Source organism: Palaemon carinicauda, unplaced genomic scaffold (assembly GCF_036898095.1).
Source record: "Palaemon carinicauda isolate YSFRI2023 unplaced genomic scaffold, ASM3689809v2 scaffold386, whole genome shotgun sequence".
Lineage (NCBI taxonomy): Eukaryota > Metazoa > Arthropoda > Malacostraca > Decapoda > Palaemonidae > Palaemon > Palaemon carinicauda.
The window spans coordinates 93,785-158,013 of NW_027171530.1; the positions used below are offsets into that span (position 1 = coordinate 93,785).

The 64,229-nt window shown below is 42.5% G+C and overlaps 1 long non-coding RNA gene across 1 annotated transcript; it reads right to left on the reverse strand.

Annotated features, from left to right (window-relative positions):
* Positions 1-7,340: 7,340 nt before the first annotated feature.
* LOC137636774 (uncharacterized) lies at positions 7,341-60,520 on the reverse strand. Its single transcript, XR_011043214.1, has 5 exons — positions 60,434-60,520; positions 56,353-56,505; positions 55,699-55,961; positions 29,206-29,343; positions 7,341-7,630 (listed from the first exon to the last, which is right to left on the reverse strand). It is a non-coding gene; the product is annotated as an uncharacterized lncRNA (long non-coding RNA).
* Positions 60,521-64,229: the final 3,709 nt, after the last annotated feature.

Genomic DNA, 64,229 nt, shown 5'->3' on the forward strand with positions numbered 1-64,229 from the left:
TACGCCTCAGACTGCCAGGTAGTAAGATATGGACTCCTGCGCTTTGCATGGGAGAAGTCGCTCCTAGATCTTAATAAGTCAAGGTGGGAAATAAAGAGTACAGTATAGAAGAAATCGACGGCAGTTATTGGCTACAGGAGAGAGATGTTCGGATGACTTGGAGAACACCGAGGTTGATACTGACGAGCAATTGGACGATAATGATCTGGAACAGATCTTACTGGAGCAGAGTTTGATAAGGAGCTGCAGTCCACAACAGAAAGAAAAGAGTAAACCCGAGCTGAGAAGCGAGGATGCCTGTGAGCCGCTTGTCGTTAAAGAAGCCTATTTGGAGGACGATGTTCTTAAGACATCCGAGCCTGAAATCCAAAATAGACGTTCAACGCGCTTCAAGAGTAAACCTAAACGTTATGGCATAGATGATTGTTGATAGTACATGTATATTAACCCTTTTACCCCCGGGCTCTTTGGAAATTTCCAACCCTTAACCCCCAGGGGGTTATTTTTTTCCCAGCACATTTTACAGTATATTTTTTTTAAATTGCTCTAACAACATTAATTTTTGTCATAGAGAGGTCAGGTTGGTGTCATTCTCTTGGAAAATGCCTGAATTTTTTCAAAAAATTACCAAAAATCTGAAAAAAAAATTCTTATAGCATTTTTTTGCAAGGACGTACCGGTAAAGGGGTGGGTTTTGTGAAACGTACCAGTACGTCCTTTGGGGGTAAAAGGGTTAAAGTTTATTTGTATATTAATGACTGTTTTCAGCATTGGTATTTATATATAGTTATTTTATTGATTATTAAACTAATTTACTGTACATGCAAACTGCTTTTGGAAGAAGGGGAGATGTAACGAGTTGTTGATCGTTAAACAGTTTAGTATCCTTTACTACCTAACTATTTTTACATGTAAATAGCTGTTATGATAATTATCTTACATAAAGTTAAACCTTACTATTAAACCTAAGGGCAGTATTCCTTTGGAGTTGGTAGCATTAGCTTACGTTCATGGCTCTACTGTATATTTGACTTATACTAATAAAGTCTTGGATTATGAAGAAGGTTCAATCTCCACAGTCGGGTATAAGAGGGAGCTCCCCCGGCACTTCTGTCAGAAGCAGAAGGAGGTCCCGAAACCATTCTGCATGGAGCCACATCGGCGCTATTAATGTCATAGATAGGTTACTTGAAAATCTCAACCTGTTGAGGTTTCTCCTAAATATGAAGCGTAGGGGAACGCATAATCATCTAGGTGATCCCACAGATGTTGAAAGGCATCTTGAAAGACCGCCTGCGGATCCGGTACTGGAGAGCAGTAAACCGGGTGATTCCGGTTCAAGGACGCTGCTAACAGGTCTATTGTCAGCAAACCCCACAAAGTCAAAACTTTTCTCACTATCCGATGGAAGCTACAATCTGAGCCTGTCTGCTCATTTTGTCTGCCACGACGTTAAACTTGGCTGACAGGGATATCGAGCTGTCTTCTATTCATCGCAATATTTCTAAAGTCTGGCAAAGTTAACATGAAATAGAACTTCCTTGTTTGTCCAGATATGCCATTATGGCAGTGTTGTCACTCATCAACACTACCGAGTGGCTTGAAATTTTGAAGAACAAGGATGGTTGTCCTCAAGTCCATGAGGTTTATGTGGGCTAAATCGACTATAGTTAAGAGACTACATGGTGCAACAGGTGGAAGTCCCCCTCTCTTGATGATCCCAAGAGGAGCATCAATTCGGGCGGAAGAGGAAGAAGATCTACATCACTGAAAAGCTTCGTGTCTGAGACCCACCAACTCGATTCTTCCTTTTGCTCTGGGATCCCTGTTTTGAAACCATAAGGTCTTCAGTTGCCACTGAAGTGACCACATATAAAGACAACTGTCGCGGACCAAGTGTTCTAACAAAGCCAGTGTTCCAGCCGCTGTTGCCACAGGTGAGTTTATGGTGAAGGACAAGCCAGAAACTTGCGTGCCCCTTCCTTGAGTCTTTCCCAACATTCTGAGCAATGGGGGCATGTAGGAGTGTCCTCCTAGGACATCAATGTGCCTGGGCAAATGTGAAAACTGCACCTGAAAAGACAAACTGGAAAGATTTTAACGTTTAGCTAAAGTCAGTTTACGTGGAAGAAGGAATCTATCTTCGACCACGGCTGGGATCAAAGTAAGAAATGTATGAATGAGCAAGGAGACGGTGCTTCTCCCCGCTACCATTGGTTAACAAACGGGCGGTCGCTTACCCCTTGTTAAGAGTTTTTATAGCTGTATGTCAGCTAGTTTTGTAGGAACAAATCACCTGCAAATATTCGCTCAGGAATGTCAAATATCAAAACAAAATACTTGTAAAGACATCAAATAATTGGCCTAACGATGCATTACAAAATCTTTAAATTCAAGATAAAAAACTTATCCCATAAGCAATGACACCCTTAAGGGGTCTCCCTTTGAAACAATAAAATACCAGACTTATGTCAAAAGAACTTTTACAAAGTTATTTAAATATTAAGAAGTTCTCTTTAACAATAATTACATCATATTCAGTATGAAATTATACAACCTTTTCAACCTACACAAAATATATACTAAATAAACTAAATTGTAATATACTGCAGGAGTGGCCGAGGTCATAAATTTATCAAAATGTCTGATAATCATCTCTACATTAAATCAAAATCTACAATTTTGAATTAAAGTGCATGTGAACATTAATAATAAACCTTCAATTCGATAAATTGATTGAACCTGTTCTTATCATAGGCACATACAAAGGAACATTATATAATCAATCATAAAACCAAGATCAAAGTAACTCTCTTAAATGGAAAATTCTGTTATGTTTCATGAACACAAACTTTATCAAACATGTGATGGAAATTGTTCCATCTCAAATAATAAAGGCCTATGCTTCAACATTTTGCATTTTGAATAAAGGCCATTTCACACTATAGAAAAACAGAGAACTCTGAGCAAGAGGCAACATGTGACATTCAATTAAGATTACTGTACATTTTTTTAAAACAAACCTGATTCTTTTTATATTTCTAATAGGCTTAATGACCCCTATACTTCTTTGCACTACTCTGAGTCTCATTCTTTCTCAGGGTTCTCTTGCTTGAGAGTACATTTGGGCACACTATTCTATCTTATTTCTCTTCCTCTTGTTTTGTTAAAGCTTTTATAGTTATATAGGAAATATTTATAATAATGTTGTTACAGTTCTTAAAATATTTAATTTTTCCTTGTTTTCTTTCCTCACTGGGCTATTTTCCCCGTTGGAGCCCCTGGGCTTATAGCATACTGCTTTTTCAACTAGGGTAATAGTTTAGCAAGTAATAATAATAATAATAATCCGAGGGAAATGAAAGAGGAACTTCCATATCGTACGGCAGGATTTAAACCGACATGTGGAACTGGCTCGTAAGAAACAATTTTGCCTGGCTCATCCAAAAGAGGAACCACTTCTAAGATGGTTTAGATCTTTCGTCGTCTTGGATCACCGATTAGGTTAGTCCATAAATAAACGACATATGGATGGGCTTAACCCATGAGGTCAAGCTATAGATTAGACCTCGACATGACAGAAAGAAGCCCTAAATATCATGTTGTTTACATTTGTTGACCCGTTAACCTTCCCACTATTGTAGGACCAATCAAAAGTTATCATAATACATTGCATAAGTATCATACAGCCAAGACAGTATGTGATGAGTGGCCACCGACATCTCCCTATATCTCTTTGACATTCAACAATAAACACGCTTGAAGCCAAAACACAAATCAAATCTTCTAAAAAGGTGAAAAGAGCGCCCGCAAAAATCAACCGCACTGTAGCCACCAGCTGCGTAAAAAGGAATAGCGAGGCGGGATCGTATAGGGGCACCTGAAGGTGATAGGATGTGTAACGGCTCCTTACTTATCCTACCCCTTAGACTGTACTTCGGCAAGAAAGGTACTGTACCGGAAAAGTTTACAGTACTCTGAATGTAAGGAATTGTGTGGCATTGGCAATTTGTGAGGTCAGATTAAAAACCAGAGAAAAAAAACATTGTATCATCAATGTAATAAAAAAAAACTCTGGAAAACTGTACTCACAAATTTCCAATGCCACACAATTCCTTAAATGAATCCCAAGTTTTATGGGCTGCCAGCCAAAGAGCCCACACACGGTGGGACAAACCTAACCGAAAACATCCCAAGTTATTACTAAGTGCTTGATTGGTGAGATTTGTTGAAAAGGCTCTTGATTTTAATAATAAACTTGGGTTTGTATGTTACACTGACTCAACTATAACTGACATCAGTAGTTGATCAAAGAGTCCGGCTGACCTAATAGCTAGAGGATTACTAGCGGAAAAAAAAAAACTTGTTGGAAATAACTTTTGATTTGGTGGTACTAGTAATCTGTCGGATCCCACAACTCTTCAATGAATCCCCTTTGAAGATAATCTATCCTCTGGGTATAAAATACCTTAATAAAAGGATAAACATTTCAAGCATGAGATCCCTCTATGATGCAATTTTTAAAAGTTTAGTAAGTCCCCTTCAAAACTTCTAAAGATGAGGCTACTTTCCAATGGAAAATATCTTATTCGACAAGGAAGCACTCGGTTTAAAGATATGCAAATTCTATTACTCTATTAAATGTGTATATAAATATTTCATAAGTCCGACTGAAATAAAAATCTACTTCACAAACATGTTTGTTGTTCATCAAAGTACTTCAGATATGGGAAATATATATTGAGCTTAAAAATCTAATAATGAAGGTCTTCTTAGATTCTATGCCTTCCTACGATCATACAGATAAAGAAACTACAGTAGTACCTCGGTTTACGAGTAATTCAGTATACTGTAAAAGCAAATCGGTATACAAGCACAAAGATTTAGATTAGTTTAAGAGCATTGTATTGGTCTACAAGGCAAAGATTTCACTTAATGTTCACCTTTATAATGTTAGGGGTTATAATTTGTTTATTCAATTTCATGGCAAACCTATAAAAATGAGTTAATGTGTAGTTATGAAATACACTGAGAGAATTTCCTTTATTTCTTATGGAAAAAATGTTTTAAAAAATGATTATTTTATATTACGAGCTTGCTCTTGGACGAAAAATGAAACTCGTACACCGAGGTACTACTGTAATCTGTAATAAAGAATCCTCTCCTTTCTGCTTAGGGAAACAAGTACGAATGTGTTCTAATTCCAGGAATACGTACAAACTTAGGGGATCCCTGATATTGTCATACTTAGATTCTCCATTCACAAGACACTGTCAGAAAATCATCTGACAGCGTTCAAACCTCTCTTCCTATGAACTAATCATGAAAGACCTTCAAAGAAATCTTGAATACAAGCCACTTCTAACTTCTTGGCGAGCCGTAAGAGTTTCTCCTATTGAAGTTCCTCAACTTGGGTTGCTGTGGCCTGATTGGTAACGTCTCTGCCTGGTGTTTGCCAGTCAGGGGTTCGAGTCCCACTCAGACTCGTTAGTGCCATTAGTGTCTGCAACCTTACCACCATTGTGAGCTAAGGTTGGGGGTATTTGGGGGAGCCTATAGGTCTATCTGCTGAGTCATCAGCAGCCACTGCCAGGCCCTCCCTGGTCCTAGCTTGGGGGGAGAGGAGGCTTGGGCGCTGATCATACAATATATGGTCAGTCTCTAGGGCACTGTCCTGATTGCTAGGGCAATGTCACTGTCCCTTGCCTCTGCCGTTCATGAGCGACCTTTAAACCCTTAAACTGAGGGAACTCTTTGGAGGAATGTGACAAGGTTTCTATTTGTAGTAACCTGATATCTATTTCCTATGAACACGACTATTTGATGACTTTTGTCGCTGGAAATCATAGGCATGGGTTTCAGGTTAACCCTTTTACCCCCAGGCTCTTTGGAAATTTCCAACCCTTAACCCCCAAGGGGTTATTTTTTCCCCAGCACATTTTGCAGTATATTTTTTTTAAATTGCTCTAACAGGCTTAATTTTTGTCACAGAGAGGTCAGGTTGGTCTCATTCTCTTGGAAAATGCCTGAATTTTTTCAAAAAATTACCAAAAATATGAAAAAAAAAAATTTTATAGCATTTTTTTGCAAGGACGTACCGGTACGTCCATGGGGGTAAAGGGATGAGTTTTGTGAAACGTACCAGTACGTCCTTTGGGGGTAAAAGGGTTAAGCCTACCCTAGGTCAAAATCTAACATAATTCAACCTAAAAACAGTCTTTTAGAACCAATTAAGTTTGCAAGTGACCTTCCGTACTGGCAATCTATGAGGCCAGATATGAACGCATATCGCTCGTTTGCGACAACAACGTCATAACTCACAAAAATTTATTTCTGAGTTTTCCATATAGACATATTCATCTTCAAATGCTGATTTTTTTTGGCAAAAGTTTCATAATTGTAGCTAAAAAATTGATCGCTTGAGGCGCTAAATTTCCTAACGACATACAATAATATGATAGTTGTTTTAATTGATTAAAATGGCTCTCCTGAAAAATAGCTATTTTTGAGTTATGACGACGTTGTCGCAAACGAGCGATATACTGTACACCTTACAGGTGACATTATCCTCTTGCAAAAACCTTCACTAAAATAGGTGAACATAGACAAATATGGAAAACATAAGAGAAAATTAATAAATTAATATTGCCAATAACTGTGATTCACTGGACATGTCTATAGAGTAAGTTTAGCGACCTTTTCAATTGAGCGAGGTGTTACCAGTTCTGCAGTATATGTACAATATCAAACCCTATTATAATCATTAACAGGCAGAATACATTTAAAAGTCTCTTAGCAAGCTGAGAGAAACGTGATCTATTTATACAAGATGAAAATATTTATAAAAAAGTCATTTATCAGAGCTAAACAGGCTAAAAAACATTATCTATTTTCTACAAAATTAGTTACCGGTAAGTGGAACCCAAAAATCACTTTACAAAAATCGTTTCCGATAAAATGGATTCCTTTTAAGACAGTTAATTCCAAAAACCAAAACAGGAATATTTTTAAATAGAAAATTTCATAAATCCTGAAATGTATTCTGCCTATTAACAATGTTATGGAAATACCTACTAAGCCCTAAAAATCACATAAAATTCGAATACGCCTGAGGAACAGAGTGCCAGGATGTCTACTTAATATGGAATGCATGAAATCACAGATATTCTATGGAAAGTCTTCCTTCTAAAAATAATGACTTCCCCAATCCTTGTATTTTATGATGCTTAAATGTTAACTGTTACATATTACAATATAAAGTTTTTTTTTCATGTTTAAAATGTTCCATAGAGAGCTCAGACTATAAGCACTGAAGGCTTTTATACATTTTTTGGGGAACGGTCAAGTTTGACTTTACCTTTCTGCTGAAAAATGTGATCCCAACCAGCAAGACTTTAATAATATAGTAATAATGTTTTGTTAAAACCTACAATTATTGGCATCCAAGTCTCAATTCATTAAGAAAATAACTGCGCTCATATATATAATTCTATTACAAATTATATTTAAGTTTTTAGTGACTGTAGGAGCGTAGGACTTCAAAGTAACGGCGAAATAGGAGACACTTCTCGACGAGATTCCTGCCCTTTTTGGAGACTTGAATTTGGTGGTTGTGTTATACTAGTCAAATCTGCAAAAGAAAATTACGATTTTAGAATTTTTTTCATTAACCGTTTGAAAGTAATCAAAATAATCTAATCATTCCATTAATTCCTATACTAAACTTGAATAGGTTACAGTATGAAGACTATTGAGGTCAAACATATCACACTATCATAGCTCGTCATTTCAAAACACCGTAATAAAAACTGTGCATTAATAAATTTCTCAATAATTTGAAAAACAGAATTAACCCTTTTACCCCCGGGCTATTTGGAAATTTCCAACCCTTAACCCCCAAGGGGTTATTTTTATCCCATCACATTTTGCAGTATACTTTTTTTAAATTGCTCTAACAGGCTTAATTTTTGTCATAGAGAGGTCAGGTTGGTCTCATTCTCTTGGAAAATGCCTGAATTTTCTCAAAAAATTATCAAAAATATGAATAAAAAAATTTTTTATAGCATTTATTTGCAAGGACGTACCGGTACGCCCATGGGGGTAAAGGGATGGCTTTTGTGAAACGTACCAGTACGTCCTTTGGGGGTAAAAGGGTTAATAAATCTGACAAAGTAAACAGTGACATGTAATCTGCTTAACTGTTACTGTTCATTTGCTTTTTATACAACTACAACAACAACAACAACAACAACAAATGCAGCAATTTCTAGTCCACTGCAGGACATAGGCTTCAGTCATGTCAATTCATGTCTGGGATTTGGCCAGTTTTTCATCACCATGTTGGCCACTGTGGATTGGTGATGGTGGGAGATTTGCATCTGATTGCTCACAGCAAACCAATCTACCATGGGCAGCTTTGACTAGTTGACTAGTACAGCTTTGCACATCATGGTGATATGCAAATCCTTTCACAACATTAAGGTATCCCCACTCAGAAAGAGCTTTTTATACAGTCATGGGCTAAAAAAATTCTTTTCATAATCTCATTATTCTTTCACCACAAACCAATTTCTTTACATTGGACTGAATTGGAGAAGCAGCAATACCCACACACTAGAACTGCACCAAAGTTCAGTTTTCTAATATCTGAGTATGTACAGTATTTTGTTTCTTGAGCACCGCTGGTGTGAAACTGGACCTTCTCCATCATTAGAAATGAAACAGCTAATGACATTAACCAACTATATTACAGTAGATATGGAAATCTAATATCATTATTATTATTATTATTATTATTATTATTATTATTATTAATAATAGCTAAGATACAACCCTTGATGGAAAAGCAGGATGTTGTAACCCCAGGGAATCCAAGAGGGAAAAATAGCCCAGTGAGGAAAAGGATATAAGAACATAAACTATATGAAAAGCAATGATTAAAGAATGCAAAATATCTTAAGATCAGTAGCAATAAAATAAATGTCACATGAAGAGAGACTCATGTCAGCCTTTTCAAGACAAAAACATTCGCTACAAGTTTGGCCTTCTGAAGTTTCACGGATTCAACTGCCTGATTACGAAGGTCATTCCACAATCTGGTCACAGCTGGAATAAAACTTCCATAAACATGTGTAGTAGTGATCGTTCAATTGGAGTGGCAAAAGTGACGGACAGCCCAGAGCACCGCCAGCAATTTGCGGTCAAAGGTAGAGTAGCCAGATTACCCCTTGGACGGTTTTCTACTGAAGAAGGCCAATGGGCATGGCGAGCCACTGACCACCTGCTCAAGGACTGCCCTACTAGCGACATCGCTGGCATCGGTGGAGAGAAGGAGAGGTGCAAGTGGCATGGGAAAAGTGAGAGCAGCAGCAGTTAATAGGACATTCTTTGCGTTGCAGAAGGCTGCTTCTTGAAGACGACCCCACTTTCAGGTCTTTTGGCTTGCTCTTTAGGAGGCATAGAGGGGAGCAAGAGTGGCGGCGATGGCTGGCAGGAAACTGTGATAATAGTCGATGATGTCCAAGAATTCTTGCAGTACTTTGACAGTTGAGGACATAGGGGAGTTCTAAATGACTGCTACCTTCTCAGGGAGGGGTGGACTCCTTCAGGAGAGATGCAGTGCCCTAAGAACGATACTTTTTTGGCGCCAAAGGTACACTTGTCGTACCGAACTACATGACTGTTTTGTTGTAGGCAGTCGAACATGATAAGTAGATTGTGGAGGATTAATTTTTATTTTAATATCACAAATTTTTAAGTAATTTTTATTTTTCCTAACATACAGTACTTACCTAGAACTACTTAATTAGGAGTTACTGGTTACTCTTTCCCAACCAACCAGAATTTTGTGTAGTTTACCCTATTCCCGTTTTCTATGGGGGTAACCTCAGGCGGAGTGATACGTGCAATGAGGCGACCCGGGGTCGGAGAGCGTGCTAGCTCAGGTCGTGCTCCTCAGTAAGTTTCGTCGGAAAGGTTCTCCTCAGCCCTGCAGGGCCCTCGGGTAAGAATGGGTGGGCCATAACCCGAAAGTAGTTCTAGGTAAGTATGTTAGGAAAAATACAAATTACTTAGAAATTTGTGATTTGTTCCAACACAGAGTACTTACCTAGAACTACTTTCTTAGGAGACTTAAACTTTAGGAGGTGGGAGTGTCCTGCAGAGACTAGGGACCGAAGGATGGAAGCACGAGGGGAAAAGGAACCTAGATAGGGGACTAGGTTCCGACGACCACTACTAGAAAACTGTATGAAAATAGGGGAAACTACCCAAAAAACTATCTTAGTGTCTAAGTGGCTTACCTCTGTACAGACACTTCCGAGACGTTTTCCTTGCTGAAGACGTATATCCTGGCCGCTAGGGCCTTTTGAGTCACTTCCACGCAGGGGATTAAGGGCCAGGGGAAGGATGATAAGGGGAAAGGTAAGGGATGAACATGTGTCTCTTGGCTTACCGCCCCTGGTTTCCCCGGGGCCATGACCTTAAATCTTTTGAAGGGCCGAAATGACCGGGCCAAGGGCGAACCCGTCCAAAGATTTCCTAGAACAGTCCTTCAGGTAGTACTCCGTGAACGTGTACTGTCTGGACCAGGTACCAACTTTCAGGATTTGGCCCACGGCCATGTTCTTTTCAAACGCTAGGGAGGTGCTAAGACCCCTAATATCATGAGGCCTTGGTTTGCCTGAGAGAGGGGTTCCTGAGGCATCGTAAGCCCTCTTGATCACTTGGCGTAGCCAGGAGATTGAATTCTTGGAGACTGGTTTCTTCACACGTCCGGTCGAAACGAATAAACTCTTGATCTCAGGTCGGAACTTGGATGTCCTTTCCAGGTATTTCCTTACTGCTCTGACCGGGCATAAGAGCAAGTCTTTAGGGTTGTCTGACCGAGGGATCGCTGGCACCGAAAAGCCCTCGAACCGAGGATCCCAACAAGTCGGGTTCTGTGTTTTGGACACAAAGCTAGGGACGAACTTAAACGAAGCCTCACGCCACCCCTTTGAGTGTGAGACTTCGTACGATTGTCCGTGTAACTCACTGACTCTCTTTGCCGAAGCCAGGGCCAAGAGGAAGACTGTTTTGAGGGTGAGTTCCTTATCCAGGATGTCCTTGAGGGGCTCGAAGGGCTGTCTTGACAGGGCTTTGAGTACTCTAGCTGGGTCCCACTGCGGTACCCTCACCTCTTTTGGGGGACATGACTGCTCAAAACTCCTGATGAGCATCGAGATGTGTCGGGAGGGTCCCAAATCAATGCCCTTTAGGAGGAAGACCTGACCTAATGCTGCACGTACTCCTTTTATGGCTGGAATGGAAGAGCCCACATCGTCTCTGAGGTACACCAGGAAGTCCGCTATGTCATGAATTGAAGCCCCCGAGGGTTTGATATCCCGGGAAGTGCACCATTTTGAGAAGACTGCCCATTTTGCCTGGTAGACTGCGATTGAGGAACGCCTTAAGTAACCTGACATCCTCGCCGCGGTCCTCGATGAGTATCCATCCTTCTTCAGGAGCCGCTCGATAACCTCCACGCGTGAAGGCGGAGGAACCGAGGGTTTTCGTGAAACCTTTGAAAGTGGGGCTGACGGAGGAGGTCTGGCCTGTCTGGAAGCGGCCAAGGAGGAAGAAGGGCCAATTCTTTTAGGTCTGCGAACCACTCCCTCTCTGGCCACCAAGGCGCAACCAAAGACATTTGGAGGTTGGCTGTTGCTCTCACTCTGTTGAGGACTTGCCTCATCATCATGAAGGGAGGGAAGGCGTACACATCGAGGCCGTCCCAAGGGTGTTGGAAGACGTCCTCGAACGCTGCTGACGGATCTGGGACTGGAGAACAGAACACGGGGAGCTGGGCGTTCAGACGTATGGCGAAAAGGTCCACTACCGGAGAGCCCCACTTCAGTATGACTGCCCGAGCAACTCCCGGGTGTAGAGTCCACTCTGACCCTATCACCTGACCTACTCTGCTGAAGCCGTCTGCCAGGACATTCTTCTTTCCTGGGATGAACCTTGCTGTGATTTCGATCCCTTCTTTTGCAGCCCATTCTAGCAGTTCTGTCGATAACGCGCATAACTCCTTCGACTTTAGACCCCCTTGCTTCTTTACGTAGGCTACTACTGTGGCGTTGTCGCACATTAACACCACGGAGTTCCCCGGAGGAGGTGAACGAATTCCTGACTCGCCCTCAGTACGGCCATCATCTCTAGAATGTTTGTGTGTCTCGTTGCTTCCTCGCGCGACCATTTTCCTTTTGTCGACTTGTCGAGTAGGTGAGCCCCCCAACCTTCCTTCGATGCGTCCGTGAACAATAGCACCTCCGGAGGGTCGGGTGCGAAGGGCATCCCCTTCTCGGTGTTCGTTCTGTCGTGCCACCACTGTAGGGCCACCTTCGCTTCTGGGGAGACCGGAACCACCTTGTGGGGATTTCTTCCTTGGGTCCAGTGTTCCTTCAGGTTCCATTGCACTGCCCGGAGTTTGAGTCTCTCCACTAACTTCTCTAACGACACTAGGTGGCCTAGCAACTTCTGCCAATCCTTGGCCCTCCTGGGTTGGTCCGTCAGGAAGGGTTGCAGAACTCGCTCCAGTTTTTCCAACCTCTCCAATGAGGGGAAGGCTCTCACTAAGCGGGTGTCCAGGACCATCCCCAAGTAGGTCATCCTGGTGGTGGGACTCAACTGGGACTTTTCTAAGTTGACCGTGATACCCAATTCCTTGCAGAGACGGAGCAACTTTGCGCCTTGCTCCCTCAGTTCTTCCCTTGAGGCTGAAAGAAGCAACCAATTGTCCAGGTATCGGAGCAGACGGATGCCCTGCTCGTGTGCCCATACGGAGACCGTCGTGAAAACTCTGGTAAACACTTGAGGGGCTGTCGACAGTCCGAAGCAAAGGGTCTTGAATTGCAGGACTCGGGTATCCCACTTTATCCTGAGGAACTTCCTGCTGGAGGGGTGAACGGGGATTTGGAAGTAAGTGTCCTTGAGATCCAGGGATATCATGAAGTCTCCTTCTCTCAAGGCGGCCAACACTGTCCTCGCAGTGTCCATCTTGAAGTCGGTTTTTGCCACAAACTTGTTGAGGGCCGACAGGTCTATTACTGGCCTCCACACCCCTGTCGCCTTCTCCACCAGGAAGAGCCTGCTGTAGAACCCCGGGCCGGGATCTTCGACTGGTTCCAACGCTCCCTTGGAGATCATGGACGACACCTGTTCTTGCAACGCCGCCCGTTTCAAGGGGTCCTTGGGTATCAACCACTCGGCCTGTAGGGCCGGAATGAGAGGGGGAGGTTCTGCTAGGAAGGGCAGTCTGTAACCTTCCCTCAGGACTGTCACTGTCCAGGGATCAGCATCGTAATCCCGCCATGCTTGCCAAGAGTGTTTGAGGCATCCCCATACTTGAGGCTCCTGTAGGAGTAGGGGGCCTCGCCTCCTATCTCCTTCTGGAGGAGCAACCGGACCGACCTCTCCTTGAGTTGCCGAAGGACGGTCTAAAGTTTGACTGAGGGGCCGTGTTACCCGTACGGGGGGGCTGTGTTGCTTGAAGCCAAGGGTTCGAAGAAGCCTCTCTTCTAGGTTGGGCAGGGAATGCACGGGATGAGTGAGGGACGTCCACAGAGGGTCTCCTGTGTGGTGGGCGTCTCATGGGGGGAGGTCTATGCTCTCCCACGTCCTTCATTTTCCTCACCCTCTCCATCGTCTCTTCCACTAGCTTGAGGGGGAAGATTGACTCATCCCACACCGAGGTATTCCTCAACTTTCTCGCTTCCCGGTCGGGGAGTTTCCTCACTAACTTGCTCAGGACTGTATCCCTCTTCCTCAGGACCCAATTGGTGGCCTGGGAGAGAAATTGATAATATAAAAACTTTAGGGCTTTGCCCCCTGAGCTAATCAGCTCTTTCAATAAGGACTGGTTCTCTGGGAGGGAGAGATCATGTGACGACTGAAAGCCTACCAAAGTGCAGGCCCACCAGTCTAACCAGGAGGACACGTAAACTAAGTCTTGAGCCATGTCCTCCATCATGGAAGTGTCCGTAGGGGAAAAGCACACCGGGGCCGTGGACGCTCTGTCTTCAGCGGCACCCTGGTTCAACGTGGTAATGGCTGACACCACTGCGCGGGGCCCTCCACGACAACCTTCTGGCACGTAGAACCTCTTCTGCGTCCTTAGCCCCGGGAGCAGCTTCAAGGAACTTTGGCTCCTAGGGGCGTCTGCCAGGCCGGCCAAGAATTTGTCTATGTGCTCCATACCAAGCTTGACGTCAGGAACTAAGGGTAGAGCTAAGGAGGGGTTCTGTTGTACTGGATTCTCCACAAGCCTACTGAGTCCGGAGAGACAGGTCTGTTCCGCCGCGGGCTTGGGCTCATCTAGCCGATGGTGCCGTCTTATGAGAGCCAACACTTTCCAATAGGAGGAGATGTCATCCGATGAGCACTCTCCTCCTTCTACCAGGGCCTCCGTCACCAGTCCCTCCGCACGAGTATCTTCGGTGACGGTGGGGGGGGTAACGTTGGACGGGCCTGCCCGTGGCACGGGCGGACCCGCAGAGGCGAAGGTATCCGTCATGGGATTACCTTGCCCTGCGGGGTTTCTCGTGTCCGTGGGATTATCCCGGGCCGCCGGGCGCCCTTTGTGGAGCGCATCCTTCCACCGCAGGGTTGATGTAGTGGAGGCCTTTGTGGACTTAGGCGCGTCAATGGGGGCTTGGATAGACCTCCCCTGACGGGACTCTGGTCCATAGGAGGAGAAGGAGGGGCGAGACGGTGGAGATGAGGCTCTAGGGAGCCAACCGGAAGCGGCCGCGGCTGTGGTAACCTTAAACAGCTCGCTCCGGGGCACCGTGATGTTCACCCAATCCTTCGATCTACTCCTTTTAGCCTTCTTCTTGGAGGGTCTGGACTCTTTCTTGTTTTGTCTGGAATGGGAGCGGGACTTCTTCTTTTTCCGGGATCTCTCCCGCTTCCTCTTTGTGGACTTGGTTCCGTCCTCCGATGACGATGAATCCGAGGACGAGGATGACGAGGAGGAGGAGAGGGAATCCGCCGAATTGCCTGAGACATCCAACTCAGCAGGGGGAACTCCATGTCGAATCTCTGGTGTCGCGGGCTGAAGAAAGACGGGCGGGAGCGTTGACGAGGGCGCCGGGGGAGACCGAGGCACCTTCTTACGGGCAAACCAATGATCAAACTCCTCCTCTAGTCTGAAGGGTGACCTGAATGGCGTCCTAGGGGGATCCCAAACGGCGGGGTCCGAATTAGACGAACTTTCTTTCTCGGCATCTCCCCCGGCGGCCGAAGCACCTGAAACACATACCCATGACGCTGGGGAAGAGGTAGCACCCGACTTCCCCCACATAGGGTCTTCAGTAGAGACGGGCCCTGCGGGCACCAGGACCTCGTCTCCCACACACACTCCCGCACCTCCCTCAGGCCCCTCACATGCCTGTATCACACCAGAATCTTCCCCCACAGACAATTCAGACTCCTGGGGAAGAGCAATGGGCCGCTTCCCCGCAACGGACTTACCTCGTCCCCTACTCTGGGTAGGGGAAGATGGAAGGGAGCCTCGTTCCGACGAGGCATCTGGAGACACCAAAGAAGAAGACAGTTTGGCTTTCTTGGGCGACTTCTTAGCCACCGCCTTCTACTTCGTGCCATAAAGGACCCACTGGACCTCGCTCCAGGACTCGCACTCCGAGCACGTGGTGGTTGGGGAGCACACCTTGCCCCTATATGACGAACACAGCGAGTGGGGGTCAACCTCGGGCTTGGAGAGGAAAGCCCCACAAGACTTACCGGCCACAGGCCCAGGGCAACGGCGGGGATGCTCCATAATGAAACACTAACACACCAAGAGACACAGGGACACAGAGGAAAGGATAAGGACACGTGGGAACCGCGTGGTAGACACAAAGGGTCGCACTGGGTAAGAGAGAGCGCGGCGAAATGGTAATCACGCCACGACCAGAAACTTACTGAGAAGCACGACCTGAGCTAGCACGCTCTCCGACCCCGGGTCGCCTCAGGGCGCGTATCACTCCGCCTGAGGTTACCCCCATAGAAAACGGGAATAGGGTAAACTACACAAAATTCTGGTCGGTTGGGAAAGAGTTACCAGAGACTCCTAAGAAAGTAGATCTAGGTAAGTACTCTGTGTTGGAACAATTATTTTTTTTGTTTGCCAAATCGAGAGAGAGAGAGAGAGAGAGAGAGAGAGAGAGAGAGAGAGAGAGTGTTTATTTGCTTTAGTTTTGTCAAATCGTGAGAGAGAGAGAGAGAGAGAGAGAGAGAGAGAGAGAGAGAGAGAGAGAGAGAGAGAGAGAGAGAGAGAGAGAGAGAGAGTTTATTTGTTTTAGTTTTGTCAAATAGAGAGAGAGTGTGTTTATTTGTTTTAGTTTTGCAAAAAGAGAGAGAGAGAATTTCATTTGCTTTAGTTTTGCTAAATCACGCGAGAGAGAGAGAGAGAGAGAGAGAGAGAGAGAGAGAGAGAGAGAGAGAGTATGTATGTGTGTGCGTATGTTTGTGTGTCCGTGGTGCGCGCCGCCGAACAAGTGGTAATTAGCGGAATGATTGTTTGTAGTGGGAAAGACTGTCGGTATAATTGAGGTTGTTTGTTTACATTTTTAGCTAGGTTAGGGTGGTAATGAATGTCTTGGGCGAAAGCATTTTCTATATGACTGTAGCAGGAGTCAGTAGTTTGTTTTGTTCTTTGACAGCTGGCTGTGAAGTGATTTTTTCTTTATATTGATATAAGTACTGTTTTTATTTATTTTTGTTAGGCGCGATCATGAAAGATAGAAAGTTTATTATTTATCTTTGATTATAGAGCAATAGTTTAGTTAGTTAGGAGTTTTCATAAGCGTTTTTTCTTTTTTATTGCAGGCCGTAATTCCTCCTTTAGATTCCTTTAGACTCCTTGGAGTTTTAGTTTGGCCTGGAAGGTGGTGTTTGCCAGCCGTGTGTATTTTTATATGAATCTCTTGATGATAAGGACCCGGACCGGACAATGAATGTAGGAATAGACTGCTGAATACAGAATTTTTTGAACGTTGATGACCCGGCTATAAAATACGGATTTTTCTCATGACAATTTGATGATGACGACCACCGCATAAGATTGCACGGTCGAATTGGCCGTACGATATTGTTGGCCAGTGACAGCAGGCTACAACTTGCAAGGACTGTTGCGTGTGAACCAAGAGGTTCTCTTGGTCTGGTATTACTTTTTTTTGTGTTACAGAATATGATTGGTGTTTCAAAGTAATTTATTTAGTCTTAAGTGTGCTTTTGGTACTGTGCGTGGACTGACGGTCTTGGGTATATTTATAGGATATTGTTTTTTTTCCGATTGTTGGCGAGTTCTCGGTACCCTCACGCACCGATATATACAGCAAATTTTGTGTGCCATTTTTGTCTATTGAATTTATGATAAATTGTGATTGTTCCTGGTTTATGGCATATGGTGGATGGTTTAGTAATAAGTGATTTGTTTTAGTGTTAAGTCAGTTTAATGATTTGTGTTCTGTTTTTGGTTGCGTTTAATATAGTTTTAAGGTTATGTTTTGTTTGTTTTTCCCTTCGTGCAATAGTCCAGTTTGAAGTAAAGTAAGGGGAAAGTTTGTGTTGTGGGATATTTTGGATGTAAGAGTGATCAAAGGTGTGGGGGTTTGTTTTTGTTTACATCCCGCCACATAAATTTGGCGCCCGAACAGGGACTGTCGAAGGTGGGATTGAAACTGGACTGTTGAACAAGGGTATTAAAATAGGTTTAGGAATTAGATTTAAGATATTAATGGTATTGAAATAGAGGAAATGGAGGAACAGTTATATATTTTAAAGGAGGAATTGCGGTTGTCTAATGAGCGAGAGGAGAGGTTGTTAATGGAGAATGCGAGGTTAAGTTGTGAGAATGAGGAGATGCAAAGGAAACTTAGGGAACTTCAGGGAACTGTAGAGAGAGTGGAAGAGGGTGTTGAGATGAGGATGTGAGAAAATGAGAAACGAATAGAAGCTATGATAGGGCAAGTAATGGGGATGATGAAAACTGTCATGGGTGAAGGTGCAGTCGGAGGAGTAGCTTCGGCTTCGGGTGATGGGTTGATGGTGGAAGAGGATAGGGTAAGTGATAATGGGGAAGGTAGTGATAGTCATATTGAAAGAAAAGGGACTAGACATGGTAAGATTGGAACGAAGGGTGATGGGAAGACTGAGAAGAAAGGTAAAGATAATGTGAAGAAAGAAAAGAAGAAAGGTCAGGGTGTGAGTGAGGATGATCATGAATGGGTGAAGGTGGTAAATAAGAAAAAGGGTAAGAAGGGAATAGTTAAAGATAGGACTTTGAGTGTAGAATTAGATTCATTGTATTCAAATGAGGAAGAAGGCAACAAAAAGGGAGTAGGCAGTGAAGATAGTAGTGAGAATGAAGTAGAGGAAGTTTGTAAGACAGTGTTTATGAGAGAGGTACCTAGGTGTGGAAGTTTTAATGAATATAGCAGTAGGGATGTATATGACTTCTTTAGGGAATATGAAAGGTTTGGTCAGGCTAAGTATGGGGATAGTAAGAGAGTTTGGGCTAAGGAGCTAGGAGAATTTTTGTCAGGATATTTGTTGACGATGTATGGGGTGATAATGAGTGTAGGAGAGGTTGAGTATGAAAGTGTAAAGAAGAGAATAATTGAATAGGTAAAACGTATGAAGGGTACTGATAGGTATAAGCGAAAAAATTATTTTGATGAAGCACGAATGAAGGTGGGTGAAACAATCTCGATGTATGTATGTCAGTTAGAAACATTAGCTAGAAATAAGTATGGGGACGAAGGAATAAATGAAAATAAGGAATTAATGAAGAAGTTTTTGGGTACAGTACCAGAGAGTGTGTGTGAGTTTATTAATTTGAAACGGAAGTAGAAAATGAAGTGGACTAGAGAGAGATTGACTTGGGATGATATTTTAGAGATAGTTGAGGATTACGAGTTGGATAGGTGTATGAAAGAAAGTAAATATGTGAGTGTAAGAACTGAAATGGAGGACAGTGTACCAGAATTTGGTAGTTTTAGAGATGCTGTTATGAGAGGGCCAATGAGGGTAGCTGATAGTGTAGTAGATAGAAGTGTTAGGGTGAGTAATGTAGGAATACCCATGCCGAGAAATGAAGGGTTTAGATAGGGAAATCAAGTCTGGAGAGATAGAAGTGCTAGTACGCAGCAAGTTAGGTTAGGTAGTGGTATCCGTGAAGAGAGGTGTTATAGGTGTGGGAAGGTAGGACATAAAAAGAACGAGTGTAGATGGGCATTAGGAGCATGTTTCGGGTGTGGAGACACAGGGCATCGTATTAGCGACTGTAAGAAAGAGAAAGTGGTTAAGTGTTATCGGTGTGGTATGACTGGGCACATAGCGAGTGGATGCCGTAGTAATCGTATGAATGTGATTTGTGGTAAGGATGGTCATTATGCTAGAATGTGCAAGGAGCCGTGGGGTAAGTGTACTGAATGTGGTGCAGATGGGCATGTAGCTAGGGTTTGTAGGAAGAATTGATTGAATTGAATATAGGATTTAGGCATTAAGCCAAGCACTGGGGCATCAAAGGCCATTCAGCGCTATATAACGAAAATCATTCAATCATATCTGTACACTCACACCATTTAGTATCATTTTAACCTTTAATACAAATCGTAACACTTTCATACAATAAAATCTAGATGTGAAATAAATAGGGATTAAAAGGGTAAAATAAATAAATAAATTAATAAAATCAATTATAGCTCGTAATATAACCCAATACTTTGTATAAATTTTCTCAAGTTCAGGGTATTACAGTTTTCCCCCAGTATATCTCTTAAAAGTTTGTCCTGGAATAAATGTGTCCTCCTCTGAAGATTAAAAACAGGACAATCGACTAAAATATGTTTAACATACATTGTCACTTGACAGGTACTACAAAGAGGGGCCTGTCTCCCTTCCCCACTCTTCATTAAATAATTGTGCGTTGCATGTGTATGGCCAATACGCAGCCTAGTTAAAATAATGGTATCCCTTCTACTTGTAGAATTACAAGATGACCATTTATCCACCAATGGGTGGATTTGTTTCAATTTTGTATTGGTGATCAGTTCAGACCATCGAACTTGCCACTTATTTTTACAGTAAAGATGAATCTCACTTTTAAGATCTTTGTAAGGAATACTCAAGGGGGATGGATTACTTAGCCCTGAAGCTTCCTTTGCTGCCTTATCTACTTGTTCATTTCCATCCACCTCAACATGGGCAGGGACCCAACAGAAGTGAACACTGATACTCTTACTAGACTGCAGAAGTACTAACCAGTCCTGCACCTCTTGTACTAGATGATGGCCTGGCATAATTTGTTTTAATGATAGTAAAACACTATTGGAATCCGTAAAAATTGTATAAAAACTATTTTGGTTGCCATTTTTAAAAATATGTTGGACTGCGAGAATTATTGCGTACAGCTCAGCAGTAAAAATTGAACAAGAGGATGGGAGCTTCCTTCTAATAACAATATCCCCCACCACAGCTGCACTTCCAACTCCTGCAGCCAATTTGGAGCCATCTGTAAAAACATGTTTCCCATGATGTTGAGCAGCATGATTTAAAAACTCACTTTTCATTACCCTACTCGGTAAGGTATTTTTCCCTCCTGCCGTAAAACATACTTTAACAGGTGGATTACACCAAGGAGGAGACTTGGGATATCCTACCTCTGCTATCTGTGCTGTTAACAAGCCTACTTCTCTAGCATCATTTTTCAGCTGTACTTCCAAAGGCTTAGGCACTCTAGATCTGTTAGGAGCCCGATCTAAAGGCACCCTAACATACTTACAGTTAGGATTGTTTCTCACAGCAAGGGACCTAGCTAAAAACCTCAAACTCAACTCCTCTCTGCGAATGGAAAGGGGAGGTATGCCAGAATCAACATAGAGACTGTCAATGGGAGATGTTCTGTAAGCACCTGTGCAGATGCGAAGCCCAGCATTGTGAACAATATCAAGTTTTCCCAGTAAAGTCTTTGTAGCTGACCCATATATTTGGCATGCATAGTCTAACCTGCTCAGACACAAAGATGTATAAATTCTAAGCAAAGTTGTTCTATCAGCACCCCAATCAAAATGCGATACCACTTTCAGAATGTTCAGTGACTTCTTAACCCTGATAGATAGGTCATTTATATGGGGACCAAATGTCATTTTCTTGTCGAAAATAACTCCAAGAAACTTGACATTATCCTCATATGGCAAAATGCAATCATTTAAGAAAAGGGTGGGGATCTCTTCCCTTTTACGAGTACGAGTAAAGCGAATGGCTTTGGTCTTCTGAGGAGAAAACATGAATCCACGAGAATTTGCCCATGCGGAAGCAGCATTTATTGCAATTTGAAGATTTTGGCATGCTTGTAGTGCAGATGATCCACTACAATAAATTGCAAAGTCATCGACAAATAGTGATCCTTGTATGCCAGGAGGTATGTGACTCATGAGACTATTAATAGCAACAGCAAACAAGGTCACACTCAATACGCAGCCTTGGGGGACACCTTCTTCTTGCATGTAGGATGAAGATAGTTCTGACCCTACTCTCACTTTAATTGAGCGGTTTGATAAAAATTCTTCAATAAAAGAGAACATATGTCCTCCTATACCCCACGAGGCCAATAGCTTTAAAATACCACCCCTCCAGGTGGTGTCATATGCCTTTTCGAGGTCAAAAAAGACACCCACCACCTGGATTTGGTTAGAAAAGGCATTTGAAATTTCCCTTGATAACATCAGCAAAGGGTCTAGAGTACTTCGGTTCTTCCTAAAACCAAACTGTCTGTTAGATAAAAGATTTTTTGATTCTAGATACCACACAAGTCTGTTGTTGATCATTCTCTCAAATAGTTTGCATATGCAACTGGTCAAGGATATGGGCCTATAACTAGATGGCAGTTCTGGGTCTTTACCAGACTTGTGGCCTGGAATTACAATTGAAGTATGCCAGGAATCAGGAGATGTATGGGAAGCCCATAGACCATTAAAGGTTTCTAATAAAAATTCCTTGGTATCCACTGGAAGATGTGATATCATTTCATACCGGATGCCATCCTCACCTGGGGCAGTTAAAGAAGAGCTAGAGATAGCATTTTGCATCTCCTCCATACTAAAAGGCAGGTTAAAAGCTTCAGTATTTGAAGAAGCAGGAGGAACAACAAATGTTGATGCTCTAATTTGTTGAAATGCTGGGGAATAGTTGTCAGCACTTGATACATGGGCAAAGTGCTTAGCAAGAACCTCTGCTACATCTTTGGGGTCAGATATATATCTATTATTTTCCCTTAATATTGGTAGAGGCTTAGGGACGAATTTACCTTGAAGTTTTCTAATCTTGTCCCATATTTCCTTTGAAGGAGTTTTGGTATTAATATTCGATATATATTTCTTCCAAGATGCTCTCTTTGCTTTTTTAAAAATTCTTTTTTGTTTGGCACAGGCTCTGAGATATGCTATTTTATCTGCTAAATAGTTTGTTCTCAAGTATCTTCTGAAGCAAGTTCGGGTCACTTTTCTTGCGTTGGCACATTCTTTACTCCACCAAGGAACTACAGAGCAATGAGGTAAACCGCATGTTTTAGGTATAAACTTGCTCGCATTATCATCAATAATATTTTCAAGATGTTGATAGGCATGCACTGGAGATATAAATTCATCATACTCTTTATCGGTGTGTGAACAGTTTTCATAAGCTGCCCAGTCTGCCTCATCTACAGTGATACCTCGGTACTCGACCATAATCCGTTCGAGATCCGTGTTCGACCTCCGATTTGTTCGAGTACCGAATTTTTTTTCCCCATAAGAAATAATGGTATATATTCTATTCCGTTCCCAAGCACTCGAACAGGCCCAAAATATTAATAAAACGTGTACCTAAACAACAATAATTATCTAAATGTGTATGAAATTGGTCAGAAAATCCTATAAAACAATTTTAAACCATTTACTGTACTAAAATAAAACAATTTTAAACCATTTTCTGTACTGTAGTGAACATACCTTTGAGCAGCGGTTCGATGGCATACAGGGATGGATGTGGAGAGGATGGAAGGGGGAGGTTACTGCTTGGAAGGAGAGTCCCCTTCCATGATGTGGCGGGGTAGTTCTCCTTCAGGAGTTGTTTCTCTCTCCAATGAAAGGGTGGGCAGATCTATTTCAGGGGTTTCTTCTCTTCTTTGGAGGAGAAACAGGCTTTGATGTAGCAGCTTTCTTTTCTTTTGTGAAAAACTGGTCTATTGTTAATTGTTTCTTCCTCCTCTGCAGTATTCTTCGAAAATGATACATGACACTATCATTAAACATATGCACTGCCCGGTTTGCTACTGCAATTTCTGGGTGGTATTTTTCAGCAAAAGCCTGCACATCTGCCCACTTGGAACAAATTTCATTGATGAGAGAACTTGGAACATCCTCCCTTACCTCATCCTCTTCTGAAGATTCCTGCTCCACAATCAGATCCTGCTGCTGTTGTTGTTGCAGGTGCAACAATTCCTCCACAGTCAACTCGGTAGAATGGCTTTCTACAAGCTCATCAATATCATCCTTGTCGACCTCAAGCCCCAAACTCCTGCCCATGACAACAATTTCCTCAACGACATCAGTGTCATCAGAAATTACAGGGGTAGCAGTGCTTGGACCCGCCTCTGGTTGGAAACCTTCAAACTCCCTCTCTGTGACACATGATGGCCACAGCTTACGCCAGGCAGAGTTCAATGTCCTATAGGTCACACCTCGCCAAGCTTGGTCAATCATGTTAACAGAGTTGAGGATGCTGAAGTGTTCCTTCCAGAATTCCTTTAGGGTCAACTTCGTGTCACTGGTCACTTCAAAACACTTTCTGAAAAGGGCCTTGGTATAGAGTTTTTTGAAGTTTGAAATGACCTGTTGGTCCATGGGCTGGAGTATGGGAGTAGTATTGGGGGGCAAGAATTTGATTTTGATAAAGCTGTATTCTTCTTTCAAGTCATCCTCGAGACCTGGAGGATGTGCAGGAGCATTGTCCATAACCAGAAGACATTTCATTGGCAAGCTCTTTTCAATGAGGTAAGCCTTAACCTGGGGGGCAAACACTTCGTTTATCCACTCAGTAAAGAATTGTCTTGTGACCCAAGATTTAGTGTTCGAGCGCCACATAACTGGTAGTGCACTTTTACAAATATTATTTCGTTTGAACACCCGGGGGTTGTCCGAGTGGTACACTAACAAGGGTTTGATCTTGCAATCGCCACTTGCATTTGCACACAGCAACAATGTTAGCCTATCTTTCATTGGCTTGTGACCTGGCATCTTCGTCTCGTCCTTGGTAATGTACGTATTGGCTGGCATTTTCTTCCAAAATAACCCAGTCTCATCACAATTAAAGACTTGTTGTGCGATCAAATTTTGTTCATTTATGTACCGATCGAATTCCCCCACGTATTTATCGGCTGCAATTTGATCCGAACTAGCTGCCTCCCCATGCCTAGTAACACGATGAATACCTGTTCTATTACGAAACTTTTCAAACCAACCCCTGCTCGCTTTAAATGTAAATGAATCACTTTCACTGGTACTCGGACTTTTCTTCACTAATTCTTCATAGATATGCAACGCTTTTTCACAAATGAACGCTTCACTAACACTTTCCCCGGCCAACTGTTTTTCTTTAATAAATATTAAAAGCAACTTTTCCATCTCCTCAATCACTTGTGGCCTTTGCTTAGTTACCGCCGTAACTCCCGTTGCAACATTCGCCTTCTTAATCATTTCTTTATGCTTTAAAAACGTAGAAATGGTCGACTTCGCCATTCCGTATTCTACCGCTAAATCGGACACTCGTACACCATTCTCATATTTCGCTATAATTTCCTTCTTCAACTCGATCGTTGTTCGCACTGTTTTCCTCTTCTCCTTCCCCTTAACACTCATTACTTTCTTGGGACTCATTATGAAAGCTAAAAAAGCAATTAAAAGCACTGAAAATCACTAAATCACAACGAATGCTGATCGCGCGTTGTCTGAGTGACGCTCTCGAGAGAACTGATGCTTCCCGAACAAGCGAGAGTGGCCGAGATGGCGCGATCATCACAAAGCCCATGCGGTCGTCACGTGTTCGGCTGGTCGAGTACCGAATTTTTGGTCGAGCACCGCAGCAAAAATTTCTCGAAAATTTTGGTCGAACTCCGAATTGTTCGAGTATAGAGTCGTTCGACTACCGAGGTATCACTGTATCTTCCATTTTGGTGGACACTGAGAAGGAAGATTATGGACATAATTTAACATTATTGGCCAATGGTCACTGCCATGTAGGTGTTCATTTACTGACCAAAGGTAGTCCAATCGAATGGATGAGGAACAGATTGACAAATCAATGGGTGATGTAGAGTTGTGGAATACATCATACCTAGTTGGAAAACCATCATTCATTAGTATTACATCATTGTTGTCGATTAATTCTTCAACAAGATTACCCCATCTATCGCACACATTTCCACCCCATAAAGTATGCTTTGCATTAAAATCACCCATTAAAATAAAAGGGGCAGGAAGCTGATTGATCAGGTCTTGGAGGTCAGAAAGTCTAAGCCTTCTTGGATTACCAGCATGATCTAAGAGGAAAAGTTCTAAGGATGGTTCAATATATAGCGAGCATAAAGTAATTTTTTTTCTGATATGAGTTCTAACTGCACATGCCTGTAGTGGTGTATTGAGTGGGATTGTCTCAAATTTTACAGATTTGTGAATAATAAAACCTGTACCACCTTGAGCTCTTGCAGCTTGCAAAGGAGGGGATCTACAAAAATGATAATTGAGTCCAGGATTAAATGGTTTGTCACTGATCTTGGTTTCCTGTAGGCAAATTACCTTCGTGTCTGAGTCCCTGGTTAAAGTTTTTATTTGCTCAATGCTAGTACTTAGACCTCTGCAATTCCACTGGATGATAGACATTATCTTTTGTTATTATTTTTCTTTGTCTCATTTGTCTTTTGGGACTTTTCAGATGAAGCCATGTAAGGCCTGGAGATGGAAGGCTTTACTAGGCCACCACTCTTCTTTTCTTTCTTTCTAGGATCTTTATAAGAGTCAACCTTAGGATCATGAGCAGTAGGGCACTTACCTGACTTAGATGAAGGTGAGGATGATGGGGACCTTTTCCTCTTTGGAAGATCTTGTTTTCCAATCTCCATCAAATCAGGTAGAGATTCTGCCTGAGACAATTCATTTAAGGTGGTGGAAGCCACATTGGCTTCCTTGGAGGATTGTGCTAGAACTTCAACAGTTCGAGCACTTAACCCAGAAGGCTGGGCTACTACCTCTAGGGGAGATGCTCCTATTGGTGACAATACTTTTGGTGTGTTGGAAACCATATTGACCTCTTTGGAGGTTTGTGCTCTGGCTTTTATAGGCTGAGCACTTGACCCAGATGGCTGGGCTACTACCACTAAGGGAGATGCACCTGACGGGCCAGGTGCTACTACTGGTCCCCCTGTGGTAGTAAGGGGTAGTGGATTATAATCTTTTGTTGGCATCTTAACCGCGCGAGCAAAATTAAGTTGCTGATTGAGTAAATGCTTTGCATAACCTACACTTATATGTTCAGCATTTGCTTTCAAGATTGCAGCTTCTTTCTTGTATTCTCTACATCTTTTATCATTTGATTTATGATGATCTTTACAGTTTGCACAGGTTGTATCTTTGTTGCATTGGCCATGTTCTAACAAAAAACAGTTAATACAGATCTTCGTATTATTGCAGTACCGGGAAGGGTGACCGTACTTGAAACAATTAAAGCATTGTAAAGGCCTAGGTTTATATTCTCGAACACGTACTCTTTCATTCTCAATAATTATATGATCTGGTATAACAGGGGTTTCAAATGTTAAAACTACCATGCTTGTTTGAGGGATCTTACTTACTTTCCAAACATTAGCAGGACACATGTCCAGAATTTCTGGTTCTGAAAATTCATATAGATCTTTATCAAAAACTACTCCTTTACCATAGCTGAAGCTCATATGTGGTTTAATATCTTTAATAGGATCAATTTCTGCAATCTTCTTGCCACAAAGCATGTGAGCTTGAGTATCTGATTTTGCATTAATCAAAACAGATTGCTTACCGTATCTACTAATATCCTTACTTTTAATTAAACCAACTTTTTTTTTGTATAAATTTACTAATCTTATAATAGTTATAATTATCTATCTTCCCAGATGCAATTATCCATGTTGGGGGCTTGGGGGTTCTTACTTCTGGAAGTCTATGCTCTATTTCTTTTTCCATCCATTCTTCTGGTTTATATACCTCTAGGTGTCTTGGTGCTTTATCACATAGAGCCCCAGAAATCAAACAATTGTCAATTTTTATGCTCTCTAAATTCTTATTTGCTTCTAAAGCAATCTCAAAACTTGAAAATGATACCCAAGCTTCCCAAAAGCCTTTACTACCATTAAGCTCCATTAAAATTTCTTTGATTGCCCCAAATCTACAGAAGGCTTCATAAATTATGTCATAGCTACAACCAATTGGTATGTTTTTTAAGTGGAGAATTTTCAGATTTTTTGTTGGATCTGGTAATGAGCCAGAACCAGAGAGTAAAGTATTACTGTTATTACAAGAATCATTTTCCACCAGTGCCGATAAATTGTCTTTAACTACACTGGTCAGAGAAGTATTGTTGGAGTCCTTTTTATTGCCGAGGTTGTCAACAGAGCTTTCCCTATTTAAACAAGCAGAAGTCGTCAACGGTGTCTGGGGTTCGCCATTTGATCCAGGGGTACGGGGAATATTAAGTTTACTCATTAATTATTTTTTTAGGGGGAGGGAAGGGGTCATAATAACAATGAAAAAAAAACAATGGAAAAAAATAAAGTTTAAGGGAGAGAAAAAATTAAGACTGTCTGAAATTCCAAAGAAGACACCGTTAGCCTTTCCTGGAATTAATTTCTCCACCAATGACACCTGTGAAAGCTGCTTACCAAATGTCCACTCCCTACCCTACCACAAAGGGATGGTACCACTATGATTAGAGTGGCTCAAGTGTATGCCAAACCCGCTTGATGGGACTGAGAGCAATTCAAGAATACAATCATCCCCACTCTAATCATAGTGGCAGGCAAACCGGACAGAATGCCGAGAGTCCTATCTCTATGAAATCGCCAACCCCTGGAATCCGAAGGCCAAATTTCCTACGAGATAGTTCCGCGTGCCAGTATGGGAATACTGACACTCCTAGGTGTCCAAACATTTTCAGGCAGTTGGCAAGACCACCACAGCTCCCACAATTGATTTTGAAATAAAAACCGATCATGGATACAATGTCTCCTCTAAAAAACCTGGACAGTGAAATGGGTAAGAGAGTTTTGACAGCAAGGTTGGAGACAGCTGATAATTATGAAGGAGGAATAAGCAATAAGAGGTAATAGAAAAAGAATGAGAGAAATTTAGAGTCAAACTGAGGAAAAGAAATTCCCCAGTTCGAGAGCCCTCTTGCCCGTCACAAGCCTTCAGCACGAGAATGATATGCCGTGCTGAAGCCCAATGACTTCATCAAGGCATTCTCTCGTTAAGAGGGCGTTGACGATAGACAGAGGATCGGAAGAAGAGGCCTTGGGATTTTCTCTCTTCAAAGAAGCCTTTGAAGGAGAAATATCCCTTTTGGACTTCTTCCAGCGCTGGGCAAACCTCTCCCACTGGGAGGTAGACCACTCCCTACACTCACCGCATACATTACCCCTATCACACCGTTGGCCCCTACAATGAGGACACAAGGTGTGAGGATCTGTGTCGACCGCCGACATAAAAGTCCCACAAGGGCGGTCAGGTAAACCAGGATACGTACGCATTATTAATAGAGGCCAACTTCACACACACTGTAGAAAAAGAGAAAGCAAAAACAGATTAATGGCAGTCAAGTGAGGGTGAGAGCAGACACGTCTGTTCATCACCCGAGCCAAAAGCAAAGTGAAGTATTCACAGGTGTGTGCGAGGGGGGGGTGTTAGCAAGCTACCCCTCCCTACCCCCGCAAACTAGCGTTGGGTAAGTAAACCCTCGTTAAAATTCTAATGGTTCGTCATTTCAGCTACGCCGAAGTAATAACCCATATTAAATAGCGTGGTTTGTATTTCAGTTACGGAACAAAGATTTTTCCCTTAAATTTCTAGAAAATCCCCAGGTCATTTCCATTTTACCTACCAGCCATCAAACATCAAACTAAGGACAGCGTCTTTCTCTGGTGACGAGGGGACCAAGATGAAGCCCAAGGCTCCGATTGGACTGGAAATAGCTGGACACACATCTGGGGTGCCGTGAGATGCCCATCTTCCACAAGATCTGCAAAAAGAAGAAATAAACAGTACAGAAGGTCCTTAACCTTACAAATTTAATAGGTTACATAATGCTGTTTGTGAGTGAAATGTTAAATTTTGACCTAGGGTAAGCCTAACCTGAAACCCAAGACTATGATTTTCTGATAGAAAGGTCAACAAATAGTCAGGTTTCATATGAAATAGTTATCAGGTTACTAAAAATTTTGTTTCATTACAGTATTTCTTAATCTTACCATTATTATTATTACTATAATTATTATTTTTACTTGCTAAGCTACAATCCTAGTTGGAAAAGCAGAATGCTACAAGCCCAGGGGCTCCAACAGGTAAAAAAGCCCCGTGAAGAAAGGAAACAAGGAATAATAAAGGGATTTTGACGTAGGAAAAATCTATTTCTGGGCGAGGGACCTGTGCCGCCCAGTGAATAAGCTCCATTTAAGCACTTATTCTTAGGTAATTTACTGCTAAATATACCAGAGAAAAAATGTAAAGGAGTGCTAGGTTAACTAGCTCGCTCACCTATTGGTGTCGGTATAAAATTGGGCGTATATTCCAGAGGTCCCGCACTATTTAGATTAATCCACGACAGAGAACCCCAATAGAGGAGAGCCGTTCAACCTCACTCGGTACTACTACAATGCATCCGCTCAGAACCCAACTCCTTAGCACCCAAAGTTTGGGGACTCCAAGGGAGAGGAGCTGGGAGGGTTCACTGGGCGGCACAGGTCCCTCGCCCAGAAATAGATTTTTCCTACGTCAAAATCCCTTTTCTGGGCTCGAACCTGTGCCGCCCAGTGAATCTATACAAGAGAAAAATGTCACCAAACTTGCAAAATAAAGGAAAAAACATAAGCGTAAGAGAAATACAGGATGCTTTAATCAGAGATGAGTACCAAAAAACAATTATAAGGGTATCTTAAATATGAACATAAATCCAATAAGGTAGGTATAATAATGCCGTGAGTGATAATATATACAGATACTCAGGAGCATAAAATTTACAAATATAATAACAGTATTCAGGTGCGAGACCAACGAATACAATAGGGTATAAATGAGGCAGGTAAGAGGGAGAGATAAAGAGTAACTACGCTCCCTGCGGCTACTGTAGAAAATTTTAGGGCTTCCAAATGTTTAAGGTAGTGTTTCTTGAACACTGACGGTGATTTCCACCCTGTATACCTGGAAAGGTCTGTAAAATTCATGTGGTGAAAGAAGTTCACCGAGGTGGCAACCGCCCTGATATCATGTGCAAGAGGAAAAGAGTCAGGGTTAGCTTGTTTAATAAAATACAAAATTTGTTGCCTGATCCCTTTAATAGTAATGGTACCGCCTTGTTCTCTAACGAATAGAGGCCCCGAGGAGTTAGAGGAGGTCCGGGATAGATAAGACCTAAGAGTAGTGACAGGGCACAGCGACGGATCTTGCGTGAGGGGAACAATTTTCCAGGAGGTCCATCTGTTTTGAGGGTCTTCATTCTTAGCCAAAAAGAATTTGTTAGGAGAAAGAAGGACCTCTCCTGAAGGCAGAAAGTCAATATGACCCGGGTCTCTCGACAAGGCTGCCAATTCAGAAATTCTTGCCCCGGAAGCCAAGCTCACTAGGAAAAGTGTTTTCCTGAGAAGGGGCATGTAATCACAAGAACTGTTAATGGTATCAGAAGCCAATTTGAGTACGTCATTAAGGAACCAGGTCACCGGGGTAGGACGAGTAACCGGTTTCAGTCTGGCACAAGCTTTCGGAATTGAAGCTAACAAAGAGTCGGTTAAGTCTATGTTAAAACCCACTAGGAAGATCTTTTTCAGAGCCGATTTAATAGTGGTGATAGTATTGGCTGCCAGACCTGATTCTAATAAAGATCTAAAGAAAGTGACTGTAAGGTTCAAGTTCATACAGTTCACGTCTGAGTCTATTAAAAATTTTGCCAACTTTTTAACTGCAGAGTCATACTGACGGATGGTGGAATCCCGTTTATCTGATTCTAGGAACAAGGTGTTTTGAGGATCAATATTGGCACCATGCATAGCCGCAAACTTCATAAAGTCCATAAAGTTAGGGCGCTCTGAATGTTTGAGAAAGCGTACACAACGCGTGTTTGTACTATCTGAGACAGAACCGGATTGGGTATCGGGTGAGGGTATAGTCTCAACTCCCACAGGAGAGGATACCAGTTGCTCTTGGGCCAGTTGGGTGCGACCAAGGCTACTTGTCCCTTGAAGGATCTCAGTTTGTCTAGAACTTTCAGCAAAAGATTCACCGGGGGAAAGAGATAAATCTTTTCCCAGTTGTCCCAATTCTGTGACATGGCGTCTGTGGCGTAAGCCTGAGGGTCTAGATTGGGAGCCACATATACTCTCAATTTGTGGTTGGATTCCGTGGCGAAGAGGTCCACTTGGAGACCGGGAACCTGAGAGAGAATCCACCGAAATGACTTTAGATCGAGTGACCATTCCGATTCTAGAGGGGAGGTCCGGGACAGGGCGTCTGCCACTACATTCCGGACTCCCGCCAGGTGGACAGCTGAAAGATGCCAACGGTTCGAGGCTGCTAGGGAGAATATGGCTACTAGAACATGGTTCAGAGGCCCTGACTTTGACCCGCCTCTGTTGAGGCAGCGGACCACCACTTCGCTGTCGAGGACCAGACGAAGGTGTTGTTTCTTGGGAAGAGCGAGACGTTTCAGGGTTAGAAGAACTGCCATGGCCTCTAGCACATTGATGTGAAAATGGCGGAACAAGGGAGTCCAAAGACCTTGAACTTTCTTGAGCTGAGAATAGCCGCCCCAACCTGATAGGGATGCGTCTGTGTGAATGATTAATTCCGGGGGCGGAAATCGAAGGGGAACTGACTTTGACAGACTGTTTGCTCTTGTCCAAGGAAGAAGTCTTTCCCGTAGAATGGGAGGAAGGCGGACTTTCCTGTCCCGGAGCTTCCGGTTCGCCCTCGAACGCCAGACACGATTGATATCTTTCAATTTTGCCTTCAGAAGAAGATCCGTCACTGAGGCAAACTGAAGGGACCCCAGAATCTTCTCTTGAAGCCGTCTGGAACTTACTTTGTCTTTGAGAAAGCGTTTGGTGTTTCTTGCAATCTCTAACCTCTTGGGTCTGGGAAGACACAGAGTATGAGATATAAGATCCCATTGCAGGCCGAGCCATTGGAACTTCGATTTTGGAAGAAGACGGGACTTCTTGAAGTTGATCTGGAAGCCTAGAGATTGAAGATAATGGATGACTTTGTGAGTGGCTTTTAGGCAATTTTGGGAGGTGTCTGACCAAATGAGCCAGTCGTCCAGATAGGCTACTACTTGAATCCCTTGATTCCTGAGTTCCTGAACAGCGACTTCTGCTAGCTTTGTGAAGATCCTTGGGGCAATGTTGAGCCCGAAAGGCATCACCTTGAAGGAGTAACTTTTGTCCCCTAAGCGAAAGCCTAGGTACGGACGGAAGTGTCTCGCTATCGGGACGTGATAGTAGGCGTCTGTAAGATCGATAGAGGTGGTGACGGCCCCACGGGGAAGTAAGGTCCGCACCTGCGAGACGGTAAGCATTCGAAACTTGTCGCATTGAATGGACAAGTTGAGAAGGGATAGATCTAGAATCACTCTTCTCTTGTCTGAATCCTTCTTCGGGACACTGAACAGCCGACCTTGAAACTTCAGATGTTTCGTTTCTTGTATGGCATTCTTTTGTAAAAGTTCCTGGACAAATTCGACCAGGTCCGGAGTGGAATGTTGACGAAATTTGTTCGGAGGAGGAGGTCCTTGAATCCAACTCCACCCTAGTCCCTTGGAGATGATACTGAACGCCCAGGGACTGAACCTCCATTTGTTGCGGAAGGCATAGAGCCTCCCCCCTACCTGCTGCACCTCAGTATTGGTTTGAGGAGTTGCCTCCACGTCCGCCTCGGAAGTTCTTTCCTCTGCGAAAGGCTCTTCCCCTGCCTTTGTTCTGGTTAGAGCCACGGTGGTAGCCTCTACCTCTACCATAACTCTGGGAAGAGCTATGAGCCTCGTAGGACTGGTTAAAGGCAGGGGAAGTGGCGGAGGCACCAGAAAGCTGGCTCTTAGGTAGCAGAACGGTGACATAGTCATCCGAAGGAGCCCGAGAGGTGGAAGGCTGTGCAGAGGCAACAGAAGATGGAGGAAGAGGCAGCCGGAAGTTGGATGAAGCACTCTGTTGTTGCCTGAACTGGGTGGAGGTATATGGTCTAAGCTTCTTCCTACCCCGGGCTTGATAATTTGCGGGGTCATACTTGCGTTTAGGGGTCAAACCCCAACGGGCTTTAAGGCTCTGATTAACCCTAGTGGCCTCCGCCAAGACTTCCTCTACGAGATCCTCGGGGAAGAGATTTGAACCCCAACAGGAGGACCGGATGAGTTTATTAGGTTCATGCCTAATCGTCGCCTCAGCTAGAACATGCTTGCGACATCTGCGTTTAGCAGTAGCAAAGTCATATAAGTCATAATATAACGACTGTAGCGTAGCCTTGTTGAGAGACTTAAAAATACTCTCCGTATCGTAAGTCAAGGCTATCGACTCCGTGGATGTGGCCAGGTTTAGAGTACGGCCCACACGTAGGCGGGAATCATATTCCTGTTTAATGAGAGATTCCGGGAGACGGGGAAGCTTCTCACTAAACAAGACTGAGGCACAGTCTGCTGCAAGCTTGCCGGAGGTAAAGGTGGTATGGACGTTGTCCCAACACTCAATACCTGAGGGAAGAAGGAGGGAGATTGGATCCACCTCTCGGATGGGAGGCAATGGCTTCTCCTCCAGAGCATATTGAAAGGCAAGCTCTGCCACCTTATTGACGCATGGAGTCAAGGTGGTCTTGTCCATTAAGAACATCGTAAAGGAGCTTTTATGAGGCGTCAGCATGGTGTTAGTGCAGCCGATGTCATTCAAAAATCTGGCCCAAACAGATTGGGCTTGCTCCTTCGGGAAGATGACCGTCTCTTTGGGGACCTTGTCTAATCGGACTAAAGCTTCCTCGGTAAGTCTGGCATAACCATGAAATGGAAATGCCAGACCCGGAGGAAAGAATTCAAAGTCCTCTAGAGGGCGAGTGCCAAGGCCCTCCAGAGTCAACATTCCGTCTGAGAACGGGGAATGAAGAGCCATCCGCCAGGGGTTGTTCTTGGCAAACGGCGGGAGCTTAGAGGCATCCGGTATGAGAGAGCTTTGGACTCTCTCCGGAGCTCCTTGCTCTAAAGCCCCAATTCTCTGACCGAAGTTAGAGAACATCGTGTCCATCCTCGACTGCATCTCCGAAACCAACTTTTCCTGCATCTCCGACACGATGCGAAGCATAGCTGATTCGGAAAGGCCCGGGCTAGCAGCAGGAGGGGCGGAAGGAACTCCCGGGTCGTGAGACTTAGAGGAGGAACCAGAGGTCTTTGAAGACGGGTTCGTACCATGTTTAGAGCCATGAGAAGTCTTGTGAGGCTTGCGAGCTTTGGGTAAGGTCCTTGAAGTAGACTTATCCTTAGGGGGAACCGGGTATGAACGTTGAGACGAATCACGGTCCCCAGAAAATCCAAGAAAGGAAGAGCGATCAGAAGAAGAAGAAAGAGCGGGGCTGAGGATAGGAATCTCAGCGCCGGACACACCTGCCTCACTTACCACCCTACCTGTATCCGGCTCGTCTAGCAACATTGGTTCGACGTCCAGGTTCATGGAGGCAACATTGTCCTCCAGACCTCCGGGGGCGTCCGATGGATCTTGCTCTGGGTCGATGAGACCCGTTATAGTGGCATCAATGTGGGCAATGATGGGAGCTGCCACATGCCTAGCCACAGCAGCTGAAGACTTGGCGTTGGGGTAAACCATGGTGCAGTAGTCCTCAGATAGGACGTACGGCCGCTTAGACTTTACATTCCGGGCAAAACCACCAACCCACACCTTCAGTGTGGCCCGAGCCGCAGACTTTTGCTCCGGGGATGCCTGAAATAATAGTGGGAATTATAAAAGGGAAACTCCCAATGGTCCTTCAAGATCATAGATATCTTACTAATAGTAAATAAAATAAGAAGGCAATATAGCCAACGGGACTCACCGAGTCAGAACCAAGGGTAGTGATGAGGTCGAAGCAAATCACACAGTTATCCGGGTGCCATACCACAACGTCTTCCAGTTGAACCCCACAAGGGGCGTGAGATCGGCAGACGGAGTGGCCACAAGGCTGGTGCAGAACAGCTGCACAGGCCGGCGTCAGACAATGCACCATCTGTAAAAAGAATAGTATATGAGAAACTGTAATTCTCTTAATTAGGGGCGGGTCTGGAGGACCCGGGCCTAACATAGGTCTAACACAAGATTAGAGCCTAACTGTACTATTCTATAAGTGGCCTAACATAGGTCTAACACAAGAATAGAGTTTAACTGTACTATTCTTTTAAGTAGGGCCTAACATAGGTCTAACACAAGATTAGACTGTAAAAAATAAAATAAATTTTTTTTTTTTTTTTTTTTTTTTCTTAGGGGCGGGTCCGGAGGACCCGGGCCTAACATAGGTCTAACGCAAGGTTAGAGCTTAACTATAATATTCTTACATAGGGGCGGGACCGGGGGTCCCGGGCCTAAACATAAGTCTAACTTGAAACTAAAGTATAGCCATCCATTCCGGTCAAGCCGGGAGCATAAAAAAGGATGCAAAAACAAGGAATTAAGACACATAGTGTCTGATTTCCCGGGGTGGGGTAGACCCCGGGCCGGGAAATAAAGGTATATTCAATACCAATTCCTTTAGGGACTCCGGGGTAGTGATCTGTCATATATAATCATCATAGGAAATGTTATAAAATAATAGGGGGGCGGAACTGTAACTAAGAACTGCCAATCGAACCCGGAGGGTTTCGTATAACATAAGCCAGAATGAAAAGTGAATATAAAATAGGGTACACCGGGATCCAACTCTGTAGACCGGTGGCCAACCAGACTAAACAGAGACTAAACCGCCGGGCCACCCGGAGGACAAAGTCCATAAACACTTAACTACCCCCTCTAAAAGGAGGGAAGGCAACGGTCCCTTAGTGGAGGGGGGAGAAGCCTAGCCTCCCACCAAGCTAGAGGGGGAGCGTGGGGGAGGATCACGTGATACGAGGCAGCAGGGCTACCAACTGACGATCCCCAACAGACAGATCAAACGGAGTAATGGCACAAATATTCATTATAATAATAATAAAAGCGTTAAATATATGAATAAACACATAGAAAATTTTTGGGCAAGGCATGCAACATAAATAATTAAATCGCAAAAGACACACCTGATGGCTAAAATAACATTGCCGCCTTAGCACGGTCGGCAGCCATAGCGATACGTAAATGATATCGGCCCAAAAATTGAACCACGAGGATTCTAAACGCTAAATAATGAATATTCACAATAACAAATAATATTTGATAATAAAAATAAAACACATAGTAACACCGCAAGTGAAAATTAAAAGCTCTCAAAAACAGGAGTACCAACTGTAGTGAAATCAAGCAAGATCAGTATGAACGAAGAGAATAAACTCCTATAATATAAATATTAAACGATCTAGGTTGCTCAAAACACAGTAAAACCCAGCTTGGTACTTAACTTGGACGGTGTCTCCTGGGAAACCGACGAAGAAGCCATAATTCACTAGAAAATATCCAAAAATCGAGAGCACTTGAAAAATGCGGGTTACTGCACAAGTCGTGCTAAACGGAGTTGGGTTCTGAGCGGATGCATTGTAGTAGTACCGAGTGAGGTTGAACGGCTCTCCTCTATTGGGGTTCTCTGTCGTGGATTAATCTAAATAGTGCGGGATCTCTGGAATATACGCCCAATTTTATACCGACACCAATAGGTGAGCGAGCTAGTTAACCTAGCACTCCTTTACATTTTTTCTCTGGTATATTTAGCAGTAAATTACCTAAGAATAAGTGCTTAAATGGAGCTTATTCACTGGGCGGCACAGGTTCGAGCCCAGAAAGATATTTTGCGGACAGTAACATTAAAATAAATACATGATAATCAGGTATGCTAACAGTCATGACTTCTCAATCACAAGACTCTCACTACACAATATTCCCGTAGTTTTATTTCAGCCGTGGCCAGATTGTGGAATGACCTTCCTAATCGGGCAGTTGAATCGGTGGAACTTGAGAAGTTCAAACATGCAGCGAATGTTTTCATGTTGAACAGGCTGACAGAAGTCTTTCCTCATTGTTTATTTAAGACAGATCTAATTTAATGTTGTTACTGGTCTCAAAATATCTTATTTCAATAGTTCATTACTTCTCATATAGTTAATTTATTTTCTTACTTTCTTTTTAAACTGGAATATTTACCCACTTGGATCCCTTGGGCTTATGTCATCCTGCTTTTCCAACAACAGTGTATATCTTCAGCATCAACCAAGCTGACCATTCTGCTAAACGCAATTATATATTTTTTTTCTTTTTTTTACATTATTGGCCTCTTTTTAACTACCCTTGTCCTTATGTTTTTTTTAAATTAACTTATTTTCTCGACAATTCTAGGCTTTCGAGAGTATAAAATTCTTATAGTAGCATTTACGTAAAATCCATCCATCCATATACCAAGGCACTTCCCCCAATTTTGGGGGGTAGCCGACACCAACAATGAAACAAAACAAAAAGGGGACCTCTACTCTCTATGTTCCTTCAGCCTAATCAGGGACTCAACCGAGTTCAGCTGGTACTGCTAGGGTGCCACAGCCCAACCTCCCACATTTCCACCACAGATGAAGCTTCATAATGCTGACTCCCCTACTGCTGCTACCTCCGCGGTCATCTAAGGCACCGGAGGAAGCAGCGGGGCCTACTGGAACTGCGTCACAATCGCTCGCCATTCATTCCTATTTCTAGCACGCTCTCTTGCCTCTCACATCTATCCTCCTATCACCCAGAGCTTTCTTCACACCATCCATCCACCCAAACCTTGGCCTTCCTCTTGTACTTCTCCCATCAACTCTTGCATTCATCACCTTCTTTAGCAGACAACCATTTTCCATTCTCTCAACATGGCCAAACCACCTCAACACATTCATATCCACTCTAGCCGCTAACTCATTTCTTACACCCGTTCTCTCCCTCACCACATCGTTCCTAACCCTATCTACTCGAGATACACCAGCCATACTCCTTAGACACTTCATCTCAAACACATTCAATTTCTGTCTCTCCATCACTTTCATTCCCCACAACTCCGATCCATACATCACAGTTGGTACAATCACTTTCTCATATAGAACTCTCTTTACATTCATGCCCAACCCTCTATTTTTTACTACTCCCTTAACTGCCCCCAACACTTTGCAACCTTCATTCACTCACTGACGTACATCTGCTTCCACTCCACCATTTGCTGCAACAATAGACCCCAAGTACTTAAACTGATCCACCTCCTCAAGTAACTCTCCATTCAACATGACATTCAACCTTGCACCACCTTCCCTTCTTGTATATCTCATAACCTTACTCTTACCCAAATTAACTCTCAACTTCCTTCTCTCACACACCTTTCCAAATTCTGTCACTAGTCGGTCAAGCTTCTCTTCTGTGTCTGCTACCAGTACAGTATCATCCGCAAACAACAACTGATTTACCTCCCATTCATGGTCATTCTCGCCTACCAGTTTTAATCCTCGTCCAAGCACTCGAGCATTCACCTCTCTCACCACTCCATCAACATACAAGTTAAACAACCACGGCGACATCACACATCCCTGTCTCAGCCCCACTCTCACCGGAAACCAATCACTCACTTCATTTCCTATTCTAACACATGCTTTACTACCTTTGTAAAAACTTTTCACTGCTTGCAACAACCTTCCACCAACTCCATATAACCTCATCACATTCCACATTGCTTCCCTATCAACTCTATCATATGCTTTCTCCAGATCCATAAACGCAACATACACCTCCTTACCTTTTGCTAAATATTTCTCGCATATCTGCCTAACTGTAAAAATCTGATTCATACAACCCCTACCTCTTCTAAAACCACCCTGTACTTCCAAGATTGCATTCTCTGTTTTATCCTTAATCCTATCAATCAATACTCTACCATACACTTTTCCAACTACACTCAACAAACTAATACCTCTTGAATTACAACACTCATGCACATCTCCCTTACCCTCATATAGTGGTACAATACATGCACAGACCCAATCTACTGGTACCATTGACAACACAAAACACATATTAAACAATCTCACCAACCATTCAAGTACAGTCACACCCCTTTCCTTCAACATCTCAGCTCTCACACCATCCATACCAGACGCTTTTCCTACTCTCGTTTCATCTAGTGCTCTCCTTACTTCATCTATTGTAATCTCTCTCTCATTCTCATCTCCCATCACTGACACCTCAACACTTGCAACAGCAATTATATCTGCCTCTCTATTATCCTCAACATTCAGTAAACTTTCAAAATATTACGCCCATCTTTTCCTTGCCTCCTCTCCTTTTAACAACCTTCCATTTCCATCTTTCACTGTCTCTTCCATTCTTGAGCCAGCCTTCCTTACTCTCTTCACTTCTTTCCAAAACTTCTTTTTATTCTCTTCAAGTCAAAGGTTAGGCCGACCGCCATTAACTGTGGTTGATTACTGCAAGGGCGTGTGATCATAAACACCCTCTGCCAAACCCGATGATTTTAGATATATGGATGCGGCTAGGGCCAAACCTGTAAGCATTGATGTAGGGATAACGGAGGGAAAGAAGACCTGTAACCCAGAAGTAAACTACTAAAGTTTCATAAAACTTATTCACTGTAAAAGGTTTCTGTCATCCTGAGCATGTTATTTAAAGAGAGAGAGAGAGGAAATCTATATCAGTCAGTTGGATCTAAAGTACAGCCATTTTGTTTAGTGAAAATTGAAATGACCTTCCTATCAATTTTCACAAATCAAAATGGAAGACAAATGTAAAAAACATCCAGTAAATCTCATGAGGTTTCAACAACTGTAATTGCTATTAGTTGATCAACTAGAGGAAGAGAGAAAGCACACTCTGACATATCAACAATTCCTCAAGATTGCAAAGTTTGCACTGAAGAATTCAAGTATGTCCACACTAAAATAAACTTCTTTTATTCCCTTGAAGGATGAAGAGTTCTAATAAAACCTTAGAGTTCCATTACATAGACTGTTTTAACTCCACCGTATTATTTATACAAGAAACTGAATAAGTATATAAAAACAAACAAAAAGACACAAACCTATTGGGCACTTTGGGTATTCTGTACAACGGTCCTGGCGTGTGTCTTTTCAAGAGGGGAGCCTGATTTCCATCCAGCTGTATCGGAGTTCCATCAACTTCGCCCCATGTCATGAAGGGAGAGGTGTCCATGCCGGGCACCGGGGAGGGCGCGCTTACGAAGCTGTAACCGTTGAATTTCGGAGTATCTTTGCCCAGCTCCTTTCCTGGAATTAGAATGGAAAATAAGTTACATTGGCTCTTCAGCAAAGTATCGGAACCCCAACAAACATTGCACCATTTAATGGAGGTCCAACACTTAATAACAGTCAGATATACAATCACAAATAATCCATTTGAAATCGTAAATTTCAGTATCAAAAGTTCATAATGAAACATTGTAATAAAACAAGACGTCATTTGCAATATGAAACTATTTGTTGAGTTTTGCAGATGAAAATCATGGGCACGTGAGTTAGGTGATGCCTAACGTAGGCCTAGATTCAACAAAATTTGACTTATAAACAACTTCTTGGAACTTATTCATAGTTTATAAGTTGAGAACTTTTTGTATATATTTTGCATGCACTCTAATTGTCTCAGAATTATAGCCATTTTATTCAAATGTTTCCTATCCCGGAAAATTTTTTGAACTACCTTAGATACAGTCATCTCCACATGACTGAAATGTCTCAAAGCCTTCTTTATGGCTGTGACAGCCTACTGGAAACATCCCTGCCTACCAATATGCTGGACTGGAGTTCAAGACCCACCAAAGCTTGATAGCTTTTAGTCATGTCTGCAACCTTACCGTCCTTGTGTGCTAAGGATAAGGGGTTTGGGGGAGCCTATAGGTCTACCTGCTTAGTCATCAGCGGGCACTGCCTGCTCCCTGGTCTTACCTTAGTTGAATAGGGGCCTTAGGTTTTGATTATATGTATATGTGATCACTTTACAATTCATGAGTGATATTTAAACATATTTTCACTTATACTGTATAACCATTTTCAATTCCTCCATATCTTTAAACTTCTCAACGCTTCAATCTACATCACTACATCTATACCGAGCAAAACATTCTACCTTTCACAATCTTGTACTAAAGTCATAGATACACATCCTAATACCTATCACATTTACTTCCAAATACTACACATATCAACTTGTATGTTTCCATCAACCATATCTAAATTCATTGCTCCATCTGCCTGGGTTGTTGCTATCTTTAAAATTGTTCTCTTCCTCACATTTGCGTTCGACGTTTTATACTACCATTCGTCTCTACACTATCCCCTATCAAAATTACATCGTCTGCTATCTATTTTCACTACCTCCTATCAATACATAGTTTGCTGACATCGGCTGATTCCCTCGTACCAAACATCATCATCCGTCCTTTATCTAACTTCTTGTATTACTCCATCCATACAGATATTAACCAACTTTAAAGACATGACCATCTAGATCTTTTATTATTATTCCGAAAAACGAGTTATAATAATTGACAACATATCAATATCAACTAATTGACAAAATTTTCGTATAAAAACTGATAAAAAGGAATAAGATTAGGAGAAAGTTATGAAAGTATTGGAAAACATTGATAATAATTGAGAAATAACTATCCATTGTAAGAACATTTAGAGAGAGAGAGAGAGAGAGAGAGAGAGAGAGAGAGAGAGAGAGAGAGAGAGAGAGAGAGAGAGAGAGAGAGAATTTTGTATTGGTCTTAACTATACAAACCAGAGGCTTTGGATAGGAGTATGACTTCGGAGAATCTCTAACGGCCATAAGCTTTCATCGAGTTAAACACAATTGTCTGACGGGTGACCTTTGACCTGGGTTCTACAGGGTGGTTGAAGCAGGCAGTGTAACCTAAAGGTCCTAGGTTGGCGTAATGAAAAACACAAATGACTTTAAAAACTTCTTATTTGTTCCTAAATGAAATAGAGACCATCAAATTTTATAGGAGACTTATCCCAAGCAAGGCAAAAGGCCCTATAACCAATCTGGCTGATTAACCGACCCGAGAAATGTCAACGTACGTTGTTCCCGTAGAGGATTGAAAGTCGTGACTCAGGTCAACCTTCCAATGACCTGAGCTAAATGTCGCAGGTGTTAGGCAAGGTCTCCACCAGGAAATGGACGAATGTCACTGAAGAATCTATCGCCTTGAGGATATGGCATCTGAGATGTGAGGACCTATATGAGCAATATCCATCATCCCCTTATCATACAAGGAAGGGAGAGATACTTTAGATAAACCATGAGAACATCTGATGGGAAGACTCTCCCTGCTGCAGCGTATATCAACTTTCTCGGGCCCTGTATCCTTCTCTAGGACATGAGACTTCCCTTTTCCCAGTTGATCACGATCCCCAGATCATGGCAAAAGTTAAGAAATCTGTCTCGATCCTGGAGCAGTTGCCTCTTTGAGGACAACTAAAACCATTCGTCCAGATTTCTCAATAAGTGGATCCTGTTCAAGTGGGCCCAAACTGAAACAAGAGTGAATGCTCACATAAACACTTGAGGAGTGATAAACACTCCAAAGCCTAGGACTTCAAACTGGTACACGACTCCATCAAGGACAAAGAGGAGGTAATTTCTGTCAGACAGATTGATTGGTATTTGAAAATATATGTCCTTAAGATAATCAGAGATCAGTAAATCTTCCTTCCTGTGCTTGCCATTTTCATCTTTAAAGAACTTAGTTGAAGAAACTAGTTCAAAAGAAAGAGATTGATGCCTGGTCTCCATCAGGAACAGCTGACTGAAAAATTCTGGAAAGCAATCTAAGGTGACTTTACGAGCATTCTTCTTCATCATCACCTTTACCCCTGCAACGAGCATCAAGGCTTTCTTTCATCTATTCCTACCTATGTCACCATTCCTGGTACAGCAAGGCTGGTGGCAATCTCTGCGTCGGACGAAGAAGGCTCCTCCATTGTAGCGGGCAAGGAAACATCAAGTATAGCCTCATCACATCTCTCCTCTGCAGGTGGTACAGCCAAATATGAGGGAACAACTTCAGAAATCTTCTGGGTCCTAGCAGCAGCCAGAACCTCAAGAAACTTTTCTGCTGACTGGGCATCATCATCACCTAAATAAGGCAACAACTTACCAAGATCGAGTTCCTTGAGAGAGAAGCAAGCAGGTATTATCTTCACCAATAGAAGGCAATATTCCTCTCGCTCAAAGGACTCCCCAAGCGTAAGACGGAGACTCCCTTCCCCTTCTGAATTCCTCTGGAGGCCAAAGGAGACACAGAGGGTTTCGTACACAAACCTGGGAAGGAGGACCTGAGGAGTCCGATGGCAATAAATCTATTTTAAACTACTTCTTTCACTTCATTGTGTACTATGCTCACGACACAGGCAGCCCCCCCCCACACTCATTACTGGGGAAGACTGCAAGCAATCATATCCTCTGTACAAACTACAAGGTTGATGGGGACCTACGTCAGTCTTGCTCATATACTGGCCGCATCTTCAGCCATGCCTGCAAGGCCAAAACTACGTGTCTCCCCAAGGAGCCGATATCATCACCAAACACACTGAAAAGAGAAACCATAAAAGACCATGAAGTTAGCCGACTCGCTTGGCCGAGGCCAAAGCTAGCAGGAACACCGTCTTCCAGGTTAGGTGGCGATCTGATGCCTGGCGTAATGGTCTCTGAGAACTCGAACCACGTTCCATGGGGGAGGTCTCACTTCCGACTGAGGGCAGGTAAGTTCATAACTACAGTACGTACGAGTAGAGAAAGTTCTAGCGATGAGGAAATGTCCATTCCTTTCAAGCCTGAAGGCGAGACTTAAGGCTGAGCAATAGCCTTTCACTGCCGAGAATGAAAGGCGCATTTCTTCACGCAAATACACGAGGAACTCCGCTATTGTTGGAATAGTGGCATCGAGTGGAGAGATACCCCTTCCACAACACCAACCACAGAAGACTTTCCACTTTGCCTGGTAGACTGGGTAGACTGCTGCTGAAGACTTTCGCAGGTGTCCAGACAACCTGATAGCAACTTGTTGCGAAAATCCTCTCTCAGAGAGGAGATCCTGGATAGTCTCCAGGCGTGAAGCCGTAGTGAACCTACGGCTTTGTGGAAGATGTTGGCATGTGGTTGTTTGAGTAGATTGTGTCGTGGAGGGAGTTCTCTTGGTGGCTCCGTTAGGAGTTGCAAGGTCCGGGAACCATTCTGCGTGATGCCATAGCGGAGCTATGAGGGTCATTGAAAGATTGACCGATGTTCTGGTCTTGTTGAGTACCCTCCTCATCAGACAGAACGGGGGAAAGGCGTAAACGTCAATGTTGCCCCACCGTTGTTGAAAAGCATCTTGCCAGAGAGCCTTAGGGTCTGGGACTATGGAACAGTAGAGCGGGAGCCTGCAGTTCAGAGCCGTTGCAAAGAGGTCCACAATCGGAGAACCCCACAAAGTCAGGACTTTGTTGGCTACTAGATGATCCAAAGACCACTCGGTACTCACTATCTGAGATGCTCTGCTCAGATTGTCGGCGAGCACATTCCTTTTGCCAGGAATGAAGCATGCCGATAGTGGTATCAAGTGGATTTCAGACCATCTCAGTAACTCTACTGCTAGATGGGATACTTGCTGCGAAAAAGTACCTCCTTGTTTGTCGATGTAGGCCACTACTGTGTTGTTGTCGCTCATCACCACCACAAAGTGACTTGCCAGGTACTGTTGGAACTGTTGAAGGGCTAGAAAGATGGCCTTCATCTCTAGGAGATTTATGTGGAGGTACTTTTCTGACTCTGACCAGAGGCCTGAGGTCGTGTGGTGCAGCACGTGGGCCCCCCACCCTTTTTTTTGAAGCATCTGAAAACAGCATCAAATCCGGGGGGACGACGAGAAGATCCACTCCTTTTCATAGGTTCTCGTCTGCCACCCACCACTGGAGATCCGTCAGTTCCGCAGGTCCCATGGGGATCTGGATGTCCGGGGAGTCGTACGCTTGATTCCAACGGGACTTGAGTCGCCACTGGAGGGATCTCCTCCTGAGGCGACCATTGGGAACTAGACGGGCCAGCGATGAAAGGTGACCGAGGAGACGTAACCACGATTGGGCTGGAAGTTCTTCTCGTTTGAGAAAAGGTCTTGCGACCTTCCTCAGCCTTGCTATCCTGTTGTCTGATGGGAAGGCTTTGTGGAGAGTGGTGTCTATAATCATGCCTAGGTATACTATACCAGTCTTTGAGTGGGAAGCAGAGAAGACTTCTCGAGATTTACCATGATCCCCAGATCTTGGCAAAGTCTCAGAAGTTTGTCTCGGTGTTGAAGAAGGGTTGACACCTAGTCTGCTAGGATTAACCAGTCGTCCAGATAACGGAGGAGACGGATGCCAATCCTGTGTGCCCAAGATGATACTAGGGTGAACACTCTGGTAAAAATTTGTGGTGCTGTGGAGAGACTGAAGCACAGCACCTTGAACTGGTACTTTCTGTTGTCTAGGCTGAATCTTAAGTACTTCCTTGAAGACGGATGGACTGGGATCTGGAAGTACGCGTCCTTTAGGTCCAGTGTGCACATTAATTCTTGCAGTCTTACTGCTAGTCTGACCGTGTCTGCCGTCTCCATGCTGAACGGAGTTTGTTTGACAAACTTGTTTAAAGCCGAGAGGTCAATGACTGGTCTCCAGCCTCCAGACGCCTTCTTTACAAGAAAGAGTCGACTGAAGAAGCCTGGGATCCGTCGAGGACCTTTTGGAGAGCGCCCTTCTTCAACAGGGTCTGGACTTCTGCCCGAAGGGCTTGCTCTCTTGCCGATCCCATGGCAAGGGAGTTCAATGACACTGAATTCGTCGTCAGGGGAGGTAGAGATGTTATGAACGGGACGCGATATCCTGGACTGATCACAGAGATTCTCCAGGAATCGGCCCCGAGTTGCTTCCACCTGTTTGAGCAACTTTGTAGGCATCCCCCCCAATGGTGGTAATGCAGGGGAACTGCCTATCCTAGCGTTTGCGGCCTCGGCTGCTCCCTCTAGGATTCTTGCCTTCCCTGGAGGACTTTTTGCCTTTCATTTCTTTGACAGGAAAGGGCTTAGACACCAAGGTCTTCGCTGCTGTTGTCGTCTTAGTGGTCTTGACTGGACGGGACTGCTGTGGTGCTGGAGGCTTATAGGGCTTGGATGTTAAAGCCCTATGAAGGAGGGAATCTTGATGAGACCTCCTCCTCTCTGCGGCATGTTCCACATCCTTAGGCTCGAACAAGACGGATCCCTCTAGGGAGGAATGTCTGAGCATATTGATCTCGGTGCTAGGGACCTTCTGATGGAATCTCTCAGCTACAGTACTGCATCCCAACGTTTCAGGATGGTATTTGCCCACAAGTTCGAGACTTGGTGGACCAGAAACTCATTCGTGCGAGTACCTGAGAGAAGGAATGTTTCCATAGCTTTCCTGGTACGTTCTTTGGAGAAATCCTCAGAACATATCAGGATACCCAAGGTCCCCAATCAGATATCGAGCCACGAAGCGGATTGCATAGCACACTTTGCAACTTTCTCCTAGTTAAGGATCTCGGCTGCCAAGAACGAGACTTGCCGGTTGGAGTGTCTCTCAAGAGGGACTCCCCTGGTTAGCTCTTCCAGCGAGTGGTGAGGAGGAAGAGCTAAACAAGGCTCCTCAAGGATCTCGAATTACCTCCTCTGCTGTACGCGGAGGTGGGAGGAGCTTGTTGGTGGCACCAGAACGGTTGGAGGAGGACATCTCGGAGAGCTGTTGTAAGATCTTGTCCCTGGTACTCTTAACCCCTTGAGACCAGGGCAGTGCTGCACTGGTTTTGGAGGGTTTCTGAATACCGAATACACGGTCCAAGACCGTGTCCTTGCCCTCTCGAGGAGGGATCTCTGGGTCGGAAAACGCATGTTCTGACTCTTGCTGGTCTCCTTCTGCTGTAGGACCTGCAGCGAAGTTTCCTTCTGTCCCCAAAGGCTCTTCTTGGGGAGAGTCACGGACATTCCCTGAGTGGCTAGTTGGCTCCATCCTAGCCCTAGAAGAGGACTTCAGCAATGTTTTGAAGTCCTTAGATTCCTTCCTGAGAAGGATGTAGACCCCTCGGCGCGAAGAGAGATTTCCCCCATTGGTGCGATGAGGGAGTCTCTCTCTTCGCGTGATTCCCTTGGGGACGGGAAATCTTCGTCCGAAAGGGAAGGAGAGGCAGTCTGAGGAAAAGAAGGAACCTGCCTCGAAGGTCTGCGTGGAGTCAGTTTCGCCCTTGGGGAATTGACCATGTCTGGAACTCCTCTTTTTCTCTTCAAAGGGGTAGAAGAAGCCATGGTTCTGTGTCCCAATTCAGAGAAGACAGGCTTGAAAGCCTGCGTTACGGCTTTGATTAGTGCACCGAACCAGGGCTGTTGGCTGAAATATACGCTGTCAGACATACCCCCTGAAGGGACAGGGATTGAAGGATCCCTGGGAGGAGTCCCCATCATTGGTGGGTTCGCCTGTGGTGGCTTTGAGATTCTGGACCCCTCTAGATGTTTCCCTTCTCCCACAATGCGTGGTATTATGCACTTACGGGGAGGAAAATGAGGCGATGGTGACCTTGCCGTACGTAGTTCAGTAGTCTCGCATGCGGGAGAATAATGGTGCTCGCGCGAGGGAGAATAATGGTGCTCGCGCGAGGGAGAATAATGGTGCTCGCGCGAGGGAGAATAATGGTGCTCGCGCGAGGGAGAATAATGGTGCTCGCGCGAGGGAGAATAATGGTGCTCGCGCGAGGGAGAATAATGGTGCTCGCGCGAGGGAGAATAATGGTGCTCGCGCGAGGGAGAATAATGGTGCTCGCGCGAGGGAGAATAATGGTGCTCGCGCGAGGGAGAATAATGGTGCTCGCGCGAGGGAGAATAATGGTGCTCGCGCGAGGGAGAATAATGGTGCTCGCACGAGGGAGAATAATGGTGCTCGCGCGAGGGAGAATAATGGTGCTCGCGCTGTGAAAAAAATTAATCATAGTTGGGGAAAATACAAACCATTTCCACATAACGAGCTTGGGTTATAAACGTTTTAAAGTAACTCTCATTATCAATTCCCTTTTGTCATAATGTCTGATATTCTGCCCCAGTACTGTACTATAATGATTTCCCTTATATTGACTGTAAAGATTCAATTTTTCTTAAATAGATTTACATATTTTGCCGGCAACAAATTCATTTAATTTTATAACAGAAAGTCATGAATAGAAGCATTATTTATAGTTTTAAGGGGTATTGTAATATTTTTTGGTCCTACCAGTTGTCTAATCGTGTTTTTGCAGCACGCCCTACTCTCTGTAGGGTTTGAATGTGTAACCAGAGTTTGAGTAAATAGAAGTACTGTACTTTACAAGAATAGGTTCCTTCATCAAGAAAAGAAAAAAGAACAGATACGGCAGACATTCATGTTGACAGAAGTTCCCAATTGTAAGGGAAGTTTACTCGAGACCACTGTATGTACAGTATATAGGAACAGCGTATCTGTCTAGTACTGCTCAAAACAATTATGAATGTGGTTGATGGCCTGTTACCAGTGTGTAGTGGTGTGTGTGTCTGCTCTGTATTCATTTTTCACTGCCTGTGAACTGTAAGTACCATCATGTGTTTGACTGAATAACACCACAACCAATGTATTATAAGGCCATTGGCGATTGCTAGTGTTGTTGACAAAATTTTTGAGACATTGTTATTGTGGGCCTGCAGAGACCTGCACGGCATCGTATGCGGCCTGACCGTTTAGAGTTTGATAATTTTAAGTGACTTTGCAGTTTCGTGGTGAACTGGATTTTGAAAGGACAGTAGTGATTCATGGGAAAGTATTGTAGTTCAGTAGTCTCACAGATTTATATATTTCTTATGGGTGGTTGGTTTGAGATGGCTTAGTAAACGTGAGTGACCAGTATGTGAATAATTTTTCTATTCTTTTTCAAAAATTGTTTATCTGGTTATCCTGTGGCTGAAGCTTGATGTAAAGGGATGCTAATTTTGCCTTTAATTTTCTATTTGGATTGATGGGTCATTGTAATTGTAATCCTAACAGTTTTGGTTAAATAAATATTTTTTTCTTGTTTTTTATAAAACAGCATCTCATTCCAGTTCCTTAAACCACTGAGTTCCCCTACTCAGCCACTGTTTTTTTTAATCTTTCAAATAACTTATTATAATCCCTTTCACCTAATGTTCTTATACTTATGATCAGCAAGCTGGAGAAGCAAAGGTTTAAGTCAGGATCTAGCTGGGTCCCCTTGCCCATTATAAATCAAGGGGTGGTGCCCAGTGCTTTGAACTGTTACTTAGGTTTTTGGGTATTCCACCGTTGTATGTTTGTTGTGTAGTGAACGTCGGGTTGTGGTCGGCATTCGGATACAAGGCAGTTTGGGTGCTACCTTTGGCCACAGTCCGCAAACCACTACAGCGCGAGGGAGAATAATGGTGCTCGCGCGAGGGAGAATAATGGTGCTCGCGCGAGGGAGAATATCGGGGCTTGCACGCGGGAGACTATTGGTGCACGGGCGCGCATGGGGGAGACTGTTGGCGCGCGAGCGTGCGTGCGGGAGAGTATTTACGCGCGCAGGATTAATACGTTGAGTGCGCGGGCATGCGAGAGAGAGAGTTCGCGCGCACCTATACCAGCCGTAGGGCGTGCGGGCAGGAAAAAGATCCCTAGTGCGCGGGAGAATGTTGGCGCGCATCCTATGGAGAGAATGGATGAGCCTGAGCAGGGCGCGCACGCGTATCCTTTTGGATGCGTGCGAGAGAAGGCCCTTGATGCCCTGTGTTAGGGTTTAGTGATGGGGCCTGATGAGCTACTAAGGAGCGTTTGTCAGGTCTCGTTAGCGCGTATGTGGTTGGCGCGCCTCAGCGTGCTTAGGTGAAGCCCTGTTAGGTCCATATAGAAATGGTGACGGCAGGTTGGCAGATCTGTCGGATAGAAGGTCGACGTGTCCTTTAAAAGGACGACCTTCCACCGAAGGAGATCGCGAACGATCTGCAGAAAGGTCCAGGACCAGTGCAGGAGCAGTGATAGATGATTGGTCTCGAGGCTCCTCTGCAGTGGACTGCATCGAAGATGTTGAACCAAAGAGGCGTCTCCTCACCGCAGGTTGAGGAAGGCCTCTATGGCGACGAGATAGGCAAGCCTTCCGACGAATGCGCCCCCTGGGGCCCATTAGATCAGCAAGCTGACCTTCTACAGTCCTCTGAAGAGGAGTCTCTATAAGTGAACTCCCCCGAGGGGGAGAAACACTAGCAGGAGAGACTGACGATGGACTTAGTTTCTCCCTCGTAGGTTGAACAGGAACGGGAGAAACTAAGCCGTCAGCTACCGTAGAGTTTGGAGAGGCAAAGGTGATGGGTGATACCGCATTGGATACCTCTGCCACCACAACGTCGACAAGAGACAGAGGATCAACCTCTGACGGTGACGATTGCTTGACAGCGGCACCAAACCGGATGTAGTTAAGCAAAACCTCCTTGGAGGGCGAACCCGTAAGCCCCAAGGAGGACCAAAGCTGAAATAAGGTGGTTAGTGACATATCCTCCCCCGGGGGGAGAGGTGGAGCTGCTTCGCTAGGGGAAGCAACGTCATCTCTCGAGTCCCGAGGTTGGTAAACAATACATCGGTCTACGCTACCACTCGACGGTCTCTTGAAAGAGACCGACCGAGTAGGAGCTTTGGAGGAGGTTTGGGCAACGGAAGAAAAGGCCTTGGGTTTTTCTCCTTTCAAAGAAACCTTCAAAGGAGAAATATCCAGTTTGGACCTTCTTCCGTCGTCGCGAAAACCTCTCCCACTGCGAGGTAGACCACTCCCTACACTCACTACACCTGTTATTGCTATCACACCGTTGGCCCCTGCAAGAAGGACAAAGGGCGTGAGGATCAGTCTCGACCGCCGACATGAATGTTCCACAGAGGCGGTCGGGAAACCCAGGGCAGGTGCGCATGATTGCAGAGGCCAACTTCACATATACAGAACTAGAAAAAAAAAGACAAAAGCAATTAAATGACTGCCAAATGACGGCGAGGATGAGAGCAGACACGTCCGACCACCATCCGAGCCGAGAGCAAAGTGAGCCCAAGCACAGGTGTGTGAGAGGGGGGGGGGGGGGGGGGGGGGGTAGCAAGCTACCCTCCCCTAACCCCGCTAACTAGCGGTGTGGGTAGTAAATCACAAATTTTTAAGTAATTTGTATTTTTCCTAACATACTTACCTAGAACTACCTTCTTAGGAGTTACTGGTTAACTCTACCTAACCGACCAGCTTTTTGTATAGTTTACCCCCCTCTTCCCGTTTTCTACGGGGTCAACCTTTGGCAGTGTGGTACGTGCCCTGAGGCGACCCCAGGGTCGACAGTAAGTTTCGTTGGAATAGGTATTACTCGATCCTGCAGGTTCTCGGGGAAGGATGGGAGGGCCATAACCCGAAGGTAGTTCTAGGTAAGTATGTTAGGAAAAATACAAATTACTTAAAAATTTGTGATTTGTTCCAACACGGTTACTTACCAAGAACTACCTTCTTAGGAGACTTGCACTTTAGGAGGTGGGAGTGTCCTGCAGGGATCAGGATTCGACGGGGAGGCACGCGAGAGAGGGAACCTCTAAGGAGGTCTTGGTTCCAAGACCACTTGAAAACTGCACGAAAAGTAGGGGAAAACTATCCAAAAAACTCAGTGTCTAAATGGCTTACCTTTTCAAAACCAATTCCCATACATGTCCTCTTGAAGGGTGTTCCTTTCAGTGATTAAGGTCTTCTCAACATCTTCCTGGCCCGTTCGATCAGGGGAAGGAAGGAAAAAGGGGGGGGGGGGTAAGGTTAAGGAAGGAACTAGTGTCTCTTGGCATTAACACCCCCGGTTACCCTGGGGCTATGACCTTAGATCTCCTGAAGGGCCGACACAATTGGGCCAATAGAAAACTTGTCCAAGGATTTTCTCGTACAATCTTTTAGATAATGTTCCGTGAAGGTGGACTGTCTAGACCAGGTCCCAGCCTTCAGGATCTTACCCACAGCCATGTTCTTCTCGAAAGCCAGAGAGGTGCTCAGAGCCCTGATATCATGAGGTCTTGGTTTTCCAGGGAGAGGAGTCCCAGAAGCCTCGTAGGCCCTCCTTACCACTTGTCTCAGCCAGAAAGAGATAGAATTTTTCGAGACCGGTTTCTTCACGCGGCCTGTTGAGATGAATAAATTTTTGATCTGAGGGTGGTATTTTGCAGTCCTCTCCAGGTATTTTCTTACAGTTCTCACGGGACATAAGAGTAGATCCTTAAGGTTGTCGGATCGAGGGATGGCTGGCACCGAAAACCCTCGAACCGAGGATCCCAACACGCTGGGTTCTGCGTTTTCGCCACAAAACTAGGGACGAACCTAAAGACAACTTCCCTCCACCCTTTGGAGTGTGAGACCTCGTAAGAGAGGCCGTGTAACTCGCTAACTCTCTTCGCCGAGGCCTGGGTCACTAGACAGTTCTTTGTCCAATGGGTTAACCAAGTTTTCGGCCCTTCTGTGAAGAAGTATCTTCATGAGCAGAAATTGCCTTTAAAGTGCCTGCTATGCCTTGACAATGCACCTGCTCACCCCCCGGACTTTAAGATGATATCTTCGATGAATTCAAGTTCATAAAGGTGCTGTATCTTCCACCGAATACCACCTCTATCCTCCAGCCCATGGACCAGCAAGTCATCTCGAATTTCAAGAAGCTCTACACCAAGCACCTATTCAAGCAGTGCTTTAATGTCACGCAAAGCACAAACTTAACTTTGTGTGAATTTTAGAAAAGCCACTTCAACATCGTGCACTGCTTGAAGATCATAGATCAGGCTTGGGTGGGATTAACTCGACGAACCCTCAATTCTGCCTGGAAGAAGCTGTGGCCTGATGCAGTTTCTCCCCGAGATTTCGAAGGTTTTGACCCCGAACCTGATCCCGTGGTGGGTGCAGCGGAAGACGTAGAGGAAATCGTCTCCCTTGGCAAGTCCATGGGTCTGGAGGTCGACGCAGATGACATCACGGAACTCGTCGCAGAACATCACAACGAACTTACCACAGAGGAGCTCAAGGAACTCCATGCTATGTCTGAGCACATGAGTGATGACGAGGAAGGGATCGAAGAGGTAGAACATGTGTTAGGTTCGGCGCAAATAAAAGAGGTGTTAGGAAAATATCAAGACATGGTTGACTTCATCGACAAATACCACCCAAAAAAATTGCAGGTTTGTCGTGTAGTTGCACAGTTCGATGATGTTTGCCTAACTCATTTTCGAAACATTCTGAAAAGCCGTAACAAGCAACTTTCTATCGATAGCTTCTTTAAAAAAACTACGAAGCGAACTCGTGATGAAGAGAATGGAAGTGGTTCAAAGAAAACGGCAGAGTGAAGAGAAAAAAATTCAATCAATTTTAAGTGGAGAGAGTGAAAGTGATTAAAATTAATCATCAAAAAGAAAAAAAGAAAATGTAAAAAAATATAAAATATAAAAATAAAAAAAAATAAATAAGCTAAGTTAGGTTAAAGTTCACTTAGTGTAAGTTAGAATAGGTTACGGTAGTGTACGTTTATCGTAGTTAACCTTTCTACCTCCTCGCCGCCCGTCCGTCACCTCTCTGCGTAGCAAGACCAACACCACCTGCGCTAGACTTTCTAAGGTAAAGTGACGCTAAAAACCCGTTTCTTATTTATCATTTTTTGATAATTATTCTTTTTTACAGGTCTACAGTATTATCTAATTTAGTGTGCATTATTGTCATGTGTAATTATGTGTAGTAATTTATTAAGGAGTTATCATAGGTTTTAGGGCTCAACCACGGATTAATCCTATTTCAATGTATTCTTATGGGAAAATTCGTTTCGACATCCGAACATTTTATACATCCGAAGTCGGCTGTGGAATGGATTAAATTCATATGTAGAGGTACCACTGTACTTGTCGTACTCAAAACAATCCCTGTGTGCATGGCAGGTTTTCACTTCCTCTTACTAATTCCTCACAAAAACCTAGTCATGAAGGAAGTTGAAGACGCAGTGAAGAAGGTACTGAAGAACTTCTTCATCATCAGCCTGGACGTTGCCACCCTTATCCCGATAAACCTCTCTTAAATTTCTTCCTCTCCTTTGAGAATTCTCCCCACTGAAGAGGAGGAAAATCCCTACAATAATCACAGGGATATTAATGTGTGCAGTCATACCCCTCTGCAAAAGCTAATAAGTCGGGATCCACATCTGGCTATCATTATCATTATCATCAATTCATAAGCTAATACCCTAGTTGGAAAAGCAGGATGCAACAAGCCCAGGGGCTCCAACAGGGAAAATAGCTCAGCGAGGAAAGGAAATAAACAAAAGTAAAATATTTTAAGAAGAGCAACAACATTAAAATAGATATCTCCTATATAAACTATAAAAACTTTAACAAAACAAGAGGAAGAGAAACAAGATAGAATTGTGTGCCCGAGTGTACCCTCAAGCAAGAGAACTCCAACCCAAGACAGTGGAAGACCATGGTACAGAGGCTAAGACACTACCCACGATTAGAAAGCAATGGTTTGATTTTGGAGTGTCCTCCTAGAAGAGCTGCTTACCATAGCTAAAGAGCCTCTTCTACCCTTACAAAGAGTAAAGAGGTCACTGAACAATTACAGTGCAGTAAGAAGAATTGTCTGGTAATTTCAGTGTTGTTAGGTGTATGAGAACAGAGGAGAATATGTAAAGACTAAGCCAGACTATTCGGTTTGTTAGTGTGTAGGTAAAGGGAAAATGAACCGAAACCAGAGAGAAGGATCCAATGTACTACTCATGTACCAGCCACAATTATGGCCCAGACAAAGCCGCACGTCTGCCCATTGAAATGCCATAATCAAAAAATAGCACAATCAACACAAACACTCTGGAAAGCAAAAGAAAAAAGCACTAAACAGCCCAACAAGAGATGCAGGTAATTAAGACAGTACAGCACCGCAGCCGAAGTGATAGTGAGGGTCCCTCCCCTTATCGGGATAAGCCTCTATGCTCGCCTCATTAAAAGTTTATCTGTTTTTCAAACTTCACTGAAGTTATACTCCTGATGAAGGACAAAGGTTTTTATTATGTACAGGAACAAGACTGATATATCCTCTCCAGAATTTACCTGATCCAAAAAAGAAAAACAGCTGCGCTCACTCACCTTCAACCTGAATTTGGCACATGTTCACCACATCCACGTTGTCGCCATCCTTACTTTCCTCATTTTCCTTAGCATCCCGGGACGACTTGGGCGATCCTTCCCGACCGCCTATGAGCGGCGTCGCGTCGCCCGTGTTCGACAGCGGGGTCTCGAAGGTGGCCGGGCTGTCCTCAACGTTTCGGAACGAAGACGAGTCCCCGTTGGAGTACTTGGCGTATTTCCACATCGGGAAAGAAGTCCCTCTCGATGATCCGCTCTACTTCCTGGAAGCAAACAAATAATTAATATCCGAACTGGAAGTCCAATTTAAACCTTCATAACTGTAGATGACAGTACTATACAAAAAGTCCTCAACTTATAAACTAAACAGGTTCCTAGAAGCTGTTTGAAAGTTAAATTTTTAAAAATTTTGGCTTCACCTAACTTGCATGGCTATGATTTTCAGCTCCAAAACTCAACAAATGATAAAATTTCATACTGCAAATGTCTTCTTGCTTACTGCGTTAAATTATACTGTATATTGTTTTACAACTGTATTTCATTATGAACTTTGGATACAATATCTGAGATGAACAATTTCAGTTGGATTCGCGTCTGTGTCTCCGAATGTTCATAAGTTTATAAGTGTTTGTAAGTCTAATACCTTCTACTTACTTTCACAAATGTGTCTTCGTCCAACACTTTTTTTTCCTCTTCCTCGGAGGTGGCACGCAAGGTTTTTTGAAGACGCTGTTATCGGTTTCTGAAACCACCAAGACCCCTGCCGAAGACGGTCGTGAATCTAGCTGGATCATTGTGGGATCTCCTCTGAAACGACGGGACATTCATTAACTTATGTGGCAACTTGTTAACCCCTTTACCCCTTAAGGACGTTCTGGTACCCCTTTACCCCTTGGACGTACCGGTACGTCCTTGCAAAAAACTGCTATTTACATTTTTTTTTTTGCATATTTTTGATAATTTTTTGAGAAACTTCAGGCATTTTTCAAGAGAATGAGACCAACCTGACCCTTCTATGATGAAAATTAAGTCTGTTAGAGCAATTTAAAAAGAAATATACTACAAAATGTCCTTGAAAAAAAATAACCCCTGGGGGTTAAGGGTTGGAAAGTTCCAAATAGCCTGGGGGTAAAAGGGTTAATTATTATCATTTTAATCCTGTATATTCAAGTTTATGGTTTTTTTCTAACGATTAAAAAAAATTTGCTATCTATTACCAATTTATCTATTCTGGCTAATTAATTCTTATTTATCATTATAATTATTGTTGTTGTTGATCACAAATAAGATATTTTCTTAGAAATCCCTCTGAAAATCCTCATCGTATTAATAACCGCTTCATTTTACCAAATGAACCATATACTTTATAACTGGTTAGCACATACTCGATGCATTTCTGACTATTATCGCTAGTGCAAAGCACTCATTAGTCGTCTATAAACCTGCCCAAAGCCAAAATCTTACGCATATTCAGTGGAAAAGGGTTTGCATACATGCGGAAATGGATTATATTTCACTAAACATAACTCTTTGTTGGAGAGCAATTCCATAAAAATACTTAAACAACAATGTGGGTAGTTTGTAGAAAAGCATGATAAAAAAGTTAAAGAAACCCACAGTAAAAGATCTAAGACCAATTGCCCTTACAAATGCCTCATACAAAATATTTATGGCCCTTATGAAAGATGAAATAGAAGAACACCTTGAGAGAAATATGGAGATGAAAGAAACGCAAGCCGGGTTCACAAAAGGAGGAAGAGTAGAAGATAATTTATTTATTTTACAATACTGTGTAGAAGAAAGCTACAAAAGTAAGGGAAGATTAATAGTAATTTCAATAGATTTCAAGAGAGCATATGACTCAATAAAGAGGGAAAAAATAGAAATTATGAAAGAATATAGAATATAGAATACACCCATTTGGAAGAAATCTACGAAGGAGACAAAACCAAAATAAACATAGGATATGAATTAGATAAAGAATTTGAAGTAACGAGTGGGATAAAACAGGGATGTACGGGGTCAACTACTCTATTTAAACTAATTACATATAAAATAATAAATGAATTAGAAAAAAAAGGAAAAGGCTTTGAAAACAAAATAATAAAGATTAGGGCATTGTTCTTTGCAGATGACTGTCTAATTGTAGCAAAAAATATAGTAGATGCAGAAGCAAACATAAAAATACTAGTAGAAATATGTAGAGAATGTGGGCTAGAAATAAACAAAAATAAGAGTCATATAATCATATATAATATGAAAGAAAAACCTAAAGAAATAGAGGGTATTAGAGTAACAGATAGCATAAAATACTTAGGAATAGAGATAGAAGGGAAAAGAAATATGTTTAAAAAACAAAAGAAGAAAATGATGGAAAAGGCAGAAAAGCTAGCTAACCTAACCTAATCAATTATTGCGAAAAGCTGCCACAAAATACTGATAGGAAAAACATATTTGAAAAATGTAGCCTTACCCGGAATATTGTATGGCACGGCAGTAAAGAACATAACAGAAAGTGAAATAAAACGATTACAGCAGATTGAAAACGGAGTAGGAAGAAAAATTTTGGGAGCACCATCATATGCAGCAGTAGCGACACTACGGGGAGCGATAGGAATGTCCGAAATGAAAACTAGGATAGCAGGAGGAAGGCTAAGGTTTGTGAAAGGGATAGAAGAGGGGAGAAATGATTTGCTGAAGACAATTCTGGAAGAAATGAAAGAAAATGAAAATAACAGGTGGATGAAAGACTAAGAAATGGATTAAAGATATGGAAATGAACGATAGAACCTTAAGGATAATGGGAAGAGAAGAGCTTAAGGCCAAAATTAGAGAAGTAGATGGTAAAAAGTGGAGGGATGAGATAAAAGAGAAAAATAGTTTAGAAATATACGAACAAGAAAAAGGGCAAATAGGAGAAGAAATGATGATAACAAACCTAATTCTATTATTATGTATAGAGCTAGGGCCAACTGTTTAAAATTAAACGATAGGAAAAGACATGAAGCGGGAGGTAGGGTAGAATGCAAACTATGTGGGGGCAGTTAATGAAGACCTCGCCCACTTCATTCTCGACTGTCCAGACCTCAGCGACGAAAGAAGAAAAATAATGGAATTGCAACAGCCGTATGAAGAAGAAAAGAAGATAATAGGAAACGTGCTGTTCAAGAAAGAAGGAATAGAGAAAAGAAAAGAATATATCTATCAAATGTGGAAAAAAAAAGAGAGAAGATAATAAAAGAATTAGAATAAAGAAGAAAACCAAGGAGGTGCCGATGGAAATGCGAATCCCTCCGCCCAACAAGAACAAGAACAATGTGCACCCCTTAATTACTTAAATTTGAGGTAATTGGATGTTGTTTGTACAATAATAGATGCACGCGATAATTACTCAAATCAGATGTAATTGTAAATGGTTTGTAGAATGCCGGGCACACCTACTAACTACTGTACTCAAATAAGAGGTACTTTGGAGTTAGTGTATTTGTTGAAATGCCGGACACACACGTTAATTACACAACTTAAATGTAATTCTATTTGGTTTGTAGGATAGCAACAGCTAATTACTCAAACTAGAGGTAATTCATATTTGTTTGTAGAATGACGGACACGCACATTAATTACACAAATTATAAGTCAAAGAGTAATGTTTGTAGAATGGGGGATGTACACATTAATTACACAAATTATAAGTCATAGAGTAATGTTTGTAGAATGGGGGACGTACACATTAATTACACAAATTATAAGTCAAAGAGTAATGTTTGTAGAATGGGGGACGTACACATTAATTACACAAATTATAAGTCAAAGAGTAATGTTTGTAGAATGGGGGACGTACACATTAATTACACAAATTATAAGTCAAAGAGTAATGTTTGTAGAATGGGGGACGTACACATTAATTACACAAATTATAAGTCAAAGAGTAATGTTTGTAGAATGGGGGACGTACACATTAATTACACAAATTATAAGTCATAGAGTAATGTTTGTAGAATGGGGGACGTACACATTAATTACACAAATTATAAGTCAAAGAGTAATGTTTGTAGAATGGGGGACGTACACATTAATTACACAAATTATAAGTCAAAGAGTAATGTTTGTAGAATGGGGGACGTACACATTAATTACACAAATATTGGGTAATTGGCAGTTTATAGGAGGGTTATTTGCCAATGTTATATGAAACCAACTTAGGTAAGGTTAGGTACCAATGCATATCTCTTTACAGGAAGAAATTCCTATTCTCTGCGCCCCCAAGAGGACCTGTCCGCTGATCTGCAAAGTCTCCCTTACCACCAATAGAAAATTGGAGTGCGGCATGCATGGTTAGGCCTACCTTGGCCTAATCAATGGCTAGATTAAGTAATAAACCTTCAAAGAATAATTAACACCATTATTCGCCTTGAACCTAACTTACAGTAGGCTATAGGGCCATACCACATTACCGAACTAGCCTACTGTGCAGGCAAGCAGGCTTACGGTAGGCAATGCAGGATTTCTCACACAACTAGGTATTAAACAAAATTAACATTCAATTATATATAAATAAAATTAATAATCATCTTAGTTTTTTATATATATATTTTCGGAGACGTAGTCTACCTTAGGCTAAGTTTTCCTTCGCGATATCGTACGTTATTTTACGATATTTGCTTATTCAATGATAATAAATGCCTATATATAAGATAATATCATATTATACAATAATATAATTAGAGTATTTTACCTTAAAATGGCGTAAATATTAAAATATGTATAATCACGTGTCGAGTTCAACTTTGTTTACTTCCTGTGCTCTCTTGAGCAGTGTTACCAGATGATTTCCACTGGATTATCGTACATGAACCTTAAAATTATCGTTTTTTAAACCAAAATTATCGTACACTCTTTCAACATGATTATATTACCTGTGCCTTAAATAAATTAATATCGTAATGAAATTCATAATCTTTACTTTTATTCCCTTCTACCTTGTAATTAGTTAGAATAACACCTTGCTATCATCAGTTTTGAAGTTTTTATTGTTTTTATAGGAAATATTTATTTTAATGTTGTTACTATTCTTAAAATATTTTATTTTTCCTTGTTTCCTTTCCTCACTGAGCTATTTTCCCTGTTGGGGCCCCTGGGCTTATAGCATCCTGCTTTTCCAACTAGGGTTGTGGCTTAGCATTTAATAATAATAATAATAATAATAATTACCTATTGTGGTCAGTTTGGACTTCTTAAATTCTTCTTTTATGTGCATTGCCCTACCCATAAATGCAGCTAGACCCCTGCTAGGATTTTTCAGCGTACCTAAACTTATGTCTACATTCATTAGCCGTCCTAATGTATGGCATAAAAATGAATGTTCAGTAGTATCTTCTTCATCTTTGCACAAGTCACACAAATTATCTTCATCCATTATAGAGTACACTACAATTTTTCATTTATGGCTGGCATAATTTTATAGCGAAGCTTATTGTTCAATCTACGTACACATGGAAGAACAATATAAAAATCAACCAATTTTGATTAAATGTGCATTATATTATGAATAAATGACCAATAGAACATCAAAATTTGATTTATAATCCACATGAAAGAGATTAGTTATTCCAGTGCAACAGGAAACAATTGTGTTGATACGTACGCATAATTATTATATAAAAACACATTCATAGTACAGTATACATTAATGTATTTGCTTTTCTTCATACATTAATATATGTCTGAGATATTTAAAATAGGTTCCATAAGTCAGCATAGCATTTCATAAGCCCCGGTGTTAAGCTCGTCTGGTGGGAAGGTTATGTGCTGTGATTGGTTGCTTTGATAATGACGTCATTAACTATCGAGCTCATAATTGGTTCTTGACTCATGACGTCATTATTCATAGCTATTATTGATTTTTGATTGATGACGTCATTATCCATAACTCATTGTATTTACTTAAATACAGAAAGGAGAAGGGTGTATGCATTATAAATGTAAGAATACTTTAATTGAATGTCTTTTAATTAAACAAAAATAGTTTAACAATTACTGTTTTCTGCGTATATGGTCTTATAAAATATTATCGCCCTATGCATTTATACCGGGAAATATCTGTTGTCTCATTGGCTGGTTGTATGTGACGTCAGACACTCGTATTCATGTATAAAAAAAAGCTATACGTATTCTAGATTGATTAGAGCTTAAAAAATTGAATTTTACAAAAAATAATCTTAGTCATATTATTAATTTTAAAATAAAATAAATAAAGAATCTTATCAAAGGCTGTAAGTTAGATAAATAAGTCATATTCGAAGAATAATTGACTGTCCTTCTGGCTACGATGTTAAATGTGTGTGTGTTCGTTTGTGGGTAAAGCCGTAGAAAAACCTATACGCATTTTAGATTAATTAAAGCTTGAAAAAATGAATTTTACAAAAAATAATCTTAGTAATACTATTAATTTTATAATAAAATAAATAAAGAATCTTATTAAAGGCTGTAAGCTAGATAAATAAGTCATATTCGAAGGAACAATTGACTAACTTTATGGCTACGATGTTTCATGCGTGTGTTCGTTTGTGCGTGAAAGAAGGTGATAACCAATCACAGCTGAGGAAGATATAGCCAATCAGAGGACTGAACTGTACCACCAAGAGTAACGGGAGCTTATGAGTTGCTGTTGGAGGAACCTGCCCAATTACCCGGAAATTTACATTAAAACGCTTACGAAAAGCAAAATAGGATGAAAAAACGTCATTAGCTAGAGCGTTTGCGTGAAATGGCTCCCGTGAAGCTGATTTTTCCGTCAACAGCAGCTCATAAGTCGGAGGAATCCTCTCGTCTTATGCATTTTTAGCGCGAAATATCTGTCGTCTCATTGGCTGATATGTCCTCTGCTGTGATTGGTGGTTGTATGTGACGTCAGGCAATAGTATTTTATGAATGAATTCGATTCGATAGGAGTGAAATACCTATACGTGTTGCAGATAAATTAGGTCTTATAAATTATGTTTTTTCATAAAACCAAACTTATGATAGAATTAATTTACTAATCAAATAGATAATGAATCTTATTCAATTGCTTAAGCTGAATGGATACGTATTTTTGAAGGAATAATTTATCTACGAATTGGCTACGATGTTAAACAATGTCACCTAGGGGTAAAAAAACCTATACGTATTTTAGATTAATTAGAGCTTGAAAAAATAAATTTTACAAAAAATAATCTTATTAATACTATTAATTTTATAATAAAATAAATAAGGAATCTTATTAAAGACCGTAAAATAAATAAATAAGTCATGCTCGAAGGAACAATTGACTAACTTTATGGCTACGATGTTTCATGCGTGTGTTCGTTTGTACGTGAAACGAAGGTGATAACCAATCAGAGCTGAGGAAGATATAGCCAATCAGAGGACTGGAATGTACCACCAAGAGTAACGGGAGCTTATGAGTTGCTGTTGGAGAAACCTGCTCAATTACCCGGAAATTTACATCAAAATGCTTACGAAAAAGGAAAAATAGGATGAAAAAACGTCATTAGCTATTTTTTCGTCAACAGCAGCTCATAAGTCGGAGGAACCCTCTCGCCTTATGCATTTTTAGCGCGAAATATCTGTAGTCTCATTGGCTGATAGCTCCTCTGCTGTGATTGGTTGTAGTATGTGACGTCAGGCAATAGTATTTTCTGGATGAATTCGACTCGGTAGGAGTGAAATATCTATACGTATTGCAGATAAATTAGGACTGATAGATTATAGTTTATAGTAAAAATAAACTTTTAATAAAATAAATTTAGTAATAAAATAGATAACAAATCTTTTTCGAATGCTTAAGCTGAATAAATGCGTCTTTTTAGAAGAAATAATTAACTAGGGTTTGGCCACGATGTTAAACGTGTGCGTGAGTTTGTAAACAGGTATAACAACCAATCAAAACTGAGAAGATACAGCCAATCAGAGGGCTGGATTATCCCGCCAGGAGAGAGTTCCTGGGACCATCTCGCCTTAAGTAGATTTAGCGGGAAATATCTGTTGTTTCATTGGCTGATTCGCCCTCTTCTGTGCTTGGTGGTTTTAGGTGACGTCACTAATCATGTTTTCATGAATGAATGCTAGTGTAAGCCCTAAGGGGATGAACCAATGCCCATTTCAGATGAATTCGGGCCTTAAAAATTAAATTTAAAAAAAAATAATCTTAGTAATATTATCAATTTCAAAACAAAATAAATAAGGAATCTTATTGAAGGCCGTAAGTTAAATAAATAAGTCAAATTCGAAGGAATAATTGACTGTCCTTCTGGCTACGATGTTAAATGTGTGTGTGTGTTCGTTTGTGGGTAAAGCCGTAGAAAAACCTATACGCATTTTAAATTAATTAGAGCTTGAAAAAATACATTTTACAAATAATAATCTTAGTAATACTATTAATTTCAAATTAAAATAAATAAAGAATCTTATTAAAGACCGTAAGTTAAATAAATAAGTCATGCTCGAAGGAACAATTGACTAAGTTTATGGCTACGATGTTTCATGCGTGT